The 57453-nt window shown below is 41.7% G+C and overlaps 1 protein-coding gene across 2 annotated transcripts; it reads right to left on the bottom strand.

Moving 5' to 3' along the window:
* Window positions 1-16120: 16120 nt before the first annotated feature.
* Window positions 16121-40189, bottom strand: LOC142257186 (C3a anaphylatoxin chemotactic receptor-like). Of its 2 annotated transcripts, XM_075329311.1 has the most exons (4): window positions 40116-40179; window positions 39852-39922; window positions 23482-23553; window positions 16121-20735 (listed from the first exon to the last, which is right to left on the bottom strand). In XM_075329311.1, exons 3-4 carry the CDS (start codon window positions 23538-23540, stop codon window positions 19769-19771), a joined length of 1026 nt encoding a protein of 341 aa, XP_075185426.1. In that variant the 5' UTR covers window positions 23541-23553; window positions 39852-39922; window positions 40116-40179; the 3' UTR covers window positions 16121-19768. The 2 variants fall into 2 exon arrangements, with proteins under 2 accessions (XP_075185426.1, XP_075185427.1); XM_075329312.1 differs by lacking the exon at window positions 39852-39922 and having other exon boundaries at window positions 40116-40189.
* Window positions 40190-57453: the final 17264 nt, after the last annotated feature.

The raw sequence follows: 57453 nt of genomic DNA on the forward strand, positions 1-57453 counted from the left end.
AAAAGTGGAGTAAAAGTGGAGAAAAAGTGGAGTAAAAATGGAGAAAAAGTGGAGTAAAAATGGAGAAAAAGTGGAGTAAAAGTGGAGAAAAAGTGGAGTAAAAGTGGAGAAAAAGTGGAGTAAAAGTGGAGAAAAAGTGGAGTAAAAGTGGAGGATAAAGTGGAGTAAAAATGGAGAAAAAGTGGAGTAAAAGTGGAGGAAAAGTGGAATAAAAGTGGAGTAAAAGTGGAGGAAAAGTGGAGGAAAAGTGGAGAAAAAGTGAGTAAAAATGGAGAAAAAGTGGAGGAAAAGTGGAGAAAAAGTGGAGAAAAAAGTGGAGTAAAATGGAGAAAAAGTGGAGTAAAATGGAGAAAAAGTGGAGTAAAAGTGGAGAAAAAGTGGAGTAAAAGTGGAGGAAAAGTGGATAAAAGTGGAGTAAAAGTGGAGGAAAAGTGGAGGAAAAGTGGAGAAAAAGTGGAGTAAAATGGAGAAAAAGTGGAGTAAAAGTGGAGGAAAAGTGGAGAAAAAGTGGAGAAAAGTGGAGAAAAAGTGGAGAAAAAGGGAGTAAAATGGAGAAAAAGTGGAGTAAAAGTGGAGAAAAAGTGGAGTAAAAGTGGAGAAAAAGTGGAGTAAAAGTGGAGAAAAAGTGGAGTAAAAGTGGAGGAAAGGAGTAAAAGTGGAGAAAAAGTGGAGGAAAGTGGAAAAAGTGGAGAAAAGTGGAGTAAAAATGGAGAAAAAGTGGAGTAAAAGTGGAGAAAAAGTGAGAAAGTGGAGAAAAGTGGAGTAAAAGTGGAGTAAAAGTGAGAAAAAGTGGAGTAAAAGTGGAGGAAAAGTGGAGAAAGTGGAGAAAAAGTGGAGAAAAGTGGAAAAGTGAGAAAAGTGAGTAAAATGGAGAAAAAGTGGAGTAAAAATGGAGAAAAAGTGGAGTAAAAGTGGAGAAAAAGTGGAGTAAAAGTGGAGGAAAAGTGGAATAAAAGTGGAGTAAAAGTGGAGGAAAAGTGGAGGAAAAGTGGAGAAAAAGTGGAGTAAAAATGGAGAAAAAGTGGAGTAAAAGTGGAGAAAAAGTGGAGTAAAAATGGAGAAAAAGTGGAGTAAAAATGGAGAAAAAGTGGAGTAAAAGTGGAGAAAAAGTGGAGGAAAAGTGGAAAAAAGTCGAGAAAAAGTGGAGTAAAAATGGAGAAAAAGTGGAGTAAAATGGAGAAAAAGTGGAGTAAAAGTGGAGAAAAAGTGGAGTAAAAGTGGAGGAAAAGTGGAATAAAAGTGGAGTAAAAGTGGAGGAAAAGTGGAGGAAAAGTGGAGAAAAAGTGGAGTAAAAATGGAGAAAAAGTGGAGTAAAAGTGGAGAAAAAGTGGAGTAAAATGGAGAAAAAGTGGAGTAAAAATGGAGAAAAAGTGGAGTAAAAGTGGAGAAAAAGTGGAGTAAAAGTTGAGGAAAAGTGGAGTAAAAGTGGAGAAAAAGTGGAGGAAAAGTGGAGAAAAAATGGAGAAAAAGTGGAGTAAAAGTGGAGAAAAGTGGAGTAAAAATGGAGAAAAAGTGGAGAAAAAGTTGAGTAAAATGAGAAAAGTGGAGAAAAAGTGGAGAAAAAGTGGAGAAAAGTGGAGTAAAAGTGGAGAAAAAGTGGAGAAAAAAGTGGAGAAAAAGTGGAGAAAAAGTGGAGTAAAAATGGAGAAAAAGTGGAGAAAAAGTGGAGAAAAAGTGGAGAAAAAGTGGAGTAAAAATGGAGAAAAAATGTAGAAAAAGTGGAGAAAAAAATGGAGAAAAAGTGGAGGAAAAAGTGGAGAAAAAGTGGAGTAAAAATGGAGAAAAAGTGGAGTAAAAGTGGAGAAAAAGTGGAGGAAAAAGTGGAGAAAAAGTGGAGAAAAAGTGGAGTAAAAATGGAGAAAAAGTGGAGTAAAAGTGGAGAAAAAGTGGAGTAAAAGTAAGGAAAAAGTGGAGAAAAAGTGGAGAAAAAGTGGAGGAAAAGTGGAGAAAAAGTGGAGAAAAAGTGGAGTAAAAATGTAGAAAAAGTGGAGTAAAAGTGGAGAAAAAGTGGAGTAAAAGTGGAGAAAAAGTGGAGTAAAAGTGGAGGAAAAGTGGAGTAAAAGTGGAGAAAAAGTGGAGAAAAGTGGAGAAAAGTGGAGAAAAAGTGGAGAAAAAGTGGAGTAAAAATGGAGAAAAAGTGGAGTAAAAGTGGAGAAAAAGTGGAGAAAAAGTGGAGAAAAAGTGGAGTAAAATGGAGAAAAAGTGGAGTAAAAGTGGAGAAAAAGTGGAGTAAAAGTGGAGAAAAAGTGGAGAAAAAGTGGAGTAAAAATGGAGAAAAAGTGGAGTAAAAGTGGAGAAAAAGTGGAGTAAAAGTGGAGAAAAAGTGGAGTAAAAGTGGAGAAAAAGTGGAGTAAAAGTGGAGGAAAAAGTGGAGAAAAAGTGGAGAAAAAGTGGAGTAAAAGTGGAGAAAAAGTGGAGTAAAAGTGGAGAAAAAGTGGAGTAAAAGTGGAGGAAAAGTGGAGAAAAAGTGGAGAAAAGTGGAGGAAAAGTGGAGAAAAAGTGGAGAAAAAGTGGAGTAAAAGTGGAGAAAAAGTGGAGTAAAAGTGGAGAAAAAGTGGAGTAAAAGTGGAGAAAAAGTGGAGTAAAAGTGGAGAAAAAGTGGAGAAAAAGTGGAGTAAAATGGAGAAAAGTGGAGTAAAGTGGAGAAAAAGTGGAGTAAAGGGAGAAAAGTGGAGAAAAAGTGGAGAAAAGTAGAGGAAAGTGGAGAAAAAGTGGAGAAAAAGTGGAGTAAAAATGGAGAAAAAGTGGAGTAAAGTGGAGAAAAAGTGGAGTAAAAGTGGAGAAAAAGTGGAGTAAAAGTGGAGAAAAAGTGGAGTAAAAGTGGAGGAAAAGTGGAGTAAAAGTGGAGAAAAAGTGGAGGAAAAGTGGAAAAAAGTGGAGAAAAGTGGAGTAAAAATGGAGAAAAAGTGGAGTAAAAGTGGAGAAAAGTGGAGAAAAAGTGGAGAATAAGTGGAGTAAAATGGAGAAAAAGTGGAGTAAAAGTGGAGAAAAAGTGGAGTAAAAGTGGAGGAAAAGTGGAATAAAAGTGGAGTAAAAGTGGAGTAAAAGTGGAGGAAAAGTGGAGAAAAGTGGAGTAAAATGGAGAAAAAGTGGAGTAAAAGTGGAGAAAAAGTGGAGTAAAAATGGAGAAAAAGTGGAGTAAAATGGAGAAAAGTGGAGTAAAAGTGGAGAAAAAGTGAGAGAAAGTGGAGAAAAAGTGGAGAAAAAGTGGAGAAAAAGTGGAGTAAAAATGGAGAAAAAGTGGAGAAAAAGTGGAGAAAAAGTGGAGTAAAAATGGAGAAAAAGTGGAGTAAAAGTGGAGAAAAAATGGAGAAAAAGTGGAGAAAAAATGGAGAAAAAGTGGAGAAAAGTGGAGTAAAAATGGAGAAAAGTGGAGAAAAAGTGGAGTAAATGAGAAAAGTGGAGAAAAAGTGGAGAAAAAAGTGGAGAAAAAGTGGAGTAAAAGTGGAGAAAAAGTGGAGAAAAAGTGGAGAAAAAGTGGAGAAAAAGTGGAGTAAAATGGAGAAAAGTGGAGAAAAAGTGGAGAAAAAGTGGAGAAAAAGTGGAGTAAAAATGGAGAAAAAGTGGAGTAAAATGGAGAAAAAGTGGAGTAAAAGTGGAGAAAAAGTGGAGTAAAAGTGGAGGAAAGTGGATAAAAGTGGAGTAAAAGTGGAGGAAAAGTGGAGGAAAAGTGGAGAAAAGTGGAGTAAAAATGGAGAAAAAGTAGAGGAAAAGTGGAGAAAAAGTGGAGTAAAAATGGAGAAAAAGTGGAGTAAAAATGGAGAAAAAGTGGAGTAAAAGTGGAGAAAAAGTGGAGTAAAAGTGGAGGAAAAGTGGAGTAAAAGTGGAGAAAAAGTGGAGGAAAAGTGGAAAAAAGTGGAGAAAAAGTGGAGTAAAATGGAGAAAAAGTGGAGTAAAATGGAGAAAAAGTGGAGTAAAAGTGGAGAAAAAGTGGAGTAAAAGTGGAGGAAAAGTGGAATAAAAGTGGAGTAAAGTGGAGGAAAAGTGGAGGAAAAGTGGAGAAAAAGTGGAGTAAAAATGGAGAAAAAGTGGAGTAAAAGTGGAGAAAAGTGGAGTAAAAATGGAGAAAAGTGGAGTAAAAATGGAGAACAAGTGGAGTAAAAGTGGAGAAAAAGTGGAGTAAAAGTGGAGGAAAAGTGGAGTAAAAGTGGAGAAAAGTGGAGGAAAAGTGGAGAAAAAGTGGAGAAAAAGTGGAGTAAAAATGGAGAAAAAGTGGAGTAAAAGTGGAGAAAAGTGGAGAAAAGTTGAGTAAAAATGGAGAAAAAGTGGGAGTAAAAGTGGAGAAAAAGTGGAGTAAAAGTGGAGAAAAGTGGAGAAAGTGGAGAAAAGTGGAGGAAAAGTGGAGAAAAAGTGGAGAAAAAGTGGAGTAAAATGGGAGAAAAAGTGGAGTAAAAGTGGAGAAAAAGTGGAGTAAAAGTGGAGAAAAAGTGGAGTAAAAGTGGAGAAAAAGTGGAGTAAAAGTGGAGGAAAAGTGGAGTAAAAGTGGAGAAAAAGTGGAGGAAAAGTGGAAAAAAGTGGAGAAAAGTGGAGTAAAAATGGAGAAAAAGTGGAGTAAAAGTGGAGAAAAAGTGGAGAAAAAGTGGAGAAAAAGTGGAGTAAAAATGGAGAAAAAGTGGAGTAAAAGTGGAGAAAAAGTGGAGTAAAAGTGGAGGAAAAGTGGAATAAAAGTGGAGTAAAAGTGGAGGAAAAGTGGAGGAAAAGTGGAGAAAAAGTGGAGTAAAAATGGAGAAAAGTGGAGTAAAAGTGGAGAAAAGTGGAGTAAAAATGGAGAAAAGTGGAGTAAAAATGGAGAAAAAGTGGAGTAAAAGTGGAGAAAAAGTGGAATAAAAGTGGAGGAAAAGTGGAGGAAAAGTGGAGAAAAAGTGGAGAAAAAGTGGAGAAAAAGTGGAGTAAAAGTGGAGAAAAAGTGGAGAAAAAGTGGAGAAAAAGTGGAGTAAAAATGGAGAAAAAGTGGAGTAAAAGTGGAGAAAAAAATGGAGAAAAAGTGGAGAAAAAAAATGGAGAAAAAGTGGAGAAAAAGTGGAGAAAAAGTGGAGTAAAAATGGAGAAAAAGTGGAGAAAAAGTAGAGTAAAATGAAGAAAGTGGAGAAAAAGTGGAGAAAAAAGTGGAGAAAAAGTGGAGTAAAAGTGGAGAAAAAGTGGAGAAAAAAGTGGAGAAAAAGTGGAGAAAAAGTGGAGTAAAAATGGAGAAAAGTGGAGAAAAAGTGGAGTAAAAGTGGAGAAAAAGTGGAGTAAAAGTGGAGAAAAAGTGGAGTAAAAGTGGAGGAAAAGTGGAGTAAAAAGTGGAGAAAAAGTGGAGAAAAGTGGAAAAAAGTGGAGAAAAAGTGGAGTAAAAATGGAGAAAAAGTGGAGTAAAAGTGGAGAAAAGTGGAGAAAAAGTGGAGAATAAGTGGAGTAAAAATGGAGAAAAAGTGGAGTAAAAGTGGAGAAAAAGTGGAGTAAAAGTGGAGGAAAAGTGGAATAAAAGTGGAGTAAAAGTGGAGTAAAAGTGGAGGAAAAGTGGAGAAAAGTGGAGTAAAAATGGAGAAAAAGTGGAGTAAAAGTGGAGAAAAAGTGGAGTAAAATGGAGAAAAAGTGGAGTAAAAATGGAGAAAAAGTGGAGTAAAAGTGGAGAAAAAGTGGAGGAAAAGTGGAGAAAAAGTGGAGAAAAAGTGGAGAAAAAGTGGAGTAAAAATGGAGAAAAAGTGGAGAAAAAGTGGAGAAAAAGTGGAGTAAAAATGGAGAAAAAGTGGAGTAAAAGTGGAGAAAAAAAATGGAGAAAAAGTGGAGAAAAAAAATGGAGAAAAAGTGGAGAAAAAGTGGAGTAAAAATGGAGAAAAAGTGGAGAAAAAGTGGAGTAAATGAAGAAAAGTGGAGAAAAGTGGAGAAAAAGTGGAGAAAAAGTGGAGTAAAAGTGGAGAAAAAGTGGGAGAAAAAAGTGGAGAAAAAGTGGAGAAAAAGTGGAGTAAAATGGAGAAAAAGTGGAGAAAAAGTGGAGAAAAAGTGGAGAAAAAGTGGAGTAAAAATGGAGAAAAAGTGGAGTAAAAATGGAGAAAAAGTGGAGTAAAAGTGGAGAAAAAGTGGAGTAAAGTGGAGGAAAAGTGGAATAAAAGTGGAGTAAAAGTGGAGGAAAAGTGGAGGAAAAGTGGAGAAAAAGTGGAGTAAAAATGGAGAAAAAGTAGAGGAAAAGTGGAGAAAAAGTGGAGTAAAAATGGAGAAAAAGTGGAGTAAAAATGGAGAAAAAGTGGAGTAAAAGTGGAGAAAAAGTGGAGTAAAAGTGGAGGAAAAGTGGAGTAAAAGTGGAGAAAAAGTGGAGGAAAAGTGGAAAAAAGTGGAGAAAAAGTGGAGTAAAAATGGAGAAAAAGTGGAGTAAAAATGGAGAAAAAGTGGAGTAAAAGTGGAGAAAAAGTGGAGTAAAAGTGGAGGAAAAGTGGAATAAAAGTGGAGTAAAAGTGGAGGAAAAGTGGAGGAAAAGTGGAGAAAAAGTGGAGTAAAAATGGAGAAAAAAGTGGAGTAAAAGTGGAGAAAAAGTGGAGTAAAATGGAGAAAAAGTGGAGTAAAAATGGAGAAAAAGTGGAGTAAAAGTGGAGAAAAAGTGGAGTAAAAGTGGAGGAAAAAGTGGAGTAAAAGTGGAGAAAAAGTGGAGGAAAAGTGGAGAAAAAGTGGAGAAAAAGTGGAGTAAAAATGGAGAAAAAGTGGAGTAAAAGTGGATAAAAAGTGGAGAAAAAGTTGAGTAAAAATGGAGAAAAAGTGGAGTAAAGTGGAGAAAAAGTGGAGTAAAAGTGGAGGAAAAGTGGAGAAAAGTGGAGAAAAAGTGGAGGAAAAGTGGAGAAAAAGTGGAGAAAAAGTGGAGTAAAAATGGAGAAAAAGTGGAGTAAAAGTGGAGAAAAAGTGGAGTAAAAGTGAAGAAAAAGTGGAGTAAAAGTGGAGAAAAAGTGGAGTAAAAGTGGAGGAAAAGTGGAGTAAAAGTGGAGAAAAAGTGGAGGAAAAGTGGAAAAAAAGTGGAGAAAAAGTGGAGTAAAAATGGAGAAAAAGTGGAGTAAAAGTGGAGAAAAAGTGGAGAAAAAGTGGAGAAAAAGTGGAGTAAAAATGGAGAAAAAGTGGAGTAAAAGTGGAGAAAAAGTGGAGTAAAAGTGGAGGAAAAGTGGAATAAAAGTGGAGTAAAAGTGGAGGAAAAGTGGAGGAAAAGTGGAGAAAAAGTGGAGTAAAAATGGAGAAAAAGTGGAGTAAAAGTGGAGAAAAAGTGGAGTAAAATGGAGAAAAAGTGGAGTAAAAATGGAGAAAAAGTGGAGTAAAAGTGGAGAAAAAGTGGAATAAAAGTGGAGGAAAAGTGGAGGAAAAGTGGAGAAAAAGTGGAGAAAAAGTGGAGTAAAAGTGGAGAAAAAGTGGAGAAAAAGTGGAGTAAAAATGGAGAAAAAGTGGAGTAAAAGTGGAGAAAAAAAATGGAGAAAAAGTGGAGAAAAAAATGGAGAAAAAGTGGAGAAAAAGTGGAGTAAAAATGGAGAAAAGTGGAGAAAAAGTTGAGTAAAATGAAGAAAAGTGGAGAAAAAGTGGAGAAAAAAGTGGAGAAAAAGTGGAGAAAAGTGGAGTAAAATGGAGAAAAGTGGAGAAAAAGTGGAGAAAAAGTGGAGAAAAGTGGAGTAAAAATGGAGAAAAAATGTAGAAAAAGTGGAGAAAAAAATGGAGAAAAAGTGGAGGAAAAGTGGAGAAAAAGTGGAGTAAAAATGGAGAAAAAGTGGAGTAAAAGTGGAGAAAAAGTGGAGGAAAAGTGGAGAAAAAGTGGAGAAAAAGTGGAGTAAAAATGGAGAAAAAGTGGAGTAAAAGTGGAGAAAAAGTGGAGTAAAAGTAAAGGAAAAGTGGAGAAAAAGTGGAGAAAAAGTGGAGGAAAAGTGGAGAAAAAGTGGAGAAAAAGTGGAGTAAAATGGAGAAAAAGTGGAGTAAAAGTGGAGAAAAAGTGGAGTAAAAGTGGAGAAAAAGTGGAGTAAAAGTGGAGGAAAAGTGGAGTAAAAGTGGAGAAAAAGTGGAGGAAAAGTGGAAAAAAGTGGAGAAAAAGTGGAGTAAAATGGAGAAAAAGTGGAGTAAAAATGGAGAAAAAGTGGAGTAAAAGTGGAGGAAAAGTGGAGAAAAAGTGGAGAAAAAGTGGAGTAAAAGTGGAGAAAAAGTGGAGTAAAAATGGAGAAAAGTGGAGTAAAAATGGAGAAAAAGTGGAGTAAAAGTGGAGAAAAAGTGGAGTAAAAGTGGAGTAAAAATGGAGAAAAAGTGGAGTAAAAGTGGAGAAAAAGTGGAGAAAAAGTGGAGAAAAAGTGGAGTAAAATGGAGAAAAAGTGGAGTAAAAGTGGAGAAAAAGTGGAGTAAAAGTGGAGAAAAAGTGGAGTAAAAGTGGAGGAAAAGTGGAGAAAAAGTGGAGAAAAAGTGGAGGAAAAGTGGAGAAAAAGTGGAGAAAAAGTAGAGTAAAAATGGAGAAAAAGTGGAGTAAAAGTGGAGAAAAAGTGGAGTAAAAGTGAGAAAAAGTGGAGTAAAAGTGGAGAAAAAGTGGAGTAAAAGTGGAGAAAAGTGGAGAAAAAGTGGAGTAAAAATGGAGAAAAAGTGGAGTAAAAGTGGAGAAAAAGTGGAGTAAAAGTGGAGGAAAAGTGGAGAAAAAGTGGAGAAAAAGTGGAGAAAAAGTGGAGGAAAAGTGGAGAAAAAGTGGAGTAAAAATGGAGAAAAAGTGGAGTAAAAATGGAGAAAAAGTGGAGTAAAAGTGGAGGAAAAGTGGAGAAAAAGTGGAGAAAAAGTGGAGTAAAGTGGAGAAAAAGTGGAGTAAAAATGGAGAAAAGTGGAGTAAAAATGGAGAAAAAGTGGAGTAAAAGTGGAGAAAAAGTGGAGTAAAAATGGAGAAAAAGTGGAGTAAAAGTGGAGAAAAAGTGGAGTAAAAGTGGAGAAAAAGTGGAGTAAAGTGCAGAAAAAGTGGAGGAAAAGTGGAGAAAAAGTGAGAAAAAGTGGAGAAAAGTGGAGTAAAAATGGAGAAAAAGTGGAGTAAAAGTGGAGAAAAAGTGGAGAAAAAGTGGAGAAAAAGTGGAGTAAAAATGGAGAAAAAGTGGAGTAAAAGTGGAGAAAAGTGGAGTAAAAGTGGAGAAAAAGTGGAGAAAAAGTGGAGTAAAAATGGAGAAAAAGTGGAGTAAAAGTGGAGAAAAGTGGAGTAAAAGTGGAGAAAAAGTGGAGTAAAAGTGGAGAAAAAGTGGAGTAAAAGTGGAGGAAAGTGGAGAAAAAGTGGAGAAAAAGTGGAGTAAAAGTGGAGAAAAAGTGGAGTAAAAGTGGAGAAAAAGTGGAGTAAAAGTGGAGGAAAAGTGGAGAAAAAGTGGAGAAAAAGTGGAGGAAAAGTGGAGAAAAAGTGGAGAAAAAGTGGAGTAAAAGTGGAGAAAAAGTGGAGTAAAAGTGGAGAAAAGTGGAGTAAAAGTGGAGAAAAAGTGGAGTAAAAGTGGAGAAAAAGTGGAGAAAAAGTGGAGTAAAAATGGAGAAAAAGTGGAGTAAAAGTGGAGAAAAAGTGGAGTAAAAGTGGAGGAAAAGTGGAGAAAAAGTGGAGAAAAAGTGGAGAAAAAGTGGAGGAAAAGTGGAGAAAAAGTGGAGTAAAAATGGAGAAAAAGTGGAGTAAAAATGGAGAAAAAGTGGAGTAAAAGTGGAGGAAAAGTGGAGAAAAAGTGGAGAAAAAGTGGAGTAAAAGTGGAGAAAAAGTGGAGTAAAAATGGAGAAAAAGTGGAGTAAAAATGGAGAAAAAGTGGAGTAAAAGTGGAGAAAAAGTGGAGTAAAAATGGAGAAAAAGTGGAGTAAAAAAGGAGAAAAAGTGGAGAAAAAGTGGAGAAAAAGTGGAGTAAAAATGGAGAAAAAGTGGAGTAAAAGTGGAGAAAAAGTGGAGTAAAAGTGGAGAAAAAGTGGAGAAAAAGTGGAGTAAAAATGGAGAAAAAGTGGAGTAAAAGTGGAGAAAAAGTGGAGTAAAAGTGGAGAAAAAGTGGAGTAAAAGTGGAGAAAAAGTGGAGTAAAAGTGGAGGAAAAGTGGAGAAAAAGTGGAGAAAAAGTGGAGTAAAAGTGGAGAAAAAGTGGAGTAAAAGTGGAGAAAAAGTGGAGTAAAAGTGGAGGAAAAGTGGAGAAAAAGTGGAGAAAAAGTGGAGGAAAAGTGGAGAAAAAGTGGAGAAAAAGTGGAGTAAAAATGGAGAAAAAGTGGAGTAAAAGTGGAGAAAAAGTGGAGTAAAAGTGGAGAAAAAGTGGAGTAAAAGTGGAGAAAAAGTGGAGTAAAAGTGGAGAAAAAGTGGAGAAAAAGTGGAGTAAAAATGGAGAAAAAGTGGAGTAAAAGTGGAGAAAAAGTGGAGTAAAAGTGGAGGAAAAGTGGAGAAAAAGTGGAGAAAAAGTAGAGGAAAAGTGGAGAAAAAGTGGAGAAAAAGTGGAGTAAAAATGGAGAAAAAGTGGAGTAAAAGTGGAGAAAAAGTGGAGTAAAAGTGGAGAAAAAGTGGAGTAAAAGTGGAGAAAAAGTGGAGTAAAAGTGGAGGAAAAGTGGAGTAAAAGTGGAGAAAAAGTGGAGGAAAAGTGGAAAAAAAGTGGAGAAAAAGTGGAGTAAAAATGGAGAAAAAGTGGAGTAAAAGTGGAGAAAAAGTGGAGAAAAAGTGGAGAATAAGTGGAGTAAAAATGGAGAAAAAGTGGAGTAAAAGTGGATAAAAAGTGGAGTAAAAGTGGAGGAAAAGTGGAATAAAAGTGGAGTAAAAGTGGAGTAAAAGTGGAGGAAAAGTGGAGAAAAAGTGGAGTAAAAATGGAGAAAAAGTGGAGTAAAAGTGGAGAAAAAGTGGAGTAAAAATGGAGAAAAAGTGGAGAAAAAGTGGAGAAAAAGTGGAGAAAAAGTGGAGTAAAAATGGAGAAAAAAATGTAGAAAAAGTGGAGAAAAAAATGGAGAAAAAGTGGAGGAAAAGTGGAGAAAAAGTGGAGTAAAAATGGAGAAAAAGTGGAGTAAAAGTGGAGAAAAAGTGGAGAAAAAGTGGAGTAAAAATGGAGAAAAAGTGGAGTAAAAGTGGAGAAAAAGTGGAGTAAAAGTGGAGGAAAAGTGGAGAAAAAGTGGAGAAAAAGTGGAGGAAAAGTGGAGTAAAAATGGAGAAAAAGTGGAGTAAAAGTGGAGAAAAAGTGGAGAAAAAGTGGAGAAAAAGTGGAGTAAAAATGGAGAAAAAGTGGAGTAAAAGTGGAGAAAAAGTGGAGTAAAAGTGGAGGAAAAGTGGAGAAAAAGTGGAGAAAAAGTGGAGGAAAAGTGGAGAAAAAGTGGAGAAAAAGTGGAGTAAAAATGGAGAAAAAGTGGAGTAAAAGTGGAGAAAAAGTGGAGTAAAAGTGGAGAAAAAGTGGAGTAAAAGTGGAGAAAAAGTGGAGTAAAAGTGGAGGAAAAGTGGAGTAAAAGTGGAGAAAAAGTGGAGGAAAAGTGGAGAAAAAGTGGAGTAAAAATGGAGAAAAAGTGGAGTAAAAGTGGAGAAAAAGTGGAGTAAAAATGGAGAAAAAGTGGAGTAAAAATGGAGAAAAAGTGGAGTAAAAGTGGAGAAAAAGTGGAGTAAAAGTGGAGGAAAAGTGGAGTAAAAGTGGAGAAAAAGTGGAGGAAAAGTGGAGAAAAAGTGGAGAAAAAGTGGAGAAAAAGTGGAGAAAAAGTGGAGTAAAAATGGAGAAAAAGTGGAGTAAAAGTGGAGAAAAAGTGGAGTAAAAGTGGAGGAAAAGTGGAGAAAAAGTGGAGAAAAAGTGGAGGAAAAGTGGAGAAAAAGTGGAGAAAAAGTGGAGTAAAAATGGAGAAAAAGTGGAGTAAAAGTGGAGAAAAAGTGGAGTAAAAGTGGAGAAAAAGTGGAGTAAAAGTGGAGAAAAAGTGGAGTAAAAGTGGAGGAAAAGTGGAGTAAAAGTGGAGAAAAAGTGGGAGAAAAGTGGAAAAAAAGTGGAGAAAAAGTGGAGTAAAAATGGAGAAAAAGTGGAGTAAAAGTGGAGAAAAAGTGGAGAAAAAGTGGAGAAAAAGTGGAGTAAAAGTGGAGGAAAAGTGGAGTAAAAGTGGAGAAAAAGTGGAGGAAAAGTGGAGAAAAAGTGGAGAAAAAGTGGAGAAAAAGTGGAGTAAAAATGGAGAAAAAGTGGAGTAAAAGTGGAGAAAAAGTGGAGAAAAAGTGGAAAAAAAGTGGAGTAAAAATGGAGAAAAAGTGGAGTAAAAGTGGAGAAAAAAAAATGGAGAAAAAGTGGAGAAAAAAAATGGAGAAAAAGTGGAGAAAAAGTGGAGAAAAAGTGGAGTAAAAATGGAGAAAAAGTGGAGAAAAAGTGGAGTAAAATGAAGAAAAGTGGAGAAAAAGTGGAGAAAAAAGTGGAGAAAAAGTGGAGTAAAAGTGGAGAAAAAGTGGAGAAAAAAAGTGGAGAAAAAGTGGAGAAAAAGTGGAGTAAAAATGGAGAAAAAGTGGAGAAAAAGTGGAGAAAAAGTGGAGTAAAAATGGAGAAAAAAATGTAGAAAAAGTGGAGAAAAAAATGGAGAAAAAGTGGAGGAAAAGTGGAGAAAAAGTGGAGTAAAAATGGAGAAAAAGTGGAGTAAAAGTGGAGAAAAAGTGGAGGAAAAGTGGAGAAAAAGTGGAGAAAAAGTGGAGTAAAAATGGAGAAAAAGTGGAGTAAAAGTGGAGAAAAAGTGGAGTAAAAGTGGAGGAAAAGTGGAGAAAAAGTGGAGAAAAAGTGGAGGAAAAGTGGAGAAAAAGTGGAGAAAAAGTGGAGTAAAAATGGAGAAAAAGTGGAGTAAAAGTGGAGAAAAAGTGGAGTAAAAGTGGAGAAAAAGTGGAGTAAAAGTGGAGAAAAAGTGGAGTAAAAGTGGAGGAAAAGTGGAGTAAAAGTGGAGAAAAAGTGGAGGAAAAGTGGAAAAAAAGTGGAGAAAAAGTCGAGTAAAAATGGAGAAAAAGTCGAGTAAAAATGGAGAAAAAGTGGAGTAAAAGTGGAGAAAAAGTGGAGTAAAAGTGGAGGAAAAGTGGAATAAAAGTGGAGGAAAAGTGGAGGAAAAGTGGAGGAAAAGTGGAGAAAAAGTGGAGTAAAAATGCAGAAAAAGTGGAGTAAAAATGGAGAAAAAGTGGAGTAAAAGTGGAGAAAAAGTGGAGTAAAAGTGGAGGAAAAGTGGAGTAAAAGTGGAGAAAAAGTGGAGGAAAAGTGGAGAAAAAGTGGAGAAAAAGTGGAGAAAAAGTGGAGTAAAAATGGAGAAAAAGTGGAGTAAAAGTGGAGAAAAAGTGGAGAAAAAGTGGAGAAAAAGTGGAGTAAAAATGGAGAAAAAGTGGAGTAAAAGTGGAGAAAAAGTGGAGTAAAAGTGGAGGAAAAGTGGAGAAAAAGTGGAGAAAAAGTGGAGGAAAAGTGGAGAAAAAGTGGAGAAAAAGTGGAGTAAAAATGGAGAAAAAGTGGAGTAAAAGTGGAGAAAAAGTGGAGTAAAAGTGGAGAAAAAGTGGAGTAAAAGTGGAGAAAAAGTGGAGTAAAAGTGGAGGAAAAGTGGAGTAAAAGTGGAGAAAAAGTGGAGGAAAAGTGGAGAAAAAGTGGAGTAAAAATGGAGAAAAAGTGGAGAAAAAGTGGAGAAAAAGTGGAGTAAAAATGGAGAAAAAGTGGAGTAAAAGTGGAGAAAAAGTGGAGAAAAAGTGGAGAAAAAGCGGAGTAAAAATGGAGAAAAAGTGGAGTAAAAGTGGAGAAAAAAAATGGAGAAAAAGTGGAGAAAAAGTGGAGAAAAAAAATGGAGAAAAAGTGGAGAAAAAGTGGAGAAAAAGTGGAGTAAAAATGGAGAAAAAGTGGAGAAAAAGTGGAGAAAAAGTGGAGAAAAAGTGGAGTAAAAATGGAGAAAAAGTGGAGTAAAAGTGGAGAAAAAGTGGAGTAAAAATGGAGAAAAAGTGGAGTAAAAGTGGAGAAAAAGTGGAGTAAAAATGGAGAAAAAGTGGAGTAAAAGTGGAGAAAAAGTGGAGAAAAAGTGGAGAAAAAGCGGAGTAAAAATGGAGAAAAAGTGGAGTAAAAGTGGAGAAAAAAAATGGAGAAAAAGTGGAGAAAAAGTGGAGAAAAAAAATTGAGAAAAAGTGGAGAAAAAGTGGAGAAAAAGTGGAGTAAAAATGGAGAAAAAGTGGAGAAAAAGTGGAGAAAAAGTGGAGAAAAAGTGGAGAAAAAGTGGAGTAAAAATGGAGAAAAAAATGTAGAAAAAGTGGAGAAAAAGTGGAGAAAAAAATGGAGAAAAAGTGGAGAAAAAGTGGAGAAACAGTGGAGAAAAAGTGGAGCACCCTTTGATGCCTTTCATGTGGCACTAAGGGGTGCTTAGCTTTGTATTTAGCCAAAAAAATGAAAAAAAAATGACGTAGGGTTCCCCCTAGTTTCCTAGCCAGCTAGAGTAAAGCAGACGGCTGCAGCCTGCAGACCACAGCTGGCAACCTCACCTTGGCTGGTAATCCAAAACTGAGGGCACCCCACGCTGTTATTTTAAATTAAATAAATAATTAAAAAAAAAAAACACGTAGGGGTCCCCCAAAATTGGATCACCCGCCAAGGTAAAGCAGACAGCTGGGGCCTGATATTCTCAGACTAGGGAGGTCCATGGTTATTGGACTCTCCCCAGCCTAAAAATAGCAGGCCGCAGCCGCCCCAGAAGTGGCGCATCCATTAGATGCGCCAATCCTTGTGCTTCGCCCCAGCTCATCCCGCGCCCTGGTGCGGTGGCAAACGGGGTAATATATGGGGTTAATACCAGATGTGTAATGTCACCTGGCATCAAGCCCTGGGGTTGGTGAGGTCAGGCGTCTATCAGATACCCGACATCACCAACCTTGTCAGTAATAAAAAAAAATAGACGACAAACACATTTTTATTTGAAAAAACACTCCCCAATACATTCCCTCTTTAACCAATTTATTAGAATGAAAAACAAATCCAGGTCTGCTGTAATCCAAGGGGTTGCCATGACGATCCACACTGTCCCAGTCAATGAAGAGCAGAATGTTCCCCATTGGCTGGGAGAGCAGTGCAGTGACCTGAGCTAACATCAATGGGTCAGCCCAGGTCACTGCAGGGCATGACAAGTGCTGCTGTCAGCGAGGTACATTACCTGCGCTGATCTCCAGCACACTGACAGCCCCTGTCACTGAGTTCAATGACCGGCGCCTTCACATCAAGTATCGCGAGAGGCCCGTGACGTCACCGCTAGTCAGTCTCAGGTCGGAAGCGAGAGGTGATGTGACAGCGGCGGCCATGGAGGACAGTGACAGCGCTGAGGTCGGGATGGCGGGACTTCATCACCGCAGGTAAGCCGAGCGGGACCGTGTGTGTGTGTGTGTGTGTGTGTGTACGTGTGTACATGTGTACATGCCGCGGGCAGGAGGGGGCGGAGTGAGCTGAGCGGGGAAGTGTGGGCTTCCTGCACGTAACTAAGATAAACATCGGGTTACTAACCAAAGCGCTTTGCTTGGATACCCGATGTTCATCTTGGTTACCAGCTTGTGGCAGGCTGCCAGCGATGGCTCCTGCACACTGTAGCTGTAAAAAGCCCTGCTTTTTGCTGCTAGAACCGTTCTCGAACGTATCTAGAACTATCGAGCTTTTGCAAAAAGCTCGAGTTCTAGTTCGATCTCGAACAACCCCAAAAATCACTCGAGCTTAGAACTGGAGAACCTCGAACCGCGAACCGCGCTCAACTCTACTCTCCACAGGTGTTTTATGGGATTCAGGTCTGGACTCATTGCTGGCCACTTTAGTAGTCTCTAGTGCTTTCTCTCAAACCATTTTCTAGTGTTTTTTGAAGTGTGTTTGGGGTCATTGTGCTGCTGGAAGACCCATGACCTCTGAGGGAGACCCAGCTTTCTCACACTGGACCCTATATTATGCTGCAAAATTTGTTGGTAGTCTTCAGACTTCATAATGCCAAGCACACGATAAAGCAGTCCAGTGCCAGAGGCAGCAAAGCAACCCCAAAATATCAGGGAACCTCCGCCATGTTTGACTGTAGGGACCGTGTTCTTTTCTTTGAATGCCTCTTTTTTTCCCTGTAAACTCTATGTTGATGGCTTTTCCGAAAAAGCTCTACTTCTGTCTCATCTGACCAGAGAACATTCTTCCAAAACATTTTAGGCTTTCTCAGGTAAGTTTTGGCAAACTTCAGCCTGGCTTTTTTATGTCTCGGGGTAAGAAGTGGGGTCTTCCTGGGTATCCTACAATACAGTCCGTTTTCATTCATTCATTTCCAGGTAAAATTCATGTGTATAGGAGAATTAAAATTTTGCTTTATCCATTTATTTTTATTAATTATCACATCTCTCAGAACATAATGTAGAATGGATATTACATTAAAAAAATATTTATAATTCTCACATTGGTTACAAAGTCGACTTTAACATTTATTGATGACTTTTACTTTTGACTTTTATTTATTATATTTTTTATTACTGCAACTTATTTATACATCTAAGACATTTGTTCATAATATTCTTTTTGACATTTATGAAATACATTTCCGGTTACAGAGATATAAGAATATATATGGGAGAACATTTTAAAACGAGAGCAGAAAAGTATGTAACATATATAGGTAATGTCATATTCTCATGGTGCAGGATACGTCCCACCTCAGGACCAACATCTGCACTGGAATTTGGGGTCCCCCGTCCTGTGAATAATGTATAAATGTCTGAGATGATATTACCTCTAGAAGAAACACAACTATAAACAGAATGTTATATCCATAAACATATTAGTTATCATATATTTATATGCCAGTATATATATATATATATATATATATATATATATATATATATATATATATATATATATATATATATATATATATATATATATCTATATATATAATATACAAATCTGGGGTGTGTGACTTTGGCATTTAGTGCAGTGAATCCTTCCCAGGTGACATGATTATGGGATGTCACTCGCCATCGCGGCCATATTGCTTCTCCTGAGAGGATCAGTCACTGTTTGATCTTCAGAAGAGATTTATCCAATATCCTGTAATACTATGTGATTGCAGTGCCAAGAATAAGAAATCACAGGGTCACATTATCTAGCGAAATCTAAAATAAAGGAATAAAATAAACAATTTTTATTTGAAGTAAGAAATTAAAATTTTACCTTTTTAAAAATTGTGAATATGAAAACTAATCATAATAGACATTGTCACATCTGTTATCTCCATCAAGAACATTGGATTTTCTGTTTTTGAGCTTTTGTTTTTTCCTTTCTTTCTTCAAAAAGCCAGAACTTTTTATTTTTCCATCAATGTAACTTGTTTTTGTGGATCAAGATCTTTCTTATTTTGTTGAACGACTTCTAGTATTAGTGTAAAACATTAATTGTAGCATTTAATGTAAAGGAAAAAACAATGTAAGTGGTGTAAAAGAAATAATATTCAACCATTATTTTTTGGGGTATTTTTTTTTTGCGGTGATCGATATTTAGCAAAAAATGACTTAAAAACAGGATTCTCCAGATCAGAACAATTAGAACAGTAGCAAATTTGATGTGAACCTTGTTTTTTGTGCGGTGAGCTGATAATTTTATTGATACCGTTTTGGGGTAAATTGGACATTTCCATCACTTATTACATTTATGGGAAAATAAAAGAACAATGTGACGAGGATCTTTAAAGGGTCACAGAGGAAACACCGGGCGACGCGGTACTTATAGCTGAACTGAAGGCAGAGGAAGAAATTATATAACACATGGATACATGATAAGAAATAATACCGTATCTTGAGCGACGTCAGAGACCTCCGGCTGTCCACTACTTCTCCAGGACTGAGGGGGACGTTTCTCTGCGATTATTTAATACTTTAGTCAGAGATCAGATAAAATGTAAATTAAATTGTTCCTATTAGGAGAAGAGAACACCAAGAGCAATAGGGTCTTATCCAGCAGAGATTAATCCAGGGGAGGAGTAAGGGAATTGCTCACCTATTGGGGTTGTCTAACCCACAACTGAGAAAGGAAGGCATGACATCTGCTGGAGAACGCTCTGGTAGGGAAATCCCACCATGGAAACCAAATAGTAGGAGGATAGGAGTAGTAGTTTGCACTGCGGGTAATAAAATCAAGGAATACAGAGACCGTATTCAGGATTGGATCAGGAGAACCTGATGAAGAAGCTGTTTAAGCATCAAAGCGTGAAGAGAATAAACCGCATTGCCCTATCCTGAATACGGTCTCTGGATTTCTTGATTCCATTACCAGCAGAGCAGACTACTACCCCTATCCTCCTACTATGAATAGTTCTCATTAAAACTTTATGACTTTCTATGTACTAGTATATCAAGGTCGCTTCCCTGCCATTGATGCAGGCTCATAAATGGTATCAGTAAAAAAATCAGATCAGGTCTCAAAAAATAAGTCATCACAGCCCCAGATCCTGAAAAGTGAGAACGTTACTATTCTCGTAAAATAACGTCAAATGCCCCATTATTTTGGGGAGGGACAAAAATCTATATTTATCTTACCAATTCTATAAAAAAAAACTATACATGTTTGCTATCTCCGAACTTGTACCGTCTTGGAGAATCATAATCTGATTAGTTTTACAATATAGTAAACATGATAAATAATAATAAAAAGAAACAATTATGAAATTGCACTTTTTGCACTGCATTTTTCTTCCCCCATTTTCCAGTACACAATATGGTAAAATGAATGGTGTCATTCAAAAGTACAACTCGTACCACAAAAAACAAGCTCTCATATAGCCATATTGATGGAAAAGTAAAAAGTTATGGCTCTATGAAGTAGGGGAGGAAAAAACAAAATTGAAAAAGAGGGAAAAGCAGGACTGTGAAGGTGTTAAACTCATGTGAATTACAGTAAATGTGACACTAAAGCGGGCTTTACACGCTGCGACATCGCTAATGCGGAGTCGTTGGGGTCACGGAATTTGTGACGCACATCCAGCCGCATTAGCGATGTCGTTGCGTGTGACACCGATAAGCGATTTTGCATCGTTGCAAAAATGTGCAAAATCGCTAATCGGCGACATGGGGGTCCATTCTTAAAAATCGTTACTGCAGCAGTAACGAAGTTGTTCCTCGTTCCTGCGGCAGCACACATCGCTGCGTGTGACGCCTCAGGAACGAGGAAGCTCCCCTTACCTGCCTCCCGGCCGCTATGCGGAAGGAAGGAGGTGGGCGGGATGTTACGTCCCGCTCAGCTCCGCCCCTCCGCTGCTATTGGGCGGCGGTTCAGTGACGCTTCAGTGACGTCGCTGTGACGCCGCACGGACCGCCCCCTTAGAAAGGAGGCAGGTCGCCCGTCACAGCGACGTCGCCGGACAGGTAAGTATGTGTGACGGCTGTTGTGCGACACGGGCAGCGATTTGCCCGTGTCGCGCAACAGATGGGGGCGGGTACCCACACTAGCGATATCGGGACCAATATCGCAGTGTGTAAAGTAGCCTTAACTCCATCCCCCGCAGATCGATCCGTTCATCTGTAATTACCATAGGTTTAATGTCCGGGGAAATTGCACTGCCGGGTAACAATTCAGTAAAGACAAAACCCAAAGAAATATGGAGGAATTACAGATTTTTTTAACCATTTCACTTAATTTAAGATTTATTTTCATCCATTTTCAGCAGATTATATGGCAAAATGAAGGACGACTTTAAAAATGAGAATTTATACTACAAAAAACAATCCCTTGTAAGGTTGTGAGGATGAAAAATAAAATGTTCTGGTTCTTGAATGAGAGGAGGAAGGAAAGAAAGTGAAAAAAATTAAAAATGGACAAATCTCCAAGGGGTTAATAGGATTCACATACAGGAGATAACAGGAATATATTACACATCAGTAGAGCGAGTATTTCCTGCATCTTCTCCTTCTCTGCACAGGTCATTAGGATGGTCACTTAAGGCTCTTTCTACCCTGGCGGGGACGGATCTGAAGAAACCTTGTCGGAAACCCGGTCCCATAAATACATAAATGATTGGGTTCATGCAGCTGTTAAGACAAGCCAGGCTGCTAGCAATCGTGGGTGAGGCAAGGGATAAAGACAAAGGTATATCATACATGGATATTAGTGTCCAGATGTAATATGGAAACCAGCAGATGAAGAAACACAATATAACAGCGGTGATGATCCTGGAGGATCTCTGAGATCTCTGGGATCTCTTACTTTTTCTAATCTTGTAGAAAATGGTGATATAAGAGGTGACGATGATGAGAAAAGGGATCACACACATTATAATGAATCTGATCAGCTGCATGGTGTGATGTAGGTTAGAGTTATAAGGAATTGTGTATTGATAAAATAGGCACCATTCATGTAGATTGCTTACATAGTGTTCATATACGTAATACAGTACACCCGCTACAATGAGGCTCAGCCCCCAGATGATCGCTGCAGAGATTCTCACCACATTACAGGTTCTATGGACTTTGGCCCAGAATGGCCACATGACGGACACCCAGCGGTCAATACTCATGGCCGTCAGGAGGAGAACACTGGTGGTCATGTTTACATTAAACAGGAACATGTTCACTATGCAATATGAAATATCTGTGTTAAATGAGAAATATGCAACCCAATCATGAATTCTCAGAGGCAGAGACGCACAGCACAGGAAGTCCGCGATCGCCAGGTGGAGGAACCACACGGCACTGACTGTGTTCTTCATCCTGAATCCGGCAATCCAGATGACCAATCCATTACCGATAATCCCGAGAGCAAAAACAATGCTGTATAATGTGATTGACACCTTCTGTACAATTATTTCATAAGAAAAGTGATTGTATGCATCAAATGACCTGAAAAGACAAAATAATGTATTACTTAGAAAAGCTAACAATTTACATTTTCATTAACGCCGGTTTCTGAGCTCAGAACGGCGGTCACTTGATCACAATTGTGCATTATGCAGAAACCAACTAAAAATGTACATTATGTAGTAGATGAGTCTGACTAGTTGACGTGGCCATCCAGTTGGCACGGCTTTGTTCTATACATTTTGTATAGCGCGAGGCCATGCCCAATACTTGAATCCTGGCCGGGGATATGCATAATGCACAACTACGGTCATGTGATTTCCATTCCCATCTCAGACACCAGTGAATCCTTGTCGTGTACAGTGCAAGGATTTACAAGTCTGCAGTCACATACAGTAACTGCAAACTTACTACTTTAGCTAGGAAACCCCTTTAATGTCTGTCTTACATGGAAAGGCCGAGCCATGGGGGTGGAGGAGCAGATGTCCCCTGTGCTAGTTGTCTAGTAACTAGTTGGGACCACACATCTACCAGTTGCCTAAGCTGCATTATACGATGAATACAATCCATTGCGGACTCATCACAATCTGTAATGTGCGGCTGTGCTGAGACCGCAGGGGATGTGATACAAGGTACAGCGATGCTGAAGCAGCCGGCGGCCCTGACCCTGCCCCAGCGAAGCTGCACCTTTACATCACCGCTAAGTAGAGAATAGAAAGTATGCACAGAGGACAGGGAGCAACAGAAAATATGAAACTTTATCAACAAGAAGCAAAAAACTGACAAGGCATTTTAAAAATAGCATGTAGAAAACCAAAAACCCATTAATAATCCTATTCCTCAATTGAACCAGTAAAGACTTACATATAAAATAAGACATGTAGAGAATTTTACCGTATTTTTTAGACTATGAGACGCAATTTTTTTCCCCCAAATGTTGGGGGAAAGTGGGGGGTGCATCTAATAGTCTGAATGTAGGGCATGGCTGCGGGGAATGAGGATGCTGCAGTGGCATGGGTCATCGGTGGCATGAGCAGGCTGTAGCAGCCTGCCATGAGCACATGGGCCCACTCATTTAATATGCACGCCCATCATCCCGCCCATCATCTCTCAGCGCTGAAGCCGGTGCTGATAGGTGGGCAGGATGATGGGCAGGGAATGGGCGCTTAGTAAATAGTCAGCCCGCATTATCACCCCTGGCAACTACAGCCTGGAGTGATCATGTGCGGCTGTATTCACTGCTCACCGGCTACGATCCCTGCAGCATCGCCCCATCCTCCTGTCTCTGCCGGTCGCAGGTGTGTGTGGAGACTAGTGGTGCACACAGCAATGACGTCATTGCTGTGCTCACGTGTCCACACACAGCCGCGGCTTCCACAGATAGGAGGACATCGTGATGCTGCAGGGATTGTGGCCGGCTCCACACTCCAGCACTGCTGCTGCTTACACAGATGGGAGGAGGAGCGATGCTGCAGGGAGTGAGGTTAGTATGAACGTTTATTTTTTTGTGTGCCACTGGATGAAGGCCATATAGCAGGATAGGGATATATAGCAGGATAGGGGTATATAGCAGGATGGGGGTATATAGCAGATGGGAGTATATAGCAGGATGGGGTATATATCAGGATGCGGCCATACAGCAGGATGGGGATATATAACAGGGTGCGGCCGTATGCCAGGATGGGGGTATATAGCAGGATGCGACCATATGCCAGGAAGGGGTATATAGCAGGATGGCAGTATATAGCAGTATGGGGGCTACACCAGGATGAGGGACATATGTATACAAGCATGGAGATCAAATACAAGGCAGGAGGATCATTACCAGGATGTGGTACCTTAGTAGAGAATTTGGGGACATTACCCCCATAACAGTTTTTTGCTTCTCTAAAACCAGGGTGCGTCTTATGGTGTAGTGCATCTTATAGTCCGAAAAATTTACAATGGAAATTCAATATAAAAATTACAATAAAATACAATCCAGCCACAATATGCTGTAACTTTCAGTACACCATAGATGGTGTGTGCTGTATTGATTTCTCCAAGCGCTTGTAAAACAAATCCTATTAATTTGGAGTTGCAAGGGCATAGAATGAGTTAATTTCACTCACAACCATAAAGCTATGTTCCTACAATGAACGTTTGGTGAGGTTTTGATGTTGGTAATTTTCAATTCCATTTTCGCAGGTAATATGTAAATTTGGTTAGGGGCATTTTTATTATGTTTCTGATGCTGTGGTTTTATCTCTTTTTGGAGTGTCATGCTTTAAATTTAAGCTGCTTTGTTTAGTATTTGGTTTTGACAAAATGTTACTGATTTAGTCATGTGCAGTTTTTATGCATTTTAGGGTGTTTCTGCATATGTGTTTGTTATCTGCTGAAATTCTGCACATAAAATTCAGTGTATCCGCAAGACAACATGTTGCGGTTTTAAAATTTGCAAGACAGGTCAGTTTATGCTGAATAAAAAAAAGAAAACACTGGAAGTGTAAGGTGTTGCGTTTTTGATGCAGGAAAATATGCAGCGTTATTATACAGGAGTCACAATACACAGCCGAATCCTCTGCTCCACAGACACCACTGACACCTGATGGACGACACTGACATATATAGGAGTTTAAAGAGTTATCCAGAGTTTCCATCATTGTGGTAGGAATAATGGCGCTGCAGGTAGAAAAGATTTATCCCTATGAATATTGATGTAATCGGGGCGGAGGCTCGGATATAGATGTGAATGGAGGCTGCACTGATATCTCACAGAAATAAAGCCTTAAAAATATAAAGTTACCATTTGTAGTTCTTCATAGTTTTATTAGATGTGGTCAGATTATAATCATAAGGGTCCATTCTGAGGATTTACCTACAAGAAAAATAAATCAAACAGTAAAGAGAAGACTCCATGAAAGTAAATACAAAGGGTTCACATCTAGATGCAAACCATTCATCAATTCCAAAAATAGACAGGCCAGAGTTACATTTGCTGAAAAACACCTCATGAAGCCAGCTCAGTTCTGGAAAAGTATTCTATGGACAGATGAGACCAAGATCAGCCTGTACCAGAATGATGGGAAGAAGAAAGACTGGAGAAGAAAGGGAACGGCACATGATCCAAGGCACACCACATCCTCTGTAAAACATGGTGGAGGCAACGTGATGGCATGGGCATGCATGGCTTTCAATGGCACTGGGTCACTTGTGTTTATTGATGACATAACAGCAGACAAGAGTAGCCGGATGAATTCTGAAGTGTACCGGGATATACTTTCAGCCCAGATTAAGCCAAATGCCGCAAAGTTGATCGGACGGCGCTTCATAGTACAGATGGACAATGACCCCAAGCATACAACCAAAGCTACCCAGGAGTTCATGAGTGCAAAAAAGTGGAACATTCTGCAATGGCCAAGTCAATCACCAGATCTTAACCCAATTGAGCATGCATTTCACTTGCTTAAATCCATACTTAAGACGGAAAGACCCACAAACAAGCAAGACCTGAAGGCTGCTGCTGTAAAGGCCTGGCAAAGCATTAAGAAGGAGGAAACCCAGCGTTTGGTGATGTCCATGGGTTCCAGACTTAAGGCAGTGATTGCCTCCAAAGGATTTGCAACAAAATATTGAAAATAAAAATATTTTGTTTGGGTTTGGTTTATTTGTCCAATTACTTTTGACCTCGTAAAATGTGGAGTGTTTGTAAAGAAATGTGTACAATTCCTACAATTTCTATCAGATATTTTTGTTCAAACCTTCAAATTAAATGTTACAATCTGCACTTGAATTCTGTTGTAGAGGTTTCATTTCAAATCCAATGTGGTGGCATGCAGAGCCCAACTCGCGAAAATTGTGTCACTGTCCAAATATTTCTGGACCTAACTGTATATACTTATTCTCCACAAACCACACCTGATAGATCCGTCCGAGAGGCCAACCATCATTCCTATCCCCCGGCCGTAACCTCCAACCGGCCCAGAGGACCACCTCGGCCGTGACCAACCGACCCGAGGTGTGGGGTAATAACGTTCCATCGTTAATTACCCTTCCCCAGAACCTGCAGGACCTCCGCCCACAAGTTCCCATCCAAACCGAAGCCACTCCCCCTGAGTGGCTTCATACCAACAAACCGACTGTCGGTACTCCCAACCTCTCTGAACGGACCTATCACCCCGCTGTGACAACAAAAACTCTTTTCTTTTTTTTTTTATATATGATACTTCCACCCCCGTATAACTTATTTTGGTTTTTGTTTTGTTTTTTATTCATCTAATTATTTATTCTCTCTCTCTCTCTTTTTTTTTTTTTTTAATATATATATATATATACACATTATTGCAGGGCGGGTGGGTGGGACACACTGGTTGTAGGACAAAAGAGGCAGTGACCTATGCACACTCCCCTTTATACCCCCTGCAACACCCCACCCCTTCCAGTCTATCCCCCAATCCCCTTTGCCGTTTCTCCCACCAATCCAAAAGCCCCATATACAACCTTCTAGCCATATACCTTAACCCATTCCTACCCTGAACCCTCCCGATCGTCATTGGGCCTATTCACCCCTATGGGGTTCACTGCCCATCTTGACGTATCTATAGGGATAAGCGGGACTCCAATGTAAAACTTCCCCTTACCAACTGTACCTAAAATAACGACACAGACTACGACTTTTTTGCACGAATGGCCACAGCTTTATTTAACAGTATATATGTACCCAAACTCGTGGCTCAACATGCCACCCATTGATAACACATAACCTGTACATATATACTTATTCTCCACAAACCACACCTGATAGATCCGTCCAAGAGGCCAACCATCATTCCTATCCCCCGGCCGTAACCTCCAACCGGCCCAGAGGACCAGAACCTGCAGGACCTCCACCCACAAGTTCCCATCCAAACCGAAGCCACTCCCCCTGAGTGGCTTCATACCAACAAACCGACTGTCGGTACTCCCAACCTCTCTGAACGGACCTATCACCCCGCCACAGACCGGCCAAGTGACACCTTACTTGGCCCGGGCCCTCCACACCCCCATTGCTTGCTTTAAGCCATCCTTCAAACCCAAGATCCACAAATCCAAACCTATGCCCATGAGATGAACCCCATCTCGCCTCAAATACTGCTCGGTGGACTACTCCAGCTCTCTATGTCGGACCACCAATCCTCCATTTCGCGCTCCGACCCTGCCAATGCCCGGTTCAATTTTTGTCCCAGGCTGTTACGGGGGGCTGTCTGATAATAACCGAAAGGAGTATCAGACAGTCAGGGTCCACCGTGCAAAGACTTTGCTGCAGACTATGGCAGAGTGCAATACCTCTGTTAACTCACAGAAGGATATAATAAGTAAGTAAAGCAATTCCTCCCTTACTTGGAGGGTGCGTGGAATGATCTCTGTTAATAATCACAGAGACAAAGGCAATGTGTGCGAAATGGCACCTACCTAGGTCCGCTCTTCTAGTGGTGCAAAAGAGACGAACAGCAGCATAAGCCGCACAAAGCTCCTACCTGCGTTCGCTCCACTAGTGTGCGAGGACACGAACCACTAGATATGGCACCTGCCTAGGTCCGCTCTTCTAGTGGTGCAAAAGAGACGAACAGCAGCGTAAGCCGCACAAAGCTCCTACCTCTGTTCGCTCCCCTAGTGTGCGAGGATACGAACAACTGCCAGACGCAGTATAAGGAACGTTACCCTAGCGGCAACGTCCACCTACGAGTAGAATCACAAGGCCCAGCCAGACCATGTGCCTCAGGCACCTGGCTATGTCCGCTCCCCTAAGAGGTAAGGATACGGACAGCAGCCGAAGCTGTAAGGTATAAGAACGCTACCCTGCCGGTAGCGCTCACCTAGCATAGACAGAGGAATGCCTAGAGGAACGCGCACAGAGCGTCTACTCATATGCATGAACCAAGAGGACTGAGCACCATGCGGCGTGTGTCAGGGTCTTATATAGACTCTGTGCCTCATCCAAGATGGAGGACACCAGAGCCAATCCGCTGCCAGAACGACAGGAGTGACGTCATGCTGGCCTATCACCGAGCAAGACGTCACAAGCACATGACCAGCGACCAATCGGCATAGAAGGTGTCAGAGACATGTGACCTCGTGTCAGCGATGATGTCACCCGCACATGTGCAATGGCTCCAAGATTGGACTTAGTCTCCGGCGCTCGCACATGTGCAGTAGCAAGAAATCTGGACTTAGTCTCCAGCGCTCGCACATGTGCAGTAGCAAGAAATCTGGACTTAGTCTCCAGCGCTCGCACATGTGCAGTAGCAAGAAATCTGGACTTAGTCTCCAGCGCTCGCACATGTGCAGTAGCAAGAAATCTGGACATAGTCTCCAGTGCTCGCAGCAACCGTAACACAGGCCCTGTTAATACGGTCCACCGACCTCGCAAAATGCCACTGCTTCCGGCTATGATATCGGATCCTACAATCAAAATACCAGGGAATGCCTTCCACAAATGCAACAAGTCAAACTTGATATCCCTCTTCAACTCTCTCGCCGCCCTCACTCCAAGGTCATTCCCTCCCACATGCAGAATTAACGCATCCGGTTCCCGATCAGTACAGATATAATACGCCACCTCAGGGCGACCTCTCCCCCAGGTCATGCCCCGAATTCCGAGCAATTTCAGACGGGCTTCCGTCATCGCCACTCCGAGCTGCCGACCGTCCCGGCGAACATCCGCCCGCAAAGCTTCCCACCATCTCCCAATCTGCTGAATCCAATCCTCACTCAGCCCTCACCTAGCGGCTTCAGTCGCTGCCCCAATCCGGAAGGAGTGGGACCCTCAATCCCTTGGCTCCCCCCGCACCCATACTAAAGCCGTCTTCAGCACTGCGATAAACTGGAATCACTATAAAGCGGATCCATCCCCATGCCGAAGGAAAACAACGGGGTAACCACCCCGCACCTTCAAAAGACTCTGTCACTTGTACCACCGGGCATAGCTGATGCCCTTGAAATTCAAAGAACACCACCAGGCATCCACGGCCCACTAGATCCGTCTTTGAAAACCGTAGCCAGTATTCTGCTCTATCCATCCCAAGCATCACACCCTCCATCAACAGTCCGCCTCCCGCTTGCCCAGCCGGGCTAACCAATTCTCCGATGCTAAAGGCCCCAAAGAACGCCAACACGAAGGCAACCGTGAACAAGGCTCGTTCATAAGGAAACGAGCATATATCCCCACAAACACCCCACCAAACGAACCAACAATGGGAACGCTATAGGCCGCCTTGTGTCCAGCAACCGCGCCCCCTATCAAAAACCCTCTCATCGCCTGCCGTTCCAGAAAAAATCCTTTGTCGCGTCCCGAACCCCTTGCATGTTAAACAAGAAAGCCCACGCCTCCGACTTGTAAACCTATGACCGAAACAGACCGACCTGCAGAAAAATCCCCACTAATCAACGACAAAACCCCCAACACTCATCCCGTGTAACCAGGCTCCATAAAATCCGCCTTCACCAACTCTATCCATTTCTGCCACACCGACTGGTACCGGCACCAAGTAGCCTTGGCCACCGATCTCCTAATTCCCTCAAATGCTACACAGACGCCAGGTCCCTCAGTCATTCCGGGCATAGTTCTCCATCCTCGTCTGCTCCCGGCACCAGTCACCGGAACCTGGGAAACTGCAACCGACATAGCGCATCAGCCACCTCATTTTGAACCCCGGCACATACCGCACCACCACACCAATGTTTAGCGCCAAGCAACGCAACACCAGATGCCTCAAGTACCCCACTACTGGAGGTGATTTAGCAGACAGTGAATTGCTGGAATGCACCACTGCCATGTTATCACAATGCATGCAAAGCTTCTTGCCTGCAAATTCGGGGCCCCACAACTCCACTGCCACTAAGATGGGAAACAATTCCAGCAGCGCGAGATTCTTTACCAGCCCCTTTTTTTTTTTATTCAAAGCCGTGGCCATTTCTAACGCACCAATGTGTTTGAAAAATTGCCCCAAAACCCGACGCCCCCCCCACGTCTGTAAATAATTCCAGCTGTCTATTTGACAATGCCATTGCTCATCCATACCATCTTTCCATTGTATTGGTCGAGAAACGCATCCCACACCAGCAGATCTCCTTTCATCACCTTCGTCACTCTGACAAAATGATCCGGAGCTGTCACCCTTGCAGCTGCGCTCGCCAATCGCCTATTAACTATTCGCCCCATCGGCATAATCCGAAAGGCAAAATTCAATTTTTTTAAGCGCTGACTGCAAATCCTGCAACCGCACCTTCCCTGCCTAATACAAAAACTGCACTGACACCTTCAAATCACGCAGCTTGTCCCACCGGCAATTGGCATTCCATAGTCACCGTATCAATTTCGATGCCCAAAAACCCCGAGCCGTCACTGGCCCATCCGCTTTTTCTTTGCCAACGGAATACCCAGGCTTCCCGCTATCCGTTCTAACGTAAATAACAACCAGGAATAAACTAAGGAGCCGACCGGGCCAACGCAAAGAAATCAACCAAATAGTGAATCAGTGAATGGACTCCTGCCACATCCCTGACTACCAATTCCACAAAAGAACTAAACGCTTCAAAATAAACACATGAAATGGAAAAACCCCATGGGCAGGCACCGATCCACACAGTATTCACCATCCCACATGCACCCTAAAAGCTGAAAAAATTCTCCGGATGCCGGAAGTAAACCTTGGCCATCAGGGCCCCCCTGCCCGGCTACCCGCACTGACTCCAATGCCATGTCAAACGAGACATACAGACCGCAGACAACTCAGGTGAAATCCCATCGTTCACTGACAACCCTGCCGGATAGGATAAATGATGAATGAGCCAAAATTTGTTCGGCTCCTTCTTGGGTATCACCCCAAGTGGCGAAATCCTCAAGCTGGAGAATGGCGGGTCCTTGAACAGGCCCGCCATCATCCACAACTCCACCCCCTTCTGCAGCTTTTCACCTACCACCTCCGAATGATTTTTTTTTTTTTTTTTTTAGCGGACCTCAAATTACCCGGGCCAAACACCGGCGCCTCGGATTCAAACGGAATACGGAAACCCTCCTTAAAACCTGTCACCAACAGCTCCACCGCCTGAACATCTGGATATCTATTTAAATAGGGGAGCATCGCCTCTACCATCACTGGCATCCTCCCTTTCCAGACCCCTCCCCCAACTCTCCTTAACCTTGTTTGAAACACCTGGCCAACGAGTGGGAGCCTCCACAACCGGAATACTCGTATTGTAACCGACACGACGCCCCAAACTTACATTGCCCCTCTTTAAATTGCCAGCATGACCCTTTTTCTGACCAGCCAGGGACCCGCCGCTCGCACCCGGGCTCCCGGCACCCCTTCGAAAGGGCTGGGCCAGGGCCGTCATGAATCGCATCCACAAGGAAATATCTTTGTGGTCCCACCGGATGCCAGGCCGCAGAGCCTTCTGTTGCCGGAACTGCTCATCATATCGCAGCCACCCTATACCACCATACCCTCTGTACACCTCGCCGATCGATTCCATGTAACCGGAAAAAAGGGGGCGGGGGGGACGATACTCCGGCTCCTTTTTTCCCAATCACACTGGCTAGGGTCACAAAGGCCTGTAGCCAGTTAGTAAAAGGCCTCGGGAGCAACCTATTCTTCCTTTCCTCCTCCTCCTCCTCCTTTTCCTTCTTGGAGTCACTTGGCTTCCTTTGTCCACGTTAAACTTTTCCAAGGGGAGCAGGGAAAATTTTTTCACATACTCCCCTTTCCGTATCTTCTCCCTCACCTCATTCTTCTTTTTTTTTTTAAATGTACCCCTAACGGACTTTCAAAGCACACTTATACTGCACTCCGTGCCCTATCGTCCAAACGCACAACCTCGTCCTCCTTTTCTTTTTCCTTTTCCACATCCGGGCCCCAGGCCTGCTCTGTCCTAACCATTCAGCCAACAACTCCTGCAACACCCCCCAGCAGCTGACCCCAAAAAATCCTGCCCCGGGTAACCCCCGACTTACTGACCGCACCCAGCATACTACCCCCCACGGAGGGACCCACGCCCCCGCTACCCACAACATTAAACATAGTGGTCGTCCTCTCACCGAGCTGCCTCTGAACCGAGCAGCCGTAACACGAACGTCCTGCTGCCGCTCCATCCGTCCAGCCTCCTCCAATCCTTCTTCCTCGCCGGCTTCAGAAACGCCGCTGAAGTCCTCAGGGGGAACCGGCGAGGACACAGCCTGCCTCCAGCGGCCGTCAACCCCCACGGTCACCACACCCTGCTCCTCCGGGCGTCTCCCGCTGGGCCTCTGTGTTTTCCGTGACACGGCGTCCTGCCGCCATTCTTCTTTTCTGCCTCCACTCCTGCCTGCTGCGCCGTCCCCCCTTCAGTCATTTGTACGGGTCTCCCTCCCTGCCGACTGCAGGGAGGCCGTGCCGCTCCGACGTATGCAGGGAACTCCGCCCAGCCTGATCCCCGCTGGGGGGGACCATTATCCCTAACCGGAGCATCCGGCCCTGTGGACTGCAGGGCCCTGCTCCCGGTCCTCTCTGGCTGCCGCTTCGATCCGTGCCGCCCCTCACGCACCGCCTGCAGGGGATCTCCGCTCCTGCTCCACAATGCTGGGCACCACCCCCAGCCAGCACTTCAGTGGGGGGCTGCCATCACTCCGGTCCGGGGCCGTGCAGGCCGCAAACCGGAAGTAGGCCTTGCAAAAGCTCCGCCCACTTCCAGCCCACAGGATCTCCGGCGCGGATTCCTCCCGGCCGCCGGTGACTCTCCAGACAGGTAAGGAGAGCTCCGCTGCCCCGGAGGGTCACCGAGGGGGCTCGCAGATCTGTTCCTCCTCCCCTCCACCGGGGGAGTAGCGCTCCGGTGGTCGCGCCCGCCGAGCGCGCAGCGCCGCTCGGGTGCAGGAGCATCAGGCCTAACAGCTCCAGCCCTCAGGCCACCGCCAGCTGCTTCCACAGCGCGTCCACTCTGATAGCTTCAGAGGCCCTACCAGCAGTGCAGCCAGGGCCGCCATCTTGCAGGTCAGCGATGCAGCAGCACAGGTGGGACACACTGGTTGTAGGACAAAAGAGGCAGTGACCTATGCACATTCCCCTTTATACCCCCTGCAACACCCCACCGCTTCCAGTCTATCCCCCAATCCCCTTTGCCATTTCTCCCACCAATCCAAAAGCCCCATATACAACCTTCTAGCCATGTACCTTAACCCTTTCCTACCCTGAACCCTCCCGATCGTCATGGGGCTTATTCACCCCTATGGGGTTCACTGCCCATCTTTAGGGCAGGAAGAACCACCATCATTGTGATTGCTGTGAGAAATGTCCTGCAGACCTCCAGTAAAATGTAAAAGCTCCTTGTCCTGTCTCCGGCTGAATTATTTTCTAATGCGCCATCCCTACCTGAACTTCCTCAGGAACCAGCCCTAGTTGGGGGGCAAGAAGAAAACCGTCAGGCACTGTGCATCACCAACTAACTGCTGGGGACCTCCAGGAGTGCCCGGCCATACCAAAATCGAACATCACAACTGGCATCACATACTATTTATTTGTCTACTAATTATATTTTTCTCTTCCTCTTTTTAATATTATTTTTAACCCCATTACAAAAAGCCTATTGCTCGCGCCCGATACGGCCACATCGCCACTCGGACCCGCCATCGTGACATCAGAGGTCTACCGGGGGTGGCACAAATACATGATGGTGGACTAGACTGGAGCAGCGCTGGACCAAGCAGAGGATGATGACTGGTAAGTATTTTAAAACATTAATCCCTTTTATCTCCACTTTATACTTTATTATGGGGGAAATTATAAAGCCGGCTGGAGTAAGATGAGCGGCACACTGTATAGTTCTCAATGACTAAAAATATCAAGAAATATTAGTCTTAAGCAAAGTATGGAAATGTATTTATTATTCAGATTTTATTATTTTAAATGCCAGTGAAGGGATAACTTGCTACAAAACTTCCTATATTGTGACAGATCGCACCACTGATAAAGACTAGTGATGAGCGAGTACTAAAAAGCTCGGGTGCTCGAGGCTCGGGCTGAGCATCCCAAGATACTCGTGTACTCGGCCCGAGCACCGAGCCCAATGTTATCCTATGGGAGACCCGAGAATTTTTATGAAATGACCCCCGGCAGCATGTAGAAACCCTAAAAATGTCACAAAAGTCTCAGAAGAGTGCTCAAATGACATGGCAACAGCATGGGGAAGATCCCTTGAAGCATTTGTCACTCAAAAGTCACAGCTGTGAACAATTTTGTCCGCGTTTTACGCCATTTTTACGGACTCACCAGAAAACCTTCCAAAATGACACCAAAATGAATTTTCATAGCGGAAATGTTAAGGGCACATACCCAATAGTGAGATAGAGCTGGTGTGTGTTACTTTTGGAGATTACATGAAAGATTTTACGTGAAAACATTGTGTGGCACTTTGATGTCCCTGAGAAGAGACGTACATGAAGGCCTCTTGAGTCTAATGTGCCCATTTTGAGGAAGTGGGTCTATTGTAGTATAGCCCTTTGGCAGGGCAGCCAAAAATTGGGAGGCTCCACGTTGTCCCTGGATAGAGACGTGCATGAGGGCCTGTAAACCTGAAGTGCCCATTGTAAGGAAGTGGGTCTATTGTAGTATAGCCCTTTGGCAGGGCAGCCAAAAATTGGGAGGCCCACGTTGTCCCTGGATAGAGACGTGCATGAGGGCCTGTAAACCTGAAGTGCCCATTGTAAGGAAGTGGGTCTATTGTAGTATAGCCCTTTGGCAGGGCAGCCAAAAATTGGGAGGCTCCACGTTGTCCCTGGATAGAGACGTGCATGAGGGCCTGTAAACCTGAAGTGCCCATTGTAAGGAAGTGGGTCTATTGTAGTATAGCCCTTTGGCAGGGCAGCCAAAAATTGGGAGGCTCCACGTTGTTCCTGGATAGAGACGTGCATGAGGGCCTGTAAACCTGAAGTGCCCATTGTAAGGAAGTGGGTCTATTGTAGTATAGCCCTTTGGCAGGGCAGCCAAAAATTGGGAGGCTCCACATTGTCCCTGGATAGAGACGTGCATGAGGGCCTGTAAACCTGAAGTGCCCATTGTAAGGAAGTGGGTCTATTGTAGTATAGCCCTTTGGCAGGACAGCCAAAAATTGGGAGGCTCCACATTGTCCCTGGATAGAGATGTGCATGAGGGCCTGTAAAGCTGAAGTGCCCATTGTAAGGAAGTGGGTCTATTGTAGTATAGCCCTTTGGCAGGGCAGCCAAAAATTGGGAGGCTCCACGTTGTCACTGGATAGAGACGTGCATGAGGGCCTGTAAACCTGAAGTGCCCATTGTAAGGAAGTGGGTCTATTGTAGTATAGCCATTTGGCAGGGCAGCCAAAAATTGGGAGGCTCCACGTTGTCCCTGGATAGAGACGTGCATGAGGGCCTGTAAACCTGAAGTGCCCATTGTAAGGAAGTGGGTCTATTGTAGTATAGCCCTTTGGCAGGGCAGCCAAAAATTGGGAGGCTCCACATTGTCCCTGGATAGAGACGTGCATGAGGGCCTGTAAACCTGAAGTGCCCATTGAAAGGAAGTGGGTATATTGTAGTATAGCCCTTTGGCAGGGCAGCCAAAAATTGTTTGGCTCCATGTTGTCCCTGGATAGAGACATGTATGAGGGCTTGTAAACCTGAAGTGCCCATTGTAAGGAAGTGGGTCTATTGTAGTATAGCCCTTTGGCAGGGCAGCCAAAAATTGGGAGGCTCCACGTTGTCCCTGGACAGAGACGTGCATGAGGGCCTGTAAACCTGAAGTGCCCATTGTAAGGAAGTGGGTCTATTGTAGTATAGCCCTTTGGCAGGGCAGCCAAAAATTGGGAGGCTCCACGTTGTCCCTGGATAGAGACGTGCATGAGGGCCTGTAAACCTGAAGTGCCCATTGTAAGGAAGTGGGTCTATTGTAGTATAGCCCTTTGGCAGGGCAGCCAAAAATTGGGAGGCTCCACATTGTCCCTGGATAGAGACGTGCATGAGGGCCTGTAAACCTGAAGTGCCCATTGTAAGGAAGTGGGTCTATTGTAGTATAGCCCTTTGGCAGGGCAGCCAAAAATTGGGAGGCTCCACGTTGTCCCTGGATAGAGACGTGCATGAGGGCCTCAAAACATTGTTCCCATTGCAAAGGAGCGGGTCTCCTGTCGTTGTAATGTCCATTCTGAAAGAATGGGCGAAAAAATTTACCACTGGGGGTATACCTGAAACAAAGGCCTAACTATTGTAACGGTCATCATGGTGGCGCATGAGGAGAAGGAGGAGCAGTCCAGCGATTATCCAAAGTCCAGAAGTGTGTACCCATGGGTGAGTGGAGGTACATGGCAAATTCCCGTTACAAACTTTAAATTCCGCTCTCATTTGCTGGTGGTGTGGTGAAGTCTGGCCCAATCCAACCCTTGTTCATCTTGATCAGAGTCAGCCTGTCAGCATTTTCAGTTGACAGGCGGGTGCGTTTATCTGTAATGATTCCACCTGCGGCACTAAAAACACGCTCTGACAAAACGCTAGCGGCAGGGCAGGCCAGGACTTCCAAGGCGTAGAGAGCCAATTCATGCCACGTGTCCACTTTGGATACCCAATAATTGTAAGGCACAGAGGAATGTCGGAGTACAGTTGTTCGATCTGCAAGGTACTCCTTGAGCATCTGGGCAAACTTAGGATTTCTTGTGGCACTATCCCGCACCTCAGGGGCTGTGGTACGTGAGGGGCTGAGAAAACTGTCCCACATCTTAAAGACTGTTCCCCTACCTCTGGCGGATTGGACTTGTGCCCCTCTTGGCTGTACGCCTTGGTTGTCCACTGATTCCTGACCTATGCCGCTAGCGTTTTGTGAGGGGAATGCTTTGCCTACTTCCGTGACTATGGCCTTCCGGAACTGCTGCATTTTGTCTGACCTCTCCGCCTTGGGAATAAGAGACATAAAGTTCTCCTTGTAGCGTGGGTCTAACAGTGTTACCAACCAGTAATGATTGTCGGCCAAGATGTTCTTAACGCGAGGGTCATGAGACAGGCAGCTTACCATAAAGTCAGCCATGTGCGCCAGACTCTTAACAGCCAGTACTTCAGTATCCTGACCAACACGATGACTGAACATGCTGTCCTCCTCCTCCTCCTCCTCCTCATCTACCCTGTCCTCTGGCCAGCCACGCTGAACCGAGGATATGACTGGTGTGCATGTCATATCCTCAATTTGGCCAGAGAGTTGCTCCATGTCTTCATCCTCCTCCTCGTCATAGTCCTCCACTGCACGTTGTGATGAGACGAGGCTGGGATGTGTGTTATCACCCACACCCACTACTGTTTCTTGCTCCAACTCATCGCACTCCGCCTGCAATGCATCATGTTTGTTTTTGAGCAGAGACCGTTTTAGAAGGCAGAGAAGCGGTATGGTGACGCTAATAATGGCGTCATCACCACTCACCATCTTGGTGGAGTCCTCAAAGTTTTGGAGGATGGTACGTAGGTCGGACATCCATCTCCACTCCTCAGGTGTTATGTGTGGAGTTTGACCCATTTCCCGACGGCTTAGGTGATGCAGGTACTCAACAACTGCCCTCTTCTGCTCACATATCCTGACCAACATGTGCAGAGTTGAATTCCAACGCGTGGGGACATCACACACCAGTCTGTGAGCTGGAAGATGCATACGGCGCTGAAAGCCGGCAAGGCCGGCTGAAGCAGTAGGTGACTTTCGAAAATGTGCAGACAGGCGGTGAACTTTTACCAGCAGATCAGACAGCTCTGGGTATGACTTTAGAAACCGCTGAACCACGAGGTTGAGCACATGGGCCACACATGGAACATGTGTCAGCTGGCCTCGCCTCAAAGCCGCCACCAGGTTCCGGCCATTGTCACACACGACCTTTCCTGGCTTTAGGTTCAGAGGTGTGAGCCAGTGATCTGCCTGCTGTTTCAGAGCTGTCCACACCTCTTCTGCATTGTTGGGTTTGTCACCTATGCAGATTAGCTTCAGCACAGCCTGTTGCCGCTTTGCCGAGGCAGTGCTGCAGTGCTTCCAGCTTGGGACTGGTGTGGAGGGTAAAGTGGATGAGGATGCGCAGGAGGAGGAGGAGGCTGAAGAGCATGACATTCCGGAGCTGTAGAGTGTGGGTGAAACCCTGACTGAGGTAGGGCCTGCAAACCTTGGTGTGGGAAGGACGTGTTCCGTCCCTCGCTCAGACTGGGTCCCAGCTTCCACAATATTAACCCAGTGTGCCGTCAATGAGATGTAGTGGCCTTGCCCACAAGCACTTCTCCACGTGTCTGTGGTTAGGTGGACTTTGGGTGAAACAGCGTTGTTCAGGGCACGTGTGATGTTTTGTGACACGTGGTTATGCAATGCGGGGACGGCACACCGGGAGAAATAGTGGCGGCTGGGGACCGAGTAACGTGGGACAGCTGCCGCCATCAGGTCGCGGAATGCTTCTGTCTCCACCAGCCTAAAAGGCAACATTTCCAGCGCAAGCAGTCGCGAAATGTTAGCTTTTAGAACTTTGGCATGTGGGGCGTTGGCAGTGTATTTGTGCCTGCGTTCAAAGGTTTGCTGAATGGATAACTGAACGCTGCGCTGGGACAAGGACGTGCTTGATGATGGTGTTATTTCTGCGTAGGCAACTGCAGGTGCAGGACCGGAGGAGGCTTGTTCGTTGGCCCCATGGACAGGAGATTGGCTCGCATGCACAACAAGCGAAGACGTAGCAGTGACATCAGCAAGCACTGCTCCTCGACTCTGTTGTACTTCCCACAAAGTCGGGTGCTTGGCTGACATGTGCCTGATCATGCTGGTGGTGGTCAGGCTGCTAGTTTTGGTACCCCTGCTGATGCTGGCACGGCAGGTGTTGCAAATGGCCTTTTTAGAATCATCTGGAGCCAACTTAAAAAACTGCCAGACTCGGGAAGACCTAACATTTGCACAGGCACCTTGTGTCGTGTTGTTGTTCCGGGGAACGGTTGCCTGACTTCTGCCTGGAGCCACCACCCTGCTTCTTACTGCCTGTTGGGATGCTACGCCTCCCTCCCCCTGTGCACTGCTGTCCTCGCTCTGCATATCCTCCTGCCAGGTTGGGTCAGTTACTGGATCATCCACCACGTCGTCTTCCTCTTCTGCACCCTGCTCCTCCTCCTGACTTCCTGACAATTGTGTCTCATCATCGTCCACCCCTTGTTGAGACACGTTGCCAACTTCGTGAGAACGTGGCTGCTCAAATATTTGGGCATCTGTACATACGATCTCCTCATGACCCACTTCAACATGAGCTGGCGAGAGGCCAGAATGTGCGAATGGAAACGTGAACAGCTCTTCCGAGTGTCCAAGTGTGGGATCAGTAATGTCCGAGGACGTGTACTCAGCCTGGTGGTAGGAAGGAGGATCAGGTTCTGAAATGTGCGGTGCAGTATCACGGCTACTGACACTTGACCGTGTGGAAGACAGAGTGTTTGTGGTGGTGCCAATCTGACTGGAAGCATTATCCGCTACCCAACTAACAACCTGTTGACACTAGTCTTGGTTCAAGAGCGGTGTACTGCTGCGGTCCCCAAGAATTTGGGACAGGACGTGCGAGCGAGTAGATGTGGCCCTTTGTTGTGGCGAAATTAGAGCTTGCCCACGACCTCGGCCTCTGCCTGCACCACCATCACGTCCACTTCCTTGCTCGTTGCCAACGCCCTTGCGCATTTTGCAATGCTGTGCTGACGTGTATTCACTAGACTTGTGCGTTATATCCAAGTTTGTGCAAAACGCACACAAGTGCACCTGTACGCTGCCACCGACAGGCACACACGTGCGGTTTTTAAATGCAAGCACGGACGCACTAAGAACCTAACAGGTTTTTAGGAGCGACAATTACTGAGAAGTCTGACACTATCAGACACTGCTGACTGACGTGTATTATACACTAGACTTGTGCGTTATATAGTAGTTTGTGCAAAATGTGCACCTGTACGCTGCCACCGACAGGCACACACGTGCGGTTTTTAAATGCAAGCACGGACGCACTAAGAACCTAACAGGTTTTTAGGAGTGACAATTACTGAGAAGTCTGACACTATCAGACACTGCTGACTGACGTGTATTATACACTAGACTTGTGCGTTATATAATAGTTTGTGCAAAACGTGCACCTGTACGCTGCCACCGACAGGCACACACGTGCGGTTTTTAAATGCAAGCACGGACGCACTAAGAACCTAACAGGTTTTTAGGAGCGACAATTACTGAGAAGTCTGACACTATCAGACACTGCTGACTGACGTGTATTATACACTAGACTTGTGCGTTATATAATAGTTTGTGCAAAACGTGCACCTGTACGCTGCCACCGACAGGCACACACGTGCGGTTTTTAAATGCAAGCACGGATGCACTAAGAACCTAACAGGTTTTAGGAGCGACAATTACTGAGAAGTCTGACACTATCTGGACTGTTTTAGACTGTGTACACCAGCCCCAGATATGATGAAGGCTGGTATACGGTCACCACTAGGAATGGCTATATACCCTGCCTGCCGGCCTGTATACTGCTACAATAATCCTGACAAGGACTCTTCTGGTCACTAGCCTGTATTCCGACCTGGCTATACCCTGCCTGTATACAGCAACAATAGTCCTGAGAAGGACTCTGCTACTGTACTCCGACCTGGCTATACCCTGCCTGCCTGTATACAACTATAATAGTCCTGAGAAGGACTTCTGGTCACACTGTTTGCAGCCCTGCTACGGAAATAACTATAAAGGGCTGCAAACCTTTCCCTGAAGCAGCAACACTCTCCCTGCACTGACTGTCTGGATGGCTGTGTGCAGAGCACAGCACGCCCGCCGGTATAAAGGCTCGGTCACACTGTGCAGGCCGGCCAATCACTGCAATTCCACAACTAACAGGGCTGTGGCATTGCAGTGGTCTGCCAGCCAATCCCTGCATGAGGGCTGGCTCTCAAAAGAGCGCCAACATGCAGGGATGAAGACCACGAGTACAGCACGAGTATCGCGAGATTACTCGGTCCCCGCCGGGTAGCCCGAGTACAGCGATACACGTGCGAGTACCGAGTAGTAACAAGCATACTCGCTCATCACTAATAAAGACGTCATTATCTGCTGCGGAATGACTTACTACAGTTATATCTTTATCACTCATCACACGAGACATAACACCCAAACCCATCAGCTCAATATCTACCTGGAGACGCCCGAAAGGGAATCTGTCCGCACAATCCACTCCACACACTGATTATAGGGTTGTGTCCCTCTCTGAAAATAATGAAAAGTCACAACATGACTAAATACACTGTAAGGATAGAAATCCAACAAGGAGCAAAATACTGCTCTAATGTCTTGCTGTTCTATAATATATAGAAATCTAACAAGAAAAATAAATGATAGATAGATAGATAGATAGATAGATAGATGATTGACAGAGGGATAGATAGATAGACATCATTACCTTCCTTCCTTCTCCTCCAGATTCCCTTCTCTTTGGTCAGTGAGAGCAGCGGATCCTTTGTCTTTAACCAGCATTGCTCCTGTATATACATTAATTTCTCTCCCCCCAATACATCAGATAATTCTGCTAAGTGCAAGCAATTATCAAAGTACAGAATAATTATTCTTTAATTCATTTATGTAGTTATTACTGAAACATCCGAATGTGTTGGTTTATTCATATTTTATACATATTATTTTAATACTTTTTCTTGAATATTTTATAATTATCTGCTCTTTGAGTCCATTATGAGAAATGTTAAATACAAAAGTTTTTGTTCCTGTTGAATTTAGTGATAAAATCCTCTAAGTATTAATGCATTTAGCTCTGTATTAGACTGACATGTGTAACAGAATACAGCTGTAACCCCTGTAGAGGACGTATTGTGCACAGAGGCTGCTGTAGCTGGGGAGAAGCAGAGATTCACAACATCAGACATTAAAGGGGTTGTCCACATTTAGAAGAGTGAACCCCAAACTCAATAAAATACCTAAAATGACAAACTTAGCATGTTCTCACCCTTTCTAGCTCCAGTGGTTCTCTATCAATTATTTCCAGCAATTCTCTCCTTCCCAATAACCCGTCCTCACGCCGGTGTACACCTGCCTTTGGCCAAACACGGACAACAATATTACTTTTTTGTGCCCCCATTTATACTGCTCCTTTAATAATCGAATTTTTGAAAAGGCTCATAGAGTCGAAACATCATACTTTAGGGCTTCAGTACATTTTCATAGAGGGCCTGAGTTTATATTCCAGTAACATTTTCTTTTGGGGTGGTTAAATTGATAAAATTTTGATTATCTTGAAATATGAAAAACATGTCTAGTATGATTTTTTTTTCTCTACCCTAATGAGAAATTTTACGAGTAAGATTCTGTAGTTAAATGAAATATCTACTGTTTGGATATCAATATTTCTCTTGACTTTTGTGGCCATGTCTAAACTTAGATGCTTGATATTTCCTATCTCTTAAGATGACATAAGAAATATTGGATATTGGTCACTTATCTGTGACCTAGTCTCCCAGTATCTACCTGCACGCAACCTCAGATCCTCACAAGATCTCCTTCTCTACTCCTCTCTTATCTCCTCTTCCCACAATCGCGTACAAGATTTCTCCCGTTTATCCCCCTTACTCTGGAACGCTCTACCTCAGCATATCAGACTCTCCCCTACCGTGGAAAGCTTCAAGAGGAACCTCAAGACCGATCTCTTCCAACAAGCCTACAACCTACAATAACCCTCAGTCCAGTACAATACTCTGCAACCAACTCTGTCCTCACCTATTGTACCCTCACCCATTCCCTGTGGACTGTGAGCCCTCGCGGGCAGGGTTCTCTCTCCTCCTATACCAGTCTGTTTTGTACTGTTAATGATTGTTGTACGTATACCCTCTTTCACTGGTAAAGCGCCATGGAATAAATGGCGCTATAATAATAAATAATAATAAATAAATAAATAATGTGTGTAGAAGGTATTACATTACTTACCAGTCGTCATCTTCTGCCGTTTCCAGCGCTGCTCCAGTCTACTCCACCATCATGTGACCGCAGTTCTGTCCTGCCGGATCACTCAGCATCTTCTGTGTGGAGCGGAGGCTGTAATAAAAAATAATAATAATAATAAGAATAATATTAATCCTTTATTAATTTTCAATAATGATGATACTTGATCGAGCATTGGGGTGCTCAGGTAGACGTTACTTGGCCGAGTATTGCGGTGCTTGGATCTGTCGTTCATGAACAATTCATTGCAAAAAGCCGGCTTCCATCCCCCATTTATGTTAAGTGCAAAACAATTACCAAAGTCCTAAAAAAATTGCACTTTTTAATATTTATTTGTTAATGCAACGTCGTACACATGTAGTATGTGGTTACTTCCCATGTTTATTTGTTTTACTTACTTTATGCATTTTAGTTGAAACTTCTTAACTCTTTAACGAGCACTTAATGATAAGATGATGTCAGCAGTAATACAGTCAGCACAAGAAGCTGAGATCCAGGTCTCTTTAAGATAAAAGATTTATGACTTTATTGCTCAAAAGCAAAAAATCCAGCTCAGAACATCAACAGATTCATCTGACAAGTTTCCAACAAACAAATGTTCATAATCTATTAGAATTAATAGAACCTCAAAGTGATACATTAAAGAATTTAAAACAACCAAAACATATATATTTATAAATTCTTATAAATCACATAAGACATTAACCCCTTCATGACCCATGATGGATCTATCCATCTTGGATCGTGTAAGGTTAATCCTCGCCCCCTGCCATGGAAAGGTCGCGGTGATCCGCACACATATCAGCTGTTTTAAACAGCTGACATGTGTGCCTGCATGTTACGAGTGAAATCGCATTCCACCTGCAACATTTAGCTGCTTACATCTCGCTGCCAAAGTCTGGCAGCGAGATGTATATGCGCGCGGCCATTACTTTCACTTACCGCCGCCCCCACCGGATGTCACGTGAATGATCACGTGACCTTCGGTGATTGCCATGCTTGCACAGGGTCATGTGATGACGCCTGTAGCTAACATGTGTCACTTCCTCTCAGTGCCAGCATAGTGCCAGCAGGGAGAGTAAAGCAGTGTATCTGCAAATCTCAGCTCTGTAGCTGAGATCTACAGATAGGGCAGAGCGATCGGATTGTTAATCTATATAACCCCCCCAGGGGACTAGTAAAAAAAAAAAAGTTTTAAAAAGTTTTAAAAAATGAAAAAAAAGCAAAAAAAACTAAAAGTTCAAATCACCTCCCTTTCACCCAATTGAAAATTAAAGGGTTAAAAAAATAAAAACTATACACATATTTAGTATCACCACATTCAGAAATTCTCAATCTATCAATATATAAAATCAATTAATCTTATTGGTAAATGACGTAGCGGAAAAAAAATTCCAAACGCCAAAATTAAGTATTTTGGTCGCCGCAAGATTTACTCAAAATGCAATAATAGGTGATCAAAACGTAGCATCTGTGCAAAAGTCATACCATTAAAAATGTCAGCTCGAGTCGCAAAAATAAGCCATCACTGAGACAGAGATCCTAAAAAATGAGAACGCTACGGGTAACCCCTTAGATAAAAGTAAACCTATACATGTTTGCTGTCTACAAACTCGCACCAACCTCAGGCATCACAACAACATATCAGTTTTACCATATAATGAACATGGTGAATAAAATATCCCAAAATGCGATCACACTTTTTTTCCAGTTTTTCCACACTTTTGCTGTTGCCCAGTACACTATATGGTAAAACGTATGGTTTCATTTAAAAGTACAACTTGTTCCGCAAGAAACAAGCCCTCAAATGGCAAGCTTGACAGAAAAATAAAAAAGTTACGGCTCTTAAAAAAAGGGGAGCAAAAAAAAAAACCGTAAAAACAGAAAACGACCAGTGCCTGAAGGGGTAAAGGGTTTGTCTAGGCTTGGTATTAAAGTCTGTCATCATCATATGTTACTGCAGACTTGTGGTTCCTTACAGTGCAAACACTGCACACTGTCAGGATTCTCCAGTGCTGGTAAAGGGAGCTGACAGTTGCCTGATCTGAATACAAGCGTGTCGACTACACATGTGAGGCTTCACTTAACAGAAGCTAAATGAATAAGGCCAGACATATTTACTCATATTGTGCCTGGAAATATGCAATTTGATACTTGCTCTATAAAGCATCAGAGAATTCTGGCGTGTGCAGTGTGCACGCTGTCAGGATTCACAAGTCACATAAAGTGATTACAGATTTTAACTCCAATCTTGGACAACCCATTTAAGACACTCCATTATTTTCAGGTGAATATTTAACTCTTTGAGAGAAAGGATTAAAACAGCAAAATAGACATTATCTGAATTACAGTATAATGATTATGGCAATTTGTTTATTATTAAAAAGTAACCCCCCAAAACATACTGAATATTTAATGCAGATATAAGTAGAGTAAACCTAAAGCAGGGGACAACAAATGCTGTATTACCAAAAGAACTCAATATTAGTGTAATATTTACTTCTATAAGTGAAAAATTATACATCTGTGGTGGGAAAAAACTTGATGCATGAATTTCAATTATCCCTTGTAAATGACAATATGAACTAATTTTGAAATATCTAGTATCCTATATATACAGTATGTAGGAGTGAAAAAACAATACAATATGAGGGTTGAAGAAGAGCGCACAAGACAAAAAGTGTCAGTGAGCGATCCCCCCTCACTCCCGAAAAGTTCAGTCTGGAGCGATACAAAGAAATATGTTGGATGCATAAAACCTCATTTAAAAGCTGAAAAATATTAAATGACCATATCTGGTGAGGCAGTGATCCATGCTGTTTCCAATTTAACCTTTGGCGTCTTCATGTGGTCATTTACAGTGCCTACAAGTAGTATTCAACCCCCTGCAGATTTAGCAGGTTTGATAAGATGCAAATAAGTTAGAGCCTGCAAACTTCAAACAAGAGCAGGATTTATTAACAGATGCATAAATCTTACAAATCAACAAGTTATGTTGCTCAGATAAATTTTAATAAATCTTCAACATAAAAGTGTGGGTCAATTATTATTCAACCCCTAGGTTTAATATTTTGTGGAATAACCCTTGTTTGCAATTACAGCTAATAATCGTCTTTTATAAGGCCTGATCAGGCCGGCACAGGTCTCTGGAGTTATCTTGGCACACTCCTCCATGCAGATCTTCTCCAAGTTATCTAGGTTCTTTGGGTGTCTCATGTGGACTTTAATCTTGAGCTCCTTCCACAAGTTTTCAATTGGGTTAAGGTCAGGAGACTGACTAGGCCACTGCAACACCTTGATTTTTTCCCTCTTGAACCAGGCCTTGGTTTTCTTGGCTGTGTGCTTCGGGTCGTTGTCTTGTTGGAAGATGAAATGACGACCCATCTTAAGATCCTTGATGGAGGAGTGGAGGTTCTTGGCCAAAATCTCCAGGTAGACCGTGCTATCCATTTTCCCATGGATGCGGACCAGATGGCCAGGCCCCTTGGCTGACAAACAGCCCCACAGCATGATGCTGCCACCACCATGCTTGACTGTAGGGATGGTATTCTTGGGGTCGTATGCAGTGCCATCCAGTCTCCAAACGTCACGTGTGTGGTTGGCACCAAAGATCTCGATCTTGGTCTCATCAGACCAGAGAACCTTGAACCAGTCTGTCTCAGAATCCTCCAAATGATCATGAGCAAACTGTAGACGAGCCTTGATACCAAAAATACCTTAATTCCCACTAAGCCATGCAGATATGGGTGATCGAAGAGAGGGATGTAGCTTCTGTCAATGTCCCAGATAGTTAAAGATAAAATTCAGAAACAAATAAAAAATATAATATTTCAATAAAAGCTGACAGACACCAAAGGAAAATCATGGAGATCAAATGTATAGTCATTGCCTGTGTGCAAAAAAAAAAATATTAAAAGAAACTAGAGCCACATCATGCAGAATAGTATTATTGTATATAATGAATCAATGTCAACTGAGATCTATTTTAAGTGCCTTAAAAAGTATTCATACCATTTTAACTTTTCCACATTTTTCATAATACACCCAGAAATTTAAATGTATTTTATTTGGCTTTTATGTAATATACAAACACTAAGCAGCAATAATTGGTGAAGTGTAATTGATACATAGTTTTCTAATTTTTTTTTTTTAAAAAAATTGAAAATTATGACCTCAAAAAATTGTGAAAATTGTGACCTCATGATTCTCCTGATGAGGCCGGTTCCTTGATATGCTCAGACAAACCTCAGACTAAATTACACACAGGGGGACTCAATTTACTAATAATGTAAATTCTGGAGGTACCTTGTCAGTCAGGCTTTTATTTAGGGGCATCAAGATATTAGATATTTTCAGTCACTTACCTTGTCATTTCTCAGATTATTCCCTTCTGCAGAAGATACAATGTATCATGTTTTCCAAAGAAATAACCAAACAAGAAATAAATAATGTGACTTTATATAGATCGGCTTAATATACAAAATCAAGTGACCGGATGTTGAGATTGTATCTAATTAGTCAGAGAAATGTTCACAGTTATCTTTCTGTGCAGTCACATGCGGACTGGACCAGATATTACAATGAGTGATGTATCTGATGTTACTTGGCATCTAATCATAGTTATATGTCTCACTATGACCGGTAAGGCTGGAGGTAAGGTTCCTTCTGTGGTCGGCAGATCTGGCTTGTATCCTGCTCAGCAGATAGATCCTCAGTCTCCATTACCTTTATTGTATCATAAGTAAGAATTTGTGTCTCTGGTACAAGGACCATTATCTGCTATAGAAGGCCGATAGAGGGGAACAATTTTATTGATTTGATGTAATAATAAAAATGCAAAGCGGAAACATCTATTACTGAAAAGAAACTCCCTTTGAGCACTTTTTGTTTCCAATGGCAAACCCCACATAATTCATTGTCCAGAAGGTAGAAATATCATCTGAGAAACCGTAATAATGAACCAATTAATGAAAAACTACAAAATAGTATAATTCAGAAAAAATAGAGTCAAAATCCATAATCATCAAGAATAATTACATTTTATTAAACAAAAGAACAAACAAAATCTACATAGTTAAACCAGGGAGGAATGAGGAGTGCAGAAAAAAGGGGTGGATTACAAAATTTCCCGAGGTCTAAGTAACACTAGAGTAGATTACAAAATTTCCCGAGGTCTAAGTAACGCTAGAGTATATAGCCTGGATCAGTTTAAACGTGTGTGACAATGTGCAATTGTGGCACTTCACCCGAAAAAATCTGTACAGAGAGGGATAAAGGTAATATAAATGTATTTGTCTCAGTAGGAGTATTGCACCATGCCCAGTATACCACATACTTTACTGTGATTAGTATCAAGATAAAATTAATAATAATATATCACAGAAAGAGGGCAAAACATTTTTTGAAAATGTATATGGACTTATAGGGGATATCACAAATGGGTATAAAGGGATGGAAAGTTATAATGAGGCACTGAAGCCTGTGATATTTATCCATTGACACTAGGGGGCCCTCTCAGTACATGCAACAATATTAGAATCAGTATATAGAAACATCCATCTCACCCATATAGTACTGCCTCAGGGAATGTTAACAACCACAGCCCCAACGCGCGTTTCACGTTGGGCTTCCTCAGTTTGCCATCATTGTCCAGAAGGAGCCTACTACTACTGGTAACATATGGGAATCTACCAATCAACATCACCTGCTGCGTCCTCTACAGATTCTTAAAGGCTAAATATCCACCAACCTTGGTTCATTTTATAATAGAAAGCAAATGTTTGTCACAGATGTTATCTAAAATTCCAAAATGCAAAAAATAGGATAAAAGAAGTTGTTGATATTAAAGAAACACAATTAATAAGAGAATAAAATGTGAGTAAATTGTGTGTGGTATAAAGATACTGGATCATACATGGGAAAGAGAAAGAAAAATTGACTGTAAAAAAAATCATATTATTGAGGGTAAAGGAGTTGGGTCTTGTAAGTCCATATGTACGTGAGAACTTTCTAGTCTTTTAAAGATTTTCTGACTCTAATAATTTTTTTTTTTTTTTTTGCCTTGTCAGGATTTTTTTCTTATTTCTACAGCATAGAGAAATACATTGTGCTGAATTCAGTCTGTGCAGCCACTCGTCTCATATACTACAGCTGGACAATATTTGTTGGTAATATCCATACATATTGGAATATCACAGTGAACACTTGGAAATGTATTTTGTATTTCATTTCTTGATGAGATTTTCTAATATGGCATCAAAACCAACAAAACATTGTTTTGTGTGGGGAATTTTTTTTCTTTAATTATAAAACTATTTTTTCCGTTTCCTTTCTTACTCTATATTATACCTTACCTACATATCTCCAGATGAGTCTATATAGTGGCAGCAGGCTCGGTCTATTGACACAATCCTCCATGTAAAGCAATGTGAAAGTCTAATACAGGTGAGAGCCGGTTAGTCATTAGTCATTGATTCACCATATTTACAATTTCTTCTTGAGCCTTACAAGTTAAACCATGTAACATATGGGTCATCTTTGTAGACCGTAATCTGGAGAAACATCACCTCTCACCCAATCTCCGCACATCACTCTAATGTTGCTCCATTCCTCCTACATTCTTTCCTTTCTATGTCTGCAGTCCACAGTTGTCTCCAGTTGCTCTCTAGTTATGTAGTTCTCTGGTAGTGGTAGGATGGTCGCTGCTTTATCAGCAATATCTGGGCTTCCCTTGCCTTTTCCTTCACTAGAGCTTGGACGTTAATGAAGGTAACTTTTTTGGGAATCTTTGGTGCTCTGAACTATTGTCTGAGTCCTTTTAGCATTGTGTAGAGCAGGACTCCCCAACTTGTAGCTCAGGAGCCACATGGGACTTGTGAGCCCAACATGTGTGACTAACAGCAATCTGAAAGCTTGGTGCATTAGCACTTGGTCTAGCAACCAAAAATGAAGAGAAGGTCTCCATCCACATGGGGACGTATAAGAGAAGCCCCCCACAGAAAATATAGACGTGCATATACTTACTGGATTATGAGGGAGAGAAATAAAAATAGAAGAATAAAGATGGAGGGAAACTTGAAGAATGCCAAATCAGATTAAAGTTGGAACAATTGGATGTCATTATTCTAACTATGTGCACTTTCTGTGGGGAATGTTCTGGCTGTCATCATACCTATAATGGTTTACTATGAGTGTCACTTCTCTGGGTTCCTTGTCTGAATATGGCACACGACCATGTCTCAGATTAAAATGTGGCTCTCGTTCTAAGAAAAGTTGGTGTCCGCTGGTGTATGGACTTATCTAAGTGTCCAATGAAATACCTGCTCTTATGGAAAAGTCATGTGCCACTCCAAAAGCATACCTGGAGTCAGTACAGATATTTGCGGTATGATCTTCCACCATTGTACAGAGTGAGAAACACTGTGGAAAGAGAGCGCAATAGGGTCTTACCCTACAAACAAATAGGGTGAAAATCACATAGGTTACTCACCAAGTGGAGTTGTGAAAGTCACAACCACTATAAGGGCATATACAATGGGTCAGCGGCAGCAGTTACCCCTTGGATGAATAAGTGTTCTTGAAAGGAGAAGGGTATTTAGGTACCGCGCCAACGACCACTCATGCAGGGGATGAATTTAACGTAACTTTATTCCATGCTCAGGTCTACGCGTTTCAGGAGGCTCTGCTCCCTTCCTCAGGACAATACAGGCACAAGCAACATCAAAATCAACAGACACAGAATGGGCTGAAAACATATACCTTCAAGTGTGACGTCATTGAACCGCCCACTTCAACGAGAAAAAAATCGGCGGGAATTCTATACATTCACTAAGTGACGTAGTACCATGATTTGAGTGCAAAATCCACTTATCTTTATCATAGACATATCTGTTAAAATAACCATCAAAAATTCCAGTGTAATAAAAGGAAAAAAAGAAAAAATGAATGTCGTGTATTTTTAATTAGTGGCAAAAAATATATGGAAAAGAATAGTGGTAATACTATGTGGACCGGCAGAATGGGTCAGAATCGAACCCACAGAATCATAGAATCTGTATGTGAAGCAAGTGTAATAGAGGATAAGACCCTTAGACCAAACAGTGTAGACAGCGGTGAACATAGAGAAAGAACTTTTACTTCCTCAAGGGAGCCTCATCTTATACAAGATAAAGACCTAGTAGTGCAAGTGAACAAACTGTGAAGAGTCTAAAGTAAAAGAACTACAGATATCGAAAGTACTGGGGTCATGAAGTTCAAGACCGTGGGAAAAAGCACTAATGCGCATGCGGGAAGAAAGGTAAGAAGCCAGAATAGTGTGCGGGGTCGAGAAAGTTCAAAGCGTGGGAAAAAACACTAATGCGCATGCGGTGAAAGAAAAAAAGATTGCTGTGCTATATATCCACGGGAATCTAATACTAAGCACAGGAACGTGCGTGAAATTATAAGGAAAAAATATAGGGGTATTACACCGCCAGAATTAAAGTGAGGAACAAAACCCGGGGAGATCAGAAACAACCACATAGAATTTTCAAGAGGTTGTACGGCCTGTGTCATTCCTTGATATTGTCCAAGGGGAACAATTTATCTAATTATCTGTTTCCCTGGACGAAAATGCAGGCATTACATCAACGTGATGGGAAACAACCCTTTGTAGACACCAAAAATCAATTGGTGATCTAAAAAGGTGAAATGGGACGGCAACACACCGCAAGGTGTTCCAAGGCAAAGATAATTGAAATAATTTAAAATAAAAGCATACATATGCATATACCTGTGGAACCCATCTCACACATACGTGCGTGAATATAACACACACACATATACGTGAAATCCTTGAATAAAAAATATGTGCAAGAATTAAACACAGAAAAGGTGGATACAGACAAAAAATACATTGATATATAAATATAAAATTTGTGCCATATTAGGGATTATACAGAAGAAAAAATGGGTACAAACAAAAAATACAATGATATAAATATATAAATATAAGGTATGTGCCATGTTAAGATATAGGGTAAGACCTGATAATATGCTGTAGTAAAACCATTAAGCCAGAAAAACAGGCATAAAACCAAAAAAACGGCAATTTGCAATTACACATATACATCAATAAAAAATTATATTAAAAATTAGTGGATCCCAAAAGGCTAAAAACCTGAATTGTCAGGATAAAATGTATAAAATTTATTATATATATAAAAATTGTATAAAATTGTATATATAAAAATGTATATATAAAAAAAGACTGCAAAGAAAGATGGATGTGAAAAAAAATGCTGGACTCGTAAAAATACATCTTAGATACATCTTAAAATCTTAAAATCATTAATCAGAAACCCACTAGTGAAAAAGATCGGTTACCTCATTCAGCCCCAACGGTTTAAGCGTGTTAAGCTTGTAGATCCAATATGTTTCTTTTTTGTTTAATAATTCATTACGATTAGGGGTATGTGGGGGTATCTGCTCAATAGGAGTCACTTTTAGGCTGAACTTTTTATCATGAACCATGGTCATGTGCCTAGATAGGCCATGGAGCATAAACCCGATTTTTACATTGTGTCTATGCGAGTTGATTCGGTTATGAAGAGCCTGCGTGGTCCTGCCCACGTAACGCATGTTGCAGTCACACTCAATAGGATAGACAACAAATTCAGATTGACAAGTCAAGTGACTCTTAATGGTGAACTCAGTGCCTCCTGGAGATGGCCCAAAGGACAACCTTCTATGTTGTTGACAGTTTTTCATACCACATTTAAAAACTCCAAAAGGTTTATTAATTGACGGTCCTGGGGAAAACGTCCTCAGTCTACTGGGGGCTAGCTGGTTCTTTAAACTGGATGCCCTCCTGAACGTGATGCCGGGTTTTGTAGGGAGGACATCTTTCAAAAAAGGATCATTATGAAGAATGCTCCAATGTCTTTGAATAATATTTTTTATGGCCACACTATCCCTACTGTATGTAGTCAAGAAATTTAAAGCAAAATTGGGATCATTTTTAGTTTTGTTTTTAGTACCTAAGTCATTCTTTTTCCCTTTAATTAAATCTATTTGTTGGGACTTTAAATTCTCATTATAGGCTCTTTTGATCACTGAGTGTGGGTATTTTTTATTTAGAAATCTGTCCTTTAGGACCCCTGCCTGTTCAATGAAATCTTTATTAAGGGTGCAATTTCTGCGTATCCTCTGGTATTGATTTCTAGGCACGTTTGACAGCCATTTACAATAATGATCACTAGTAAAGTCAATGTATCCGTTACTGTCTACCTTTTTAAAAAACGTTTTGGTCACAATGGTCCCCTCCTCATGCCTAATAGTTAGGTCCAAAAAATCTATAGTGTTTTCTTCCACTAAAGGGGAAAAAGTGAGACCCCAATTGTTATTCTCTATATGTTTCAGAAAGGGAGTTAAATTATTTTCCGAGTCATCCCAAATCAGAAATAAATCATCGATGTATCTTTTATAAATGATGATATGTTTAAAGAATTTTGAAGAGTATATGTATTGTAACTCAAACAATCCCATGAACAGGTTAGCAAACGTGGGTGCTACTTTCGAACCCATCGCCACCCCACGTCGTTGGCGATACAGTGTATCCTGGAAAGTAAAAAAATTGTTCGCTGAAATGAACTTCATACCCTCCACAATAAAGCTTTTTTGCACTTCTGGTAATCGGTCATCAACCCCCAGGAATTGCTGAAAGCACTCAAGACCCAGATCATGTAATATATTAGTATATAATGAAGCAATGTCCAATGTAACAAACCGGAAAGAATCCCTCCATTCAATATCCTTAATGATGTTAATAAGGTGGGTGGAATCACGTAAAAAACTTCTAAGATTGACCACAGGTATACCCATTATCTGATCAATGTAAGCTGCTAGATTCTCTGTTAGTGAACCAATACCAGAAATAATAGGTCTCCCTGGAGGATTATGGAGAGATTTATGAATTTTGGGTAGGTGGTAATAAAATGCTAACTTGGGATTTTTGACCTCGAGGAATTTTGTTTCATCTTTATTTAATATCCCTATCTGTGTTGCATCTTTTATCAATGTATAATACTTTTTTACTGATAGATTGTACTGAGCAATCTCCACCACTTCATAATGTGCAGGATTCGAGAGATTCCTCATTGCCTCAAGTAAATATGTATCCTTGTCTTGTATGACTATACCCCCCCCCTTATCTGCACTTCTGATGATTAGAGATGGGTTGTTTTTTAACCCTAGGAGAGCCGCCCTCTCCCCCTTGTTCAAATTGGACTTAAAAGGTGCTCTATTAAGCGCGAGTTTTTTGAGATCTTCCAGAACTAGATCATAATACGTTTTTAAATGGTGTCCCTTACTTTGAAGGGGATAAAAGTTTGATTTGACTTTACAATTAGTGTGGTGGAAATCATCCACAAGTGAATTAATCACCTGCGGGTTATGTTTATTGATCTGAAAATGACGGGTGAGTGTCAATTTTCTAATAAATTTTTGCAGGTCAATATAAACTTCAAAATCATTTGAATTTTTTGCAGGACAAAAGGACAGTCCTTTACTAAGTACATCCAATTCTCCTTTAGATAATGTATGGCTTGATAGATTAAAAATGCCCTTATTGACAGGATCTACTGAGGACCTCTTCTCTCTTTTTTGTTGGACCCTAAGTCCAGCCCTGGTTCCTCTGTAACGTTTTTTCTTTTTCCCACTCTCGGTGTGAGAAAATGGATGATCTGGGGTTGGGTGTTCCTGGCCCCCGGTAAAAAAGGAACACATTTGTCCCCCTCACGGGTATTATCAATGGTGACAATGCCCTTCGCAGAGTCATCAATAATTGTGGCTGTGGATAACATTAGGGTGGGCACTAGTGGGTTTCTGATTAATGATTGATGAGATGTATTTTTACGAGTCCAGCATTTTTTTTCACATCCATCTTTCTTTGCAGTCTTTTTTTATATATACATTTTTATATATACAATTTTATACAATTTTTATATATATAATACATTTTATACATTTTATCCTGACAATTCAGGTTTTTAGCCTTTTGGGATCCACTAATTTTTAATATAATTTTTTATTGATGTATATGTGTAATTGCAAATTGCCGTTTTTTTTGGTTTTATGCCTGTTTTTCTGGCTTAATGGTTTTACTACAGCATATTATCAGGTCTTACCCTATATCTTAACATGGCACATACCTTATATTTATATATTTATATCATTGTATTTTTTGTTTGTACCCATTTTTTCTTCTGTATAATCCCTAATATGGCACAAATTTTATATTTATATATCAATGTATTTTTTGTCTGTATCCACCTTTTCTGTGTTTAATTCTTGCACATATTTTTTATTCAAGGATTTCACGTATATGTGTGTGTGTTATATTCACGCACGTATGTGTGAGATGGGTTCCACAGGTATATGCATATGTATGCTTTTATTTTAAATTATTTCAATTATCTTTGCCTTGGAACACCTTGCGGTGTGTTGCCGTCCCATTTCACCTTTTTAGATCACCAATTGATTTTTGGTGTCTACAAAGGGTTGTTTCCCATCACGTTGATGTAATGCCTGCATTTTCGTCCAGGGAAACAGATAATTAGATAAATTGTTCCCCTTGGACAATATCAAGGAATGACACAGGCCGTACAACCTCTTGAAAATTCTATGTGGTTGTTTCTGATCTCCCCGGGTTTTGTTCCTCACTTTAATTCTGGCGGTGTAATACCCCTATATTTTTTCCTTATAATTTCATGCACGTTCCTGTGCTTAGTATTAGATTCCCGTGGATATATAGCACGGCAATCTTTTTTTCTTTCACCGCATGCGCATTAGTGTTTTTTCCCACGCTTTGAACTTTCTCGACCCCGCACACTATTCTGGCTTCTTACCTTTCTTCCCGCATGCGCATTAGTGCTTTTTCCCACGGTCTTGAACTTCATGACCCCAGTACTTTCGATATCTGTAGTTCTTTTACTTTGGACTCTTCACAGTTTGTTCACTTGCACTACTAGGTCTTTATCTTGTATAAGATGAGGCTCCCTTGAGGAAGTAAAAGTTCTTTCTCTATGTTCACCGCTGTCTACACTGTTTGGTCTAAGGGTCTTATCCTCTATTACACTTGCTTCACATACAGATTCTATGATTCTGTGGGTTCGATTCTGACCCATTCTGCCGGTCCACATAGTATTACCACTATTCTTTTCCATATATTTTTTGCCACTAATTAAAAATACACGACATTCATTTTTTCTTTTTTTCCTTTTATTACACTGGAATTTTTGATGGTTATTTTAACAGATATGTCTATGATAAAGATAAGTGGATTTTGCACTCAAATCATGGTACTACGTCACTTAGTGAATGTATAGAATTCCCGCCGATTTTTTTCTCGTTGAAGTGGGCGGTTCAATGACGTCACACTTGAAGGTATATGTTTTCAGCCCATTCTGTGTCTGTTGATTTTGATGTTGCTTGTGCCTGTATTGTCCTGAGGAAGGGAGCAGAGCCTCCTGAAACGCGTAGACCTGAGCATGGAATAAAGTTACGTTAAATTCATCCCCTGCATGAGTGGTCGTTGGCGCGGTACCTAAATACCCTTCTCCTTTCAAGAACACTTATTCATCCAAGGGGTAACTGCTGCCGCTGACCCATTGTATATGCCCTTATAGTGGTTGTGACTTTCACAACTCCACTTGGTGAGTAACCTATGTGATTTTCACCCTATTTGTTTGTAGGGTAAGACCCTATTGCGCTCTCTTTCCACAGTGTTTCTCACGATTTTCTTGGATCTGGCGTGACCAGCTCTTCTTGGTGTGGATCGAGCAGCAGAGGGCCCCTTTTCCTAAGATGGAATACTTCAATAACCGACTCTCCTCGAGAGAGAAATTAATTCTACAAACAGTAGGTGCACCCGTGGTTCAGAGAACTAACTGGGATCTTGACTTACCCAATATATACTCTGAGGAGGATACCGCATGTATGATAAAACTTTTTCATCGGCTGGAGGATTTGTTGAAAGAGGAACTTAGATTTGGGCTGGATGCCAGGTTCCTCATGATTTACATGGAGGAGAAACTCTGCCCGAGGGGCCTAAGAATTAAACATGACTCTCCCTTTCCATCTGATTTGAACTTTACGGCAGAATGGGAGGACATTCTTTCTAACTGTATGCAGAATATGTTACAGTGCTTACATAAGAAAAGAAATACTATTGCAGACGAAGCTACTAGTAGTATTAATGATCTGTACAAAGAGTTAAACAAATACGAATCAGACCCAGAATATAAAATTCACAACTCAGACATCAATACTAAGCTAACCCAATTAGAACAAGAGACTATATTCCGCAAATCCAAAATACTTCAACGGGATAGACAGGATATGGTCACTGATAAAAAAGTTTCAGACCCCTCCGATAAAGAAATACAAAGGACACCCTTTAATCATAGACCCAGACGGAATAGTCAATATAGGAATTTTTTCAATAGTAAATTCCACAAGAAAAATTCCAATGTGTCCACCAGAAAGAATAGTACCACTGTTGTTGACGAGGGACAGGGGAAACCTCCACCCCCCCCTACACGTATGGAGATCCCTAACACTGAGTCTCCCCTGCCAATCACAACGGATGAGGTTTTCACCACAGCCCTTAGTGGGGACCCTATAATCATTTCCAGTCCCAAACAGACTGTGTCAGCCCATGCAGATATCAGCTCCTCGTCACACTCTGATATCGCTCCCAGAGATTTCACGGAGACTAAGAAGCAATTGGAAGCTCTTAGGGTACAAATAGAAAGAATACGTAAAAACAGAGATCTAGAACTTGAACTAGAAAAAGCCAAAACAACAGTCACTGAAGAGGATACTATTGATAAAGATGTACTGGACTTACTGGATATGTCCATACATGATGAGTACATCCCACTACCCATTGAACAGGGTCCTTTAGAGATGCCCACCCTAATGTTATCCACAGCCACAATTATTGATGACTCTGCGAAGGGCATTGTCACCATTGATAATACCCATGAGGGGGACAAATGTGTTCCTTTTTTACCGGGGGCCAGGAACACCCAACCCCAGATCATCCATTTTCTCACACCGAGAGTGGGAAAAAGAAAAAACGTTACAGAGGAACCAGGGCTGGACTTAGGGTCCAACAAAAAAGAGAGAAGAGGTCCTCAGTAGATCCTGTCAATAAGGGCATTTTTAATCTATCAAGCCATACATTATCTAAAGGAGAATTGGATGTACTTAGTAAAGGACTGTCCTTTTGTCCTGCAAAAAATTCAAATGATTTTGAAGTTTATATTGACCTGCAAAAATTTATTAGAAAATTGACACTCACCCGTCATTTTCAGATCAATAAACATAACCCGCAGGTGATTAATTCACTTGTGGATGATTTCCACCACACTAATTGTAAAGTCAAATCAAACTTTTATCCCCTTCAAAGTAAGGGACACCATTTAAAAACGTATTATGATCTAGTTCTGGAAGATCTCAAAAAACTCGCGCTTAATAGAGCACCTTTTAAGTCCAATTTGAACAAGGGGGAGAGGGCGGCTCTCCTAGGGTTAAAAAACAACCCATCTCTAATCATCAGAAGTGCAGATAAGGGGGGGGTATAGTCATACAAGACAAGGATACATATTTACTTGAGGCAATGAGGAATCTCTCGAATCCTGCACATTATGAAGTGGTGGAGATTGCTCAGTACAATCTACCAGTAAAAAAGTATTATACATTGATAAAAGATGCAACACAGATAGGGATATTAAATAAAGATGAAACAA

Source organism: Anomaloglossus baeobatrachus, chromosome 11 (genome assembly GCF_048569485.1).
Source record: "Anomaloglossus baeobatrachus isolate aAnoBae1 chromosome 11, aAnoBae1.hap1, whole genome shotgun sequence".
In the NCBI taxonomy this organism is placed as follows: Eukaryota; Metazoa; Chordata; class Amphibia; order Anura; family Aromobatidae; genus Anomaloglossus; species Anomaloglossus baeobatrachus.

Bases quoted from the DNA above. Each gene is read 5' to 3' on its own strand.
- LOC142257186 (XM_075329312.1), bottom strand. From the start codon at position 23,540: ATGGACCCTTATGATTATAATCTGACCACATCTAATAAAACTATGAAG. The intron at 20,736-23,481 runs GTAACTTTATAT...TTGTCTTTTCAG, and splicing joins ACTATGAAGAACTACAAATG to GTCATTTGATGCATACAATC.